At 36.4% G+C, this 72089-nt stretch overlaps 2 protein-coding genes across 2 annotated transcripts; one reads left to right on the top strand and one right to left on the bottom strand.

Moving 5' to 3' along the window:
• Positions 1-43101: 43101 nt before the first annotated feature.
• LOC111907939 (protein OXIDATIVE STRESS 3) lies at positions 43102-43962 on the top strand. The gene is made up of 2 exons (XM_023903751.3): positions 43102-43519; positions 43617-43962. Exons 1-2 carry the CDS (start codon positions 43236-43238, stop codon positions 43843-43845), a joined length of 513 nt encoding a protein of 170 aa, XP_023759519.2. The 5' UTR covers positions 43102-43235; the 3' UTR covers positions 43846-43962.
• LOC111907938 (uncharacterized) lies at positions 43942-45936 on the bottom strand. Its single transcript, XM_023903749.3, has 2 exons — positions 45778-45936; positions 43942-45657 (listed from the first exon to the last, which is right to left on the bottom strand). Exons 1-2 carry the CDS (start codon positions 45839-45841, stop codon positions 44060-44062), a joined length of 1662 nt encoding a protein of 553 aa, XP_023759517.1. The 5' UTR covers positions 45842-45936; the 3' UTR covers positions 43942-44059.
• Positions 45937-72089: the final 26153 nt, after the last annotated feature.

Genomic DNA, 72089 nt, shown 5'->3' with positions numbered 1-72089 from the left:
CACAAAGAAGAAAGAGAGGATGAAAGCCAGTGTAAGAGAATGGGTGTACAGTGGTGGGTGTTTAAAGGACGAAATATAAAGTTTTGGTAGGGATGACGTGAAATATCTTTCTCTCCAAAAGTAGATATTAAATGACACGTACTCAAAGCAATCAATAAACATTTTAAAATCGGGAAAAATGGTTTAATTGATAGGTAAAATATGAGTTTAATGGTCTACTATCCAAAAAATAAATAAATAAAATTTTAGTGACCAAATGGAGAAAATACATTAACTTTAATGTGCTACAATGATATTTTCTCTTTGTATAATATGGTGTTTGGCATTTTATATCGCCCTCAAACACTACTCCCTTTTCTTTAATTTCTAAAATTTCGTTGATGGACCTCCGCTCTTTTATCAAAGCAGAAACGCTCGAAAAAAATTGGATAGGGAGAAGTTTCCTGATAGGTTGACATGCCTAAAAGGCTAAAACCCAACTGCATTCATCAGCTTTCACATAATTTATCTTTCTCTTACGTCGCTTCGAGTTCCAACCCTGGTAAAGAAGCTTAAGTAATTCGAACTCCCATTTTTTTATTTTATATTTCCCAGTCATTTGCAATAGTTTTTCCAGCTATATGTTTTGTATGAACTTTTGCTAACAAAATTGAATCCATAAACAATTATGTGATAGTTGTTCTTATTTTGAAAGAAAAACCCTAATCATACTCATTGTCTTTGCTAGATCTTTCAATTAGATTGTTTTTTTTTTTAAATATATGTGAAACCCAAGATTGTCTCTCCAAAAGAGCCATTATGAAGAAAATGGAGACTCTAACATATATAGTTACTTATAAGACCGTGTCGCACTGCTGTGAGATACACTAACAGTTTAATCAGTTTCTTGTTTTTGGTCTCCAAAACATTTTTATTTTGTACTTATATTTCATTTCGGAAGAAGATTTGATTTCACTATAAGTTTCTGATTATAAACTTTAAAGTTGAAGATTTGTTTAATGTTATGTTTTTCTACCAAAAACTTAGGTTTGTATTCGTTTGGCTTTATATCAAGCTTTGACTTTTTAGTTAAATATATTAGTGTCGCCTATTTTAAACAAATATTTTTGTTGGTTTAAGAATTAATATATAAGATTATAATTTTCTCCCAAAAACTTGGTTTACATTCTATCGCTTTCGTCCTGCTTCAAATATTTCTAGATTTATACTATATTAGAACTTTCTTCTATTTTAATTTAAAAATAACACAATTTAAGAGTGGATGGACAATATTGCCCCTGAAAACTATGCATTGTACAGTGTATGTATTTCACTATTTCTTGTTATCGTGTCTTTTTCGGTTTTGAAAATTTAGGAAGGCTGCAATGCATCATGGACCCTGGTATTTTCAATTATTGACGGCCCACTGCTTTTAGATAATTGATTACTTGGATAATAATATTTTATATTTATGATGACATTGTCAAATAGTAAATGTTGAAAAAAACAATAGCCGATATATAATGACATGTTATTTTATGATTTACAATTTTCTTTATCTTTTAATAGGTTAATTAGCTAAAAAAATATTAGAAAATATATGTTAAACTTCTTAAAATTTGGATGTACTAAGCATTCACAAGTTTTAGAATATTTTTGTTCACCTGATATATTTTTCCAACAGATTTTATATGCATATAAAATAGAAAAACTAAATATCCTCTTATCCATATGAAATAATAAGAAAAATGTCTTAAATTGTTATTAATTTTTTCAAAATGTAAGGTATGTCATCATTTCATATAGATAGAAACAAAATATAAAAAGATATTTAATTTTTCCATTTTATATATATATATATATATATATATATATATATATATATATATATATATATATATATATATATATATATATATATATATATATATATATATATATATATATATTCTCTAAGTAATTTTAAATGACCAGACAAGATAAATATTGACCGAAAGAACAAAAACCAATATATTATTAGTGTTGACTAATTTCAAAAGTTCACTCCTATTGATTTAAATTGATTTAAGTGTTTTAATTTGGTAACTAACTAGTTCAACCACCTCATTTGCCGTCTTTTGTAATCTTAAAAAATTCATTGTAATAAACTTCTTTAATATCCAAATCTATCTGAAACTATGGTCAATGTCAACCTTAGAAATAAAATCATGAGTTTTATAACGGAGCTCAATTCATGTATCACTAATAGAGATCCCTAGATTATATAAAACTAATTTTCGCTTTAAGCTACTTTCATCTATATTTATTTATTTGGAATGGAAGAAGATTATATAACCTTTTTAGCAATTAAAATGTTAAATTAAACATTACAAAGAAAAGAAATGTTAAACTACACCATTTGAACAGTCCATGCCAAACCCATTTTCAGCATATCATCTGGATTTAATCGTAAATCGCGGATCACTAACAATATTTCAGAAAAGTGAAGATCCTACCATGAAACAACTTTGTTTCTACATCACAAAAGCGATATGTTAATGAAGAAAAAATATGCTCCAAATTTTCAGGAACAATATCACAAAAGGAACAAAGAAGGGAATCAACATCCATACCTCTTGTGAAGATTATAGTAGGAACTTAAGGATTCTAGTTCGTAAGCTCATCCGCAACCACCACTAAGTCACTATCAATGTATCGTCTAATTAGAGAAACAAAATAATTACATACTGATTCTAAAATCTAGATTCATCTATCTTTTCTATCAGATAATAAAGTAGAGTCAAGAATCATCTAACTCCTCCAATTGTTTTTTAGCCCCACTTTAGGGTCTTTATGCGAATGAAATATCCATTATCTATATTGATCTTTAACGGTAGAGAATCTTTTTATTTTTTAAAACATAAAAACATTAGGAAACCAATCTTTAAAAGTCATCACCATGTCACACATCTTCGTAGAAACAAGTATAAATAAACGTCATCCCCACCTTCATTTTACAAAAATCGTCAAGTGACACTTTATAAGAAATTGATTAAAAGAATGGATAAAGTTATCCCAAATACTTTTTAGCTGCAACTGTATAAAATTATTTATCCAAATCCACCATCAAACAACGGCATAATAACATGTTCCCAGGGAATATTATTAGTTCACATTAAAAATTAAAGACACCGTTTAGACTACTTTCACTAATGATGAAACCTTATTTGATCACCATTTTGACAAAAATGGGCAAAAAAAAGTAGAGATAAAATGTATATCTGGTTGCAACCAAATGGCTAGAACCATCAAAGATAAAGCATTGATCATTCTATGTTTCATGATATTATTAGTTCTTCTTTTTATTGTATAACTAAACACGATAAATTAATAATTTTATTTGTTAAACTTTTGAGAAAGAAAAGGATGAAATATACTAAAATTCATGATTTTTTCCTTTAATTTTATTAAAATATCTTTTACTAAAGGATTATTTTAGATTTAGTCTCCTAATAAACCAACAAAAATTGAAATGGTTAGGTTGTATATATAGACGAAAATGATATTATTTTTTAATATAAAATTGGGTTGGTTAAGGTAACAAATGAAGATAGTCTTATGAAGTAAGGCATTATTAAAACGAGATATGGTAAACATGTCGTGTCGTATCGAGTTAAAAGAGCTTGATCATAACCTTATCCGATTATTTTTCGTGTCGTGATCAACCCATATAATTTGTGTGGAGTTCGTTTTGGGAACATGTAGATAGAGTAGGAAATGAGAAGACATAAGAAAAAGTGGAAAACTAGAAGAGATTAGAGTTGGGGTGACAAAAAAAAAGGCAAAGTTTGACAGTAAATTTAATTGAAATGAGTACGATTTAGGGACATAAAGCGTTGAAGTTGCGATAATAAGGAAGCAACGTAACGGAGTGTGGAGTGTGGGAGTGGAAAGGAGAAACAAAAACACTGAAAATAAAGACTTGGCTTATATGGGTAAGCAATTTTAACATTATAAAATGGTTTAACTCAAAGTTTTTCTTATTTCTTTTATGTGTGGTTTCATTTTGGGATTGCCCAATTACATAGTGAATTAAAAAAAAAGTTTCATATAAATAAACGAATTAGTTTTTAGCTAGAAATTTTGACCCTAATTAAACACCACCTCTTTTGGTTTGATATTTAAAACACTTTTAGAAGTAAATAAACATTATTTGTAGAAAACGGTCTCAAAAGTCTTTAAAGTCTTAACAAATAGTTTTAGTTTTTCAAGAGGTTTAAGAGGAGGGTTAACAATTCAAATGTCATTACATAAGTAAGCTACCACTACATCACAATAGCCTTCAAAACATCATGAACCATCTATGCCTCGATCATACATGCACCTGAATGCATGTTAAAAGTAGTAGGTTAAGCATTAGGAATTCCTAGTGAATTATATCAGGACTTCATCACATATATAGTCAATGATTAACTCAATTATTGACCTATGATAAATTACCTAAAATCTTTTTTGAAAACCATTAAATCATCTTTCATTCTTTTAATAAAATCTTTTACTCTTTACTTTAAAACACTTTGAAATCTTTAACCACTACTACAAAAATACCCTTTAATGATACGCATCGTGTCATGAGACACACACATGACACGTAAATGTGTGTCAAGGAAGGTCCTGTCATAAAGGAAGATGACACACATTTGCGTGTCGTAAACTTACGACGTGCATTCACAACACACATTTACGACACACATTGTGTGTCAAGGAAGACCCTATCATAAAGGAAGGTGACACGCATATACGACTCGCATTATGTATCATTGAAGCCCTTGTCATAACGGAAGACGACACACATGTTTGCATGTCATAATTTTAAATGTTTAAAAAATATATAGTTTTATAGATTTACTATTATCTCAAATTAAATAACAGTTAATATTCCATCATACAAAATAACATATCATACATAAGAAAAGACAATTCATTTCATATTATATAAGTATTTCAAATACACATAATCTCTCAAATGCTAAATAAAGGTAATACATTGCATGTTTTACATACCATGTCAAAAAAAATCCTTAGCGTCATTGGTTTGCCACCAGGTGTACCAGGTAAAAATGTTGAACTTGGTGTTATGGGCGGATGTCCACCAAGTGGTATGTGTGGCAAGTAAGTGCTTAGAGCATTAGCTAGCCTTGTAAATAACTCCTTAATAAAAGTGGAAAAGTGACACATGGATAGACGCAAATAGCATGTTAGATGATATTAAAAAAAAAATGAGAAGGTGACGGAGAGGTAACAAAAACAAAAAGAAAAATCAACTTAAATTTTGATAAAGACAAGAATTTATATCAAGTTTAACATTTTTTTTGTAATTATTAAAACTATAAAACCCATGATAGTTACTAAGTATACATACCTTGTTGTCATTAACGGAGCTTCTTTGGGGCTAGGGGCTATACCCCCCCCCCCTGTTTTTTTTAAGAATTAGTCCTTTACTATTAAAAAATGTATATATTATGCCTAAAACTATAACATGACTTTGACCCCCCCTGTTTTCCAGTTTTTATACATATTATACTTTCGCCCCCCCCCCCCCCCCCCCCCCCCCCCCCCGAAATTAACATTCAAACTACATAGCTAACTGTTGTTAGAGTAACTATGTCATCACATCTTGAAAATCTTCATATGGTAGTACATGTGTCTGCATATGTAAAGAATCATATAAACATATAGGATGTACTCATTAAAAAAATGTTTTCTTATAATTCTTGAATATAAAGAGAGGAAACATGAATACGTAAAAAAAGATGATAATAAAAAATTAAGTGATCATACCAATTCCACCACCTTGGCTGCTGAACCCATTTTACCATCCTCATTAATCATGAAAAAAAGGAAAATCGATTTCAATCTTTAAGCCCAATTAACTCTCTTCTTGCTGTTGAAAAAAATTCAATTTGGTAAGCTTGTTTATACTAGCATTTTAAGAATTATATTTTATTTCAAGTTAATAAAAATAACCTATAATTAACATGGGTAGTTATCTCACCAACCATACTCCCTCCTAATAGTTGTGTTGTATCACATGTCACACCCCCGAACCAGGACAGCAGAAACGTCCGGGGCGGATGACGTCATTGTATAGTATCACAACCATTGAATATGAATGAAACATAGCAACCAAACAACATACATTGAGATAACACACTTACATTGTTTACATATTGTATTTGTTCATGAAATTACACAAAAGTGACATAAAGTATGAAATTCCAAAATACAGCGAATCTGGTTCTTAGGTACCTACTTACTGGTTCCATGAGAATACAAGTCATTTTAAAAATCGTCAACATTGAATGTTGTTGAGTTCATAAGCATATTTGTATGAAAAGATTTGTAACATCCTTGTTTGTAATACTTTGAATGACTCCAGAAAATCCGATATTTTCTATGAAAATGGTTTGTAAGTCTTGTTCCAAAGTTGTGAATATATGCATGCATGTCCTTTGTTTTCTTTTGTTTGTAAATGTAAAGCGTATGTTCCCAGAAAATCCAATATTTTCTTATAAGTAAATTGTAGTCTTAACCGTAATACCAGAAGTGTAAGTGACTATATACTGAAAAATGATATGCAGTTTTATATTTTGATAAAACCGGTGAGGTGTAGGCTTCTCGTAAACCAAGATAGTATTGTTAATTCTCTAAGTGAGTTCTTATAACAATGCTTGATATGATTGATATGCCTGAACGACGTTCTTTAGGTGTCAGAATTGGTATAATTTTGTCACCCTAGACTTGCCGGTCTAAATATAGTGAATAGTTGAGGTGTGGGGTTGTCAATCTCGTATAGATCTATACACAACAGTCTCGCTCTCCCTCCAGGAGACTTTGGTTATAAAGCAAGACTTAAGGTGTACACTAGGTAAGTACAGTGAAGATAGTGTCTCACTAGAGCCTTAACGAATTTACGCGAACTTTGACTCCCATTATTGAATCCTGAAAATAACAATACTAGTGTGAATTTATGACTGAAGTTTTATGACACGCATTTTACAGCTTTTATGACATACAGCTTATTATTCATGCTTTAAAAGCTTTATGATAGGAAGATTATGACACGCAAATTTGTCTGTTATAAATTTTGTTTTGTATACCATTTTGATTAAATTATTTATAGCACTTTTATAAATAATCGTTAATGGTTATGTCTATTTGTAATATATGTTGTGAAAATAGCATAATACCTTAGGTTTTAAGCCATCAAAATAGTGACAACATAGTTACGACTATTTTACTAATAATTTTTTTTAGCAAAATAATCAAGTTTTGTAATTTGTTTAACACACCATATCTAGTTTGAAAGTTTTGTAACACAAACTATATTATTTTGTTTTGACTCAAATAAATCACGAATTTTTCAAAACACATATAATAACCTTGAGATCTATTATATCCAAATATTTGCGTAAATTATAAGAGTTAAAAATGCTTATGTCCAAGGGTTAAACATGTTTGGGCACAAACCCATATTTTCGCCATTTTGAGTGTACAAACATGACCACAAAAACTTTTATAACACAAAGATGTCATCAACATTTACTTTATGTTTTTAACACATGTTAAGAACCTTTTTATTCAAGTACTTGTTCCATTTTTAACCCATAACCATGATGCATGCAAATAACCAAAGGGTAAACGAGACTTGACTTCTATTCTACCCCCGAAAAGTATGAGAAACGCGAAAAGATGGGGGATATGAAGCTCACCTTGATTTCTTGTGGTAGGAAGAAGAAGAAAGAAGTTGTTGTGCCTAGCTTTGTGTAGCTTGAAGACAACTCGAAAATGGATGATGTTCTAAGAATCATACGCACGAAAATGGTGTGTGACCATGAGTTTTAGCTTGAAGAGATGTAAGAATACTTGAGGTTTACAAGAACACTTACCAAGTTTATGAGTTTTTGAAGAAGATCCCTTGAAGATGGCACACCCACATGAATTTTTGAGAGAGGAATAGGAGGAAGTTCTTGAGAATGAAGTGAAAGATTTTTGTGGTGTGTGTTTGTGTGTGTGGGAAGGGTTGGCTGAACGTAATAAGGGGGAAAAAGGATGGGTTGACTTTGTTAATGTTTGATGTGAAGCTTGCTTGGAAGTATGATGGTCCATAGCTTAGTTATTTGTGGGATAAAATGAGGTGGCAAGTCATTTTTGGGTTTTCTTTTTCCTTTTTTTTTTGTTTTACACATGCCGTAGCCAAAAACCTATAGGGTTTTCGGCCTTCATGGCTTCTTAAATGGGTTTTCGGTTTTGGCTTGGCCCATTAAGGGGTTTTCGGTCCATTAAAGCCCAAAAGTAGAAGAGTGTTCATTTTGGGGGTATGCATGGGCTTTTTGGGTTTAATTTGGCCCAATAAGAAGGTTTTCGGCCCAATAAGGCCCACAGAAGAGTTCTTGGCCCAATAGGGTGTTGGGCCGAGAATTCTTGGACCAAGGCCCAAAATTAATTGGGCTTAGCTATTGGATCAAGTTTTGGGGCTTGCAAGAGGCTATTTCAACTTGGTTCACAATGTATGCTCGTATGTATTCCAATAACATTGTAGTTTGAATTTCACTAATTTGATGTTATAAAGTTACATAGAGGAAATTTTTGTACATGAAACACCATCTCAACCCTAAATTTGGTAGTTGTGACATCACATGTGATCGGGGCTCCAATATATTTCGCCCTTACATGGTGTAAAGAGATTACATAAATCTATATAATAATAATAAAATGTATTATTGTTAAATGGGTTTAAATAAAAGGGATACAAACTTACACTAGAATGACACTATTATAATTTTTACTAGTGACATGAAACCAAGTGCAAGGGTTTACAAGGGTCGTATCCCAACTTTGGAGTACATTATTCAGACCATCCAAATTAGTCCTCAAGCTATGTAAAGCATCACCTATAAACAAGATGGTATAATGGAAAATCAAACAGTAAGATGCCTAAATCTACCATGTTCAAAATGGGTCCAAGTGTTATAGATACAACACCTCGCATCAAACACGCCCACCAAACTATAACTTTTTGCTTAATATTGATCTTTTTGTTCATATTTTTTTGAATAAAATTGGACAACAATAAATTTACACACTTACTTTATGGTCACTTGTGATTTCAAAGTGACTTTATGCCATACATAGTGTGGCATTACAACCCCACAAAAGAATATTGTAACGATTCCACTTAATTTAAACACATGCAGAGATTTATATAATAAGTTAGTCTTGTGACCTGCCCATTTGAGATTTAACCAGTCAACACGATGGTGAAAATGTAAATATAGAATGCTTACTTCAGTTATATTGTATGATAGGTGTTATAAATTTGGGGTATAATGGCACTTGGAAATCTGAGAACCGTGAATATCACTTTCACGATCAGTTGAATGCCCTGAAATTTGAGACAACATTCATCAAAACTAGCATTCATATATAGGATTTTGAAATGTGTCAAAGATTAATCAATGAAAGCTTAAAACAAAAAATATAGATTTTTCATAAACTCCAAAGTAAGAATTTCAGCAAGGTAGCACGAAGCTTTATGCAAAGATATAATTTTTGGATTTGACTCCAGTTTAGGCGTACTCTTCCTTTCAGAAAGATTCCCTTCTATGAAAATCATGCAATGAAGATCATCAAGGGCAATTTAAGTATACGTGATAAATACATCTATAAACATTTACCAAAAGAAAGAATCAAGGACAATTTAAGTATATGTCGTGAATACATCTACAAACATTTACCAAAAGAAAGAATCAACCTGCACTAAGTAGTAAACTGATAAGTGACACAATTTTGAAAATTCTATCTTGTAAGAAAGGGAGAAATTACAAGGAAAAATCAAGCTTTATACAAACATATTCTGTTTTCTTATTTTCTTGAAATTACAAGGAAAAATCAAGAAAGTGATTTGACTCACCAGCGCATTTTCTACATCTCCAACTGCTAGATATATAGGTTGAGCTACATGGCAATAACTCATCAAACGAGAAACAAAAGGAATAATATCTCTGTGATTCACAACTCTCGAGTTGTCTTAACTTTCTACAATGCAAGAACAAAAGGGTAAAAATGATCAAAAACTTAACAACAAACATCTATTAATCACTAAAATGTAAAGGTGTAAATTATAGAACTGGTCCCTATACTTTTAGAAATTTACCTTGTTAAGCTCAAAATTGAATTTTTTTTTTAAACTTAGTGCCTATTTCAAGGTTTCCTATCGATTTTGGTCCCATATGAATTTCTGTTTTTGGTTCTTAATTGAAAATATCATCGATTCTAGTTCTAGGGACTAAAATCAATATCAAACCTTGAAATAAGGATAAAAAGTGTGGAAAAAATATTCATTTTTGGACTATAAGCAGTTACAGTTGGAAAGCACAAAGATTATTTTTTAATTTACTCAAAAAAGTAAACTTTTTCAGTTTTAGTAGTTATTTCAAAGTTCTGTTTGATTTTGGTCCTTAATTTAAGATTTCATATCGATTTTGGTCCTTAATTCAAGCTTCTAAGGACCAAAATCAATATAAAACCTTGATATAAGGATGAACACTATAAAAAGATTCAATTTGGAATATATATATATATATATATATATATATATATATATATATATATATATATATATATATATATACAGTAAGATTCAGAAAGCACATAGACCATTTTTCTACTTTACTCCAAAAAAATTTAAACTTTTTCAGTTCTGGTACTTATTTCAAATTTCCATATTGATTTTGGTCTTTATTTCAACGGTCCATGGACCAAAATCAATATAAAACCTTAAAAAAGGATGAAAATTGTAAAAAGATTCAATTTTGGACTAGATACAACAAGATTCAAGTTCTGTTTTGATTTTGGTCCTTAATTTTAGGTGTAATATCAATTTTGTTCCTTATTTAAAGATTCCAGAGACCAAAATTAATATGAAACCTCGAAAAGATGAATTAAACCAAAAAAAGTTTCAAATTTCGACTAAACACAGTAAAATAAGAAAGCACAGGGACCATTGTTGTAATTTACTCAAAAAATAAATAAGGAATTAAGGTGATAGTACTTACGAGCATGTTAACAGGCTTGATATTAGTATGAAGGACACCATAACTTCTAAGGTGTTTTAGAGCAATGAAGAGTTGTTTTACATATGCCCTTACACCGATTAGTTTAAGACCAATATTACGACCATCACTTCTTTAATACTTTGAACATTCATATGAAGAGACTCAAAAACTAAACAAAGATGATTCTGGTACTTGAAACTAGAAATAAACCAGACACATTAGTGCATGTCCTCCATGTCAGCACCTACTAACTTCTTCAGTGTCACCAGTTCTTCCAATCCAACTTTATACCTTAGTTCATAAAACCATAATGTCAACATACTCATTGATTGGTTAACCAAAGTCAAATTGCTTACATTTTATCATTATTGTGTATGATTTTTATTGCCACTTCTTATGGATCAATGGATCCAACTTTCAGATCTTTTTCACGAACAACTATTAAAAATATACCTTTACCATGTGCTACAAGAAATTCATGTCGGTTATCAAGTACTTCTCCAAAGCGATAACCTATATATGAAAGGGGTAAATGAGGAAATCAAATTACCTGGTAATCTTTCCAAGTGAAATAAGTAGCTACGGATCCCTTTCTCTCGCTCCTATTCGAAAGAATCCATCTTTGCACCAATGTCATCATTCTCTCTAACTTCAATTCTTCATGTGCAAATGGACCTATCAAGCAACCATTTCTCTCTCAAGCATTTCACTGAACACATGTAGTGAACTTCTCAAATCCCTCTTTTTCTAGAAGACTTATCAAATAACCATAACAAAACACATCCAAACCTATAGTTTTTTTTAACATCCTATTCAAAAAGTAAAGAAGAAATGTATAGAAACATGAAATCGGAGAGGTGGGAACAGATAAAAGAGTTGTATAGAGATATGGTTGGTATGTTTTAAAAAATGAGATATAGACCTACCCTGTCGCTTAATTGGTCATGATGTACTCAATTGCTTTATATTCTAGTTGATATTGTCGTGAAAACACATGAGCCTTCAATAATGGTAGAAATCTTTAGATTTTCCTGTTGTCGAGTCTAGCCCATGTACAAAATCAATCTGAGGTACAAAAGTTTCTCCAAAAAAAGAGTAATTGTAAGTTTGTAACTGCAATGAAGGGCATTCTTGAGGCTTTTCCCCAATGGGTGATTAAAAAAAAGAAACCAAGATCGATCACCAAGAGGTGGATGGAGAGGCTCCTCGATCTATTGTGGAGTTCTTGACTTGGATAAATATTTTCGGGGAAAGAGAGAGTCCACGGAAGGATTTGGGATTGATCCATCATGAGTGTCTTCAAAGACGGAGCTGAAGGAGAAGCAAATGTGCAAAAAAAAGCCTTAAACCTTCGCTTGCAACTTTTGGTGGTTTGGTGGTGTTTGTGAGGTTGTATGAGGTTTGATGTTGTCTATAGCTACCACCTACTTTGCCAGATGTTGCAAAGGGCACTCGTATAGTAATACCCTAAATTGCCAACTCTCTAAGAGTAAGAAAATGAGTGTGATTCTAATGGAACCCTAGCTTTCCATCAATTATTTCAAGGTTGAAGCAGAAAATAAGAAAGAGTTAGGCAAACAAGAGTAAAATGCTCTTCATTCTCTTCAGTGGACATGTTTGTAATTTTGTGTGGAATGAATTGTAAAAAAAATCCCTAGTTGCTTATCAAGAGGAATGGACGCGCATTAAAAAAATAAAATTATAGAATGGCATCCTTATACGACACATATTTTATGAAAAGCACCTTACGTGTTTTTTTCCTTCTGTGACATTAATTTTAGGGCATGCAAAAATGTGTGTCCTAATCCTTAATTTTTGGGAGAGCTGACATTATTTTTAGGGCACGTACTTTTGTGTATCATAAACTCGTGCGTGTCATGGTTCGCGTATCATTAAAGGGATATTTTCTAGTGGTGAACTTCCTTGTTGATTTCATTTCTCTTTTCTTTTAAATACATGTAAAATATTTAAAAAACTAAATGCAATCATAAATGAAAAGTATGCACTACAATATGCAACTACATCCAATTTTGTTCCATTCTTTTTCCAACTCACATGTTCTCTTTTCTCGATAGCAATGGAAACTATGAAGTAGCTAGTAAAAACCCCACTTCAACATGACTCCTATAATTTATATTTGGTCTCCTTATGGGTATGGTGTACTCATATACTTGAGTCATCTATTCTCACGTACACGTGAGGTATGTCTATAATACCACACATTATTTGTTCTCTTTATTTCTCATTTGTAGTGGACTTTGGAGGGACACATAAGTCTTTTTCCACTCTTAAATTAGTGCATATATATTCATGCTCAAACTCATTTTAAATCATAATAGCTCTTTACTCTTTATCAAACTCTTTTAAAACATTTTCATTAATTCACACATAGGTAAGCACATGTTGAAAGAAATAGCAAGTAGTTGAAACAATCATAAATAATTTCACATTATAAAAACTTCTTAATCTTGTTTTTATGGAACATGTATTTCGTAGTACTCACCTTAATAGATTCCAAGTTATTCTTCCTTTATAAGAGCTTCTATATCTCTTAAACGCCACATATTGTCATTACCAAAAAAAATTCATAAAATGAATTTGACTCCATATGTAAGTTCATTATCCCTTCTAGTTGCTTATATAAAATTTGGGAGTAATCGGATGTTAAATACAAGCTTAAAAGGACTTTTAATTCCTATAAAAGAAGACTCGAAATGACCCATGTCCGGTTTCACTATAGTGACACGATCCGTATCCATGATGCATGTCATCCATTTTGTGAAAATCTTCTCATTTAAGTTATATACATTGCACCCTTGACCTCCAATGACTACCAAACTTCACCAAAAAAAATTAGTCAAAATAAGGGTTATTAACTTTATATAAATTGAATTAAGTCTTATCCTCTTTATGATCATTAAGACATTTAGAGATCACATTAGCTTTAGCAATGATTATATGAACATCACAACACCAATAAAAGTCTGAATGGCTCCTAATGACCAATTCATCAACAATGATTCATCTAAGATTTTATTCCATCCATAATTCCCACATCAATTGTAACGCTCGGATCTTGAGGTACTTTATTCGTAATTAAATTATCATTTTGAAGATTCCCACGACGTGGTGGAGACACCACCACGACGTGGCGAGGCGAGAATGGTTCACGTGTTTTATTTAAGCCACCACGGTGTGGCAATATTGGCCACGATGTGGAGGACGGTTGACGTGAAAACCTTATTTTTCCGGGCTTGCTCCTTATTTAAAAAAATGAGGAGGATAGGGTTTGCTCATCCTCAGCCTCCATCAACCCCCTCAAGCCCTAAAGAAAACCCTAATCACTTTCCTCCATTATTGAGCTAGCTTTGGTGTTCCTTGAAGCTAAAGAAGGAAGAAGGAGGAAGAAATAAGCAAATATCAAGCAAAAAAGTCTTCATTCTTCACCTTAGCACTCTTCTGGACCTTTGTAAGTGTCCAATACTTGATTTTTATCATGCTAGGTTACTAGATCTTGAGTTTTGTCCCATAAAATTATTATTCTTGTTGGTTGGGATGGTGAGATCTCTTAAAGTTTGCAACTTTATGAATCTCTGGGGCATTTGGTGTAGTTTGTGCATTGGATCTGAATTTTGGTTGGGTTTTCAATCCATGCATGAGATTTAGGTCATAAACCCTCATTTGACCTAATATGGGTTTCAATACATGCATTGGACATGCATGTCTATAAAGCACCAACTTTTAGGTTAGTCTTGGTGCTAAAATCACTTTTGGAATGGATAGACTTTGGACTATATGGAATAAGTGCTTGTTGGTTAAGTTCTTACTTTGTTAGGCCTTTTTAGGACTTAGGGATTCAGGTTGGAGATTTTGGGTGGTCCTTATTGATAAAGTTAGAAACTTTATCCTTCTAGATCACATTTTGGACCAAATCTGATCTTTGGAGCTCTTGGAATAAAAGAAAACAGCTTAATGCATTAAGTTGTTAGAACCTTGGCCACTACACTATGGTCATAGGTCACAAAGGTGTGGCAGCTAGGAATTGCCCGACTGTTTTGTCATATATGGGTCATGACGTAGCCAAGGAAAACCACATCGTGGCAGTTGGCTAGAGTCAACATTGATTGTTGACTTTGATAGTTAACCTTGATGGTTGAATTTTGACTTGTGTATTTTTTTCAATTGTTAATGTCCTAATAGGTAGATTAAGGTCTTGCCTTGTGTGTTTATCTACGTGGCGTTTGGCACCTATTATGGGATTTTGAGGGTGTGTTGACTTTTAGCTGCTTTACGAGGTGAGTATTCTCACTGTACTGTAAGACACTAGGTGTCGTGTATGATTATTGTCTATGTGACTCTTGCTTGTATGCATGCATGGTATGAAAACCGAGCGGAGCCTGATGGATGTTGGGCAGGGCCTGAAGGATATAGGGTAGGGCTATTTGTATGCATGGTATGTGGTATTTTGGAGAAGTTGCTAAGCTTTGTGCTTACAATTTCCAGTTTATGTTGTAGGTACTTCCGGTTCGATGGGAAAGAGCTCGGGATGATCACATCACACACACCATGATTTTTCCGCCTTATTTGACTCCGATTTGTTTTTGGATGATGGATAATATACTCTGATTTCCTTTATGATTTTATAAACACGTTTGGTTGATGTTTTATTATATATAAAAACAAAAATTTTGGGTTTTAGGTTTTGGGGCGTTACAAGTTGGTAACAGAGCATTAGTTTGAAGGATTCAGGCATACTCTCGAGTATGTCTGAACTCAAACTGAGGGTTTGGTGGTTTTTTCCTAATAAAAAATGTTTTACTAAATGATTTTCTACTAAAAGAAAGGTGATTGGTGCATGCAATCGACCGAACTCAAGTAAGTTTTCCCAAAATACCCACACATGTGTTATATGATATACATTGATTTGTGTATTTGAGAATGGCATGCTAGATTAGGCTAAGAATCTGTTCAATTGCATGATAGAATGTTAGGAGAGATGCCTTTTTATGCATGTTGTACGAGCTTGTAGACCTGCATGCTAGTATTGGATCATGCAGTGATAGGATGACATGTTTAAGTGATGCTTGATTCAGATTACTTGATGCTTGAATGTTGTTTCTTTATGCTTTTATGAATTTTCATTGATATCATCTAACTATTAAGAGAATGTGCTAAGTTGCGTATTACAGAGGTTTGATAATTTTAGAGGGTTAGGTGTTACTCTATTGCGTAGCTCTTGTCTAAATCCAACCGTTGTAGTGTGACACCTCTCAGTCGAAGAATTATCTTGTGTCGGTGGTATGTACTTGCATTTGTGAGGTAGTTAAATGGTATTAGATGGAGTTCCTTCTGCAACTGATAGAGGAGAGTGGTGTGATGGTGGCCTAGGAGAGCCTGGGAGATGCTTTAGAGCGATGAACATGTAGTTATGCAAGTGGATACTTTGAGTGTTAGAGAAGTAACATGGAGGATTTGGAGAGATTCTTGAGGAAAGTATGGATAGATGTGGAAGGTAGTATGGGCCCCTACTACTGGAAGCAGAGGATACGTACTCGAGTCAAGGAAGGTCATGATGATTCTAGGAAGCTTGTAGTAAGTGGGATTTCTTTTCGAGTATGTTCTGATGGTTTCAATGGTTTATTTTTAGCATGGTGGCCACACGAGGAGGTTCTGGAAATGGTTCAGGTTCTGGATCTAGGGATGGAAATATGGATGATCAGATGCGGGAGTTCATTTCATCAAATATTACCCGCAATATTCTAGAGCAGACTCTTATGATCTTCGGAACAATTAAGGAGGGTATCATGGAGATTCTGGATGAGCACTTGGGCGCTTTTTGTTCTGATATGGTGGCGATGGTGGGAGCATGAACTTTGACTTTCTGAGAGTTTCGGACATGTAGAGTCCCAGAGTTCTTTGGGAAGAAGGATCCGATTGCGAGCAGGTGTTGGTGAGCTGATGTCACAAACGCTTTCTGCACTAGTTGTTGTCCCGAAGGGACAAAGGTCAGACTTGCATCTTGTCTTTTAAAATACAGAGCTCGAGGCTGGTGGGAGGAGGTTGGTCATGCCTTAAGAGACGATGCGGTTGAGTCAACGACTTGGGAGGATTTCGTGATGAGGTTTCGGGCTAAGTTTGCACCTCAGAATTAGGTCCATGAGTTGGCGAGGGAGGTTCAGGACCAACGCCAGACTACTGAAACGATGGAGGAGATCACCTCTATGTTTTGTGAGATGGCTTTACTAGTTCTGCAATATGTGACCGACGAGGAGATGAAGAAGGCGAGATATCACGATATGTTGAGGAGCGATATCAGAGAGTTTGTGAGCATATCTAGTTGCAGGACACTGGAAGATATGGTGGCAAGAGCTAGGGAGAGGGAGCTTGATCTGGAGATGGAGAATAAGAGGAATTCAGACCAGGTTAAGAGTTTAGAGGACTTAGGCAAGAGGCCCAAGGTGTTTTATTCGAGATCAAGGGGCAACAGGGTCGGGGTGCTGCGGCAAGTGTGGTAGGACGCACGATGGAGCTTACAAGGTGGGTGGTTATGGCTGCTTAAAGTGCGGTAGGATGGGACATATCAACAGGGATTGAACTGCCGCCACCACCACCCATGTATCTGATTTTTTTTATTTCATTGTAGTTAGAAGGGTCATAACAAGGCCAACTACCCGAGTCTAGCGGTAGCACGACCAGTTGCAGCACCTGCTCCGGCTACCCTGAGGATTATAGATGGTCTTTCAGGGTAAGGTGGAGGTGCATGCTGTGAGGAGCAGAGCATTTCAACTGACAGCCGAGCAGGCTCGTGCAGCACCAGATGTGGTGACGGGTATGTATCTTCTCCTTATCTTTTTATTTATTTTGATTTTTCCTGCTTATATCTGTGTTTTTCTTTAGGTTCATTCCTTGTGAATGGTATCTCTTCTCTGGTTTTATTTGATTAAGAGGCTACCCGATCCTTTGTGTCTCTTGTGCTCAACAAGAGGTTTGTTGATGCTCCGGGGGAGCTGGATTATCCATTGGAGGTTGAGATTGCTGACGATCATCATGTACGAGTATCGAGGGTTTCTCGGGCATGCATATTGGAGTTGTTTAGTGAGTAGTATCCAATCGATTTGGTTTCCATTCCCCTGTACGAGATCAAGGTTATTGCGGGGACGGAATTGTTGAGTCTAATGGGGCAATGATCGATTACGAGCATCAGTTGGTACATATTCAGACCCCAAGTGGGAGAGAGGTGGTGATCCAAGGAGATGGTGCACAACTTGAACCAGCCCTCTATTCAGCAGCAAGGGCCAGGTGTTATCTTCAACAGGGTTGTTCTGGGTTTTTGGCTTATGTGATGGATACTCGAGAGAAGGGTAAGGCTTCTGTGTGAGATGTACCGATTGTTCGAGAATACCTGGACGTTTTTCTAGATTATTTTCCTAAAGTGCCTTCGGACAGGTAGGTGGAGTTTTAGATTGATTTGGTTCCAGGTGCAGCTCCGATAGCCAAAGCACCTTATCGGTTAGCACCCCCATAGATGCAGGAGTTGTCTACATAGTTGCAGGAGCTATTAGACAAAGGATTTATTTAGCCAAGTAGTTCCCCATGGGGAGCGCCGATCTTGTTTGTGAAGAAGAAGGATGGGTCACATCGGATGTGTATCGACTACCGGGAGCTGAATAAGCTAATAGTGAAGAACCGTTATCCACTCTCGATGATTGACGATTTATTTGACTAGCTTTAGTGTGCATCTTGGTTTTCCAATATTGATCTGTGTTTAGGTTATCACCAGATGAGGGTCGGAGAGGAGGATATGCATAAGACAACCTTATCGACTCATTATGGTCATTATGAGTTCGTGGTGATTACCTTCGGGCTCACCAATGCTCCAGTCGAATTCATGGATCTCATGAATTGCGTATGTAGGCATGTGCTGGATCGATCGGTGATTGTGTTTATTAATGACATCTTGGTCTATTCCAAGACTTAGGAGCAACACGAGGATCATTTGAGAGAAATATTGGAGGTTCTGAGTTGGGAGGGGTTATATGAGAAGTTCTCTAAGTGTGAGTTTTAGTTGCACGAGGTTCAGTTTCTGGGGCACCTTGTCAACCATAACAGTATACTAGTCGATCTGGCCAAGGTTGAGGCGATGATGAGGTGGGAGGTTTCGAGGTCCCCATCCGAGATTTAGAGTTTCCTGGGATTGGCGAGTTACTATCGGAGATTCATTCAAGATTTCTTCAAGATAGTGGTTCCTTTGACCCGGTTGACAAAGAAGACTGTTACATTTCGTTGGGGGCCTGAGCAGTAGGCGAATTTTAAGACTCTGAGGCTGAGATTGTGTGAGGCATCAATTCTGACCCTACCGGAGGGTGTTGAGGATTTTTTTTGGTATACTGTGATGAATCCATCACGGTTTTGGATGTGGTGCTAATGCAGCGGGGTCATGTGTTCACGTACGCTTCGAGGCAGCTGAAGCCTCATGAGGAAAATTATCCTACATATGATCTGGAGTTGGGGGCTATGGTTTTCACCCTCAATATTTGGTGACATTACCTCTATGGGGTCTGTGGTACTATCTACACGGATCACAAGAGTCTGAGGTATCTGATGGATCAATCGAATTTGAACACGAGGCAACGTAGATGATTAGATATGGTGAAGGATTATTACTGTGAAATCCTTTATCACCCGGGGAAGGCCAACATAGTGGTCGATGCTCTTAGCCACAAGGCAGTTACCACCACAATTAGGGATGTATGTTTGAGGATGACCGTGATCACCCTACTTTTAGAGAAAATTTAAGAGGATTAGGTAGAGGCCATGAAGGAAGAAGACCGAAAGAGTGAGTACATAGTGGGTCAGGTGGCTTCCTTTGATTATGATAATTGGGGATTATTGACCCTACATTGGAGGGTGTGGGTTCCATATTAGGGTGGTGTGCGTCAGGTTTTGATGGAGGATGTGCACAAGTCGAGGTTCTCTTTCCATCCCTGAGCGACAAAAATGCATGGAGATCTTCGGCTTGACTATTGGTAGCCATGAATGAAACGAGACATGGCATGGGATGTGGAGAGGTGCTTGACTTGTAGGAGAGTAAAGGTAGAGCATCAACGACCTCATGGAAAAATGGAGTCGTTGAGTATTCTCATTTGGAAATGGGAAGAGATTGCGATGGATTTCATCACGAAGTTTGTAAGGTCACACCTTATGATATGGGAGTCAAACACTCTAGCTATTATATTTCCGCACCAATGTCTACATCACTGCTAGCGACAGCGTATCAAGTCCATCAGTGTTAGCGCTTAGTATATTTATTCTATGTAATCTTTTGTATATTAGGTACTGATATAGATAAGTATAGAATAGATAGTAGATCTCATATCCTTGTGATGAGGATCGGTTATTAGTATAGATTAGATACAATCCCTTTAACCAAGGGATATACTTGTATAGATTAGTATATAATCAACATTAGGGTAAACCCTAAAGTTGAGTTCATCTTGGTGACCGTCTTTGTGACAAACTGTGTTCTTGGTGAAGACAAACCCTTTCTTGGTGAAAGAACAATTTGGAGAACTCCTTGTGTTATTCACTTTCTGTTATTTGTTTTCTTAGATTAGTTTACTTTTGTTCTTTATACTTGAAGTGTATCCAATCAAAACAAACTTTCAATTGGCATCAGAGCGGGTTTTTGATACACTCAATTAGTCATGTCGACTTCCAACAATCTTAAATCCTTTGTTCTCAACAAGATTCCACCATTTGATGAGCATAACTTTGCCATGTGGAAAACTAAGGCCATCGTTGTTCTTGAAACAATGGACTATGAGATGCACAATATTGTTGGAAAAGGCACTCACGTTCCAATGTATCAAACAATGATCAATAATGCTCCTGTTGGTCCCTTGAAGCAAAATCCAAAGACGAGTTATGACGACAATGACAAGAAGCTGGTTAGTCTTAATGTAAAAGCCAAAGTTGTGATAGGAAACTCTCTTCCCTATCATATATATCATATTGAACAAAATTATGAATCAGCTCAAGAGATGATGGATACATTGACAGTGGCTTATGAAGGCAGCATGGAAGTCTAGGTCACAACCATTAACAACCTTAATCGAAGATATGGCCATTTCTTTGCTCAACAAGGTGAGTCACTTACCCAAACCTTCAATAGTTTTAATTCATTGGTTAATGATATGTGCAGGCTGGGAACTATCAAGCATTCATTGATGGGTTTTAGCCATATGAACATTCCTATGTGCACATGCAAACCCTAATGCTTGGATCTAGGTTTCTCTAATGAAACATGCTTTGAATCCAAGACTTCTAATGACTAATTTGGTATAAGAACAATACAAAATCAGATCTAGAAGTTTACCTTTGAATCTCTTGTTTGATCTTGTTGTCTTGGAGCTCTAGAGTCACAATTGTCACTCCTCTAATGGCTTATAAACACCAACTAGCAAGGAGGATGATTTGAGAGAGAGAGGAGAGGGAAGATTCGGCCAGGGTTTCTTTTCTTTAGAAGAGATGCCGATTTCACATGCCCTAAGGGTCTATTTATACTTGTAGGCTCCTAGTGTTTCACCCTTAAACCCTAGTTGGATAATCTTTCCTTAAATCAATCCAAATCCTTTCCAAGATAATGCCTTGGACGAATTTGAGGCTATCCAAAGCCCTAGAATTCGTCCAACCTCTATCCATGGAGGATTTACAGCCCAAAGTGTAACTATCAAACAATTGACAGTTATACCCTCTTATTTAATTAATCTCTTTAAGTCACCAAAAGGACCATGCACAATCGGGTCAAATACTTGCCTAATATAGTTGCAGCCTTAGACACTATTCCAACAGTCTCCCACTTGGATAAGTCTAGTAATTATATGCACAAGTACAATTCGATTTGCAATCGTAGCTCTCAAAGACGCTGTCAAACTCTGATCTAATCAATCTTGTCCTTTAGATAAGGGATCGTACAGTCCTCTGTTAGATATCATGCTGACAATTCTATGGAATGATTAGTCAAGCATTTAGGTTTCTCGATCTCTGATTTATTCGACATAGAACTCAATCGAACACATCAATTCAGTTCTGACCGGGCCTGGCACATAAGTCAAATCAAATCATCGAGCGGCCGAGATATCGCTTTTACCTTCTTAGGATAAAAGTTACAGATAAACTTCGACTTATATGCATTTACTTATTCATTAATCAACTATACACAACAATGCGTTTTATAACACCGAGTTACTGATGCGTTTTCGCATTATCAATGTACAATCAATTAACAAATAACAAACCATATATCTAGGTTTTAAGACTATATGATATTATCGTCTTGCGATCACCCTTTTATATCATATTCCATAAGGTGATTCCAGCAAGCGCGGGTTTGTTCCAATGCTCAAAACTAGTTCATAAGCACTCATGAATGTTGCAGCAATCCTTTGCTATGTCTAAAACCATTTAGACAATCTACACACCAATTCATGACAATCTTCATTCATATCTACTTCCAACATATGAACGATTGTGGACAATTTGAATAATTCGATTATTCTTAATAAACTCAATTATTCTGGAAGTCAAAACATGCAAAATGAAACAATAGTTAAACAATTAACATAAGACAGTAACATTACTCATAAGTAATACTCCTTTTATTTAATCATCAAATGTTAATTACATTTATCTTTTACACGTTTCTACTACTATCTAATCTATGCTAATATCATCCTTCAGCCCAATACTCCTAGCATGCCGCAAGTGCTTAACCCTACTCAGTCCCTTCGTAAGCGGATCTGCTGGGTTATCTTCTGATGATATCCTCTTCACTATGAGTTGTCCTTCTTCTACACGATGTCTAATAAAGTGATATTTTATGTCGATATGTCGAGATCTACCATGATCCCTTGGTTCCTTGGTCAAGGCAACCGCTCCTTCATTATCACAGAAAATCTCCATGGGCTCCTTTATGGCAGGTACAACTCCAAGATCACCGATGAAGTTCTTCAACCATATTGCCTCCTTCGACGCTTCGCTCGCTGCAATGTACTATGATTCGCACGTTGAAACAGCTACAGTTTCCTGCTTGGAACTTTTCCAAGTCACTGCTCCTCCATTCAGGGTAAAGACCCAGCTCGACTGCGAACGGTAGTTGTCCCTGTCGGTTTGAAAGCTGGCGTCACTATACCCTCGCACCTTCAATTCATCACTCCCTCCGAGGACTAAGAACCATTCCTTCGTCCTCCGAAGGTACTTAAGGATATTCTTAACCGCAATCCAATGAGCTCTGCCAGGGTTCCCTTGATATCTGCTAACCATGCTCAAAGCAAAGGCTACATCAGGGCGAGTACAAGTCATAGCGTACATGATTAAGCCAACTGCGGAAGCGTATGGTACTCGGCTCATTTATGCTATTTCAGCTTCGGTACTCGGACTTTGAGTCTTACTCAACTTGGCATTACTTTGTATCGGTAATTCTCCCTTCTTCGAATTTTCCATACTAAAACGTTTTAGTACCTTCTCTAAGTAAGTGTTCTAACTAAGTCCTATTAGTCTCTTACTTCTTTCTCTTACTATCCTTATTCCCAAAATATAGGAAGCCTCTCCGAGGTCCTTCATAGCGAAGCACTTCCTGAGCCAGGACTTAACTTCCTGCAGAGTCGGGATGTCGTTTCCTATGAGTAATATGTCATCGACATATAGAACGAGGAAGCTTACTATACTCCCACTGGCTTTGACATATACACAAGATTCGTCTTCGCTTCGTACAAATCCAAACTCTTTGACTTTCTCATCGAAGCAAAGATTCCATCTGCGAGACGCTTGCTTAAGTCCATAAATGGACTTCTCAAGCTTACACACTCTATTCGGATGCTTCGGATCCACAAACCCCTCTGGCTGAGCCATGTAGACATCCTCAGCCAACTTTCCGTTAAGAAAAGCGGTCTTGACATCCATTTTCCAAATCTCATAATCATGAAATGCGGCAATCGCTAGCATCACTCTAATAGATTTTATCTTCGCAACTGGTGAGAAGGTCTCGTCATAGTCAACTCCGGGAGTTTGAGTAAAGCCCTTCGCGACCAATCGCGCTTTATATGTGTGTACGTTTCCATCCACGTCGGTCTTCTTCTTGAAGATCCATTTGCACCCAACGGTCTTACGTCCGGGCACATTATCAACCAAATTCCAAACTTGGTTATCATACATGGATTGGATCTCGCTATCCATTGCCTCTTTCCATTTTGCAGACTCCGGGCCTGTCATGGCTTCCTTATAGCTATTAGGTTCATCAAGGTTTATTAGTGTACCATCACTAATATACGTGTCCCCTTCGGTAGAAATATGAAAACCGTAAAACTGGGGTTGAACTCTAACTCTTTTGGAACGTCTAAGAGGTAAGGACTCGTCAATTGGTTCAACCGGAGTTTCCTCCTCGGGTTGAGTGCCAGTGGTAGAGGTTCCTTCATCTATCGACTCTTGAATCTCTTCAAGCTCGATTTTCCTCCCACTGTCTCCTTGGCCTATGAGTTCTCGCTCTCGGAAAACTCCTCTCCTCGCAACAAATACAACATTGTCCTTCGGTCTATAGAAGAGATATCCAAAGGATTTCTGCGGGTAGCCGATGAAAATACATCTCACACTACGAGGTTCGAGCTTGTCGTGAGTATCTCGTCTTACGAAAGCCTCGCAACCCCAAACCTTGATATGTGCTAACGAGGGAGATTTCCCTGTCCACATCTCGTGAGGTGTTTTGGCAACCTTTTTAGTAGGGACTCGGTTAAGGATATGGGCGGCAGTCTCTAAGGCATACCCCTAAAAAGAGATTGATAGTGAAGCACGACTCATCATAGAGCGAACCATATCCAATAAGGTCCAATTACGCCTTTCTGCCACACCATTCAACTGTGGTGTCCTAGGAGGCGTCAATTATGAAACTATTCCACACTCCTTGAGATAATCGTGGAATTCAAGACTCAGGTACTCTCCTCCTCGATCGGATCGAAGCTTCTTGATTTTCCTGGCCAATTGATTTTCCACTTCATTCTTGAACTCTTTGAACTTTTCAAAAGTTTCTGACTTTTGCTTGATTAAATAGATATAGTCATCGGTAAAAGTCACGTAGAAGCGGTTCCCATCCTTCGTGGTTGATCTAAACGGTCCACATACATCGGTATGTATTAGGTCCAATAGATCCTCACCCCTTTCACACGTACTTGTGAAGGGTGACTTAGTCATCTTTCCAAGTAAACAAGATTCGCATGTGTCATCTTCCCTAAGGTCGAATGACTCCAACACTCCATCCTTTTGGAGTTGGGCTATGCGCTTCTTGTTGACATGTCCAAGACGACAATGCCACAAGGATGCTCTATCCATACTATTGGAAGAATCTATGTTCAAAACATCATTTCCTAAGTTATCAACAATCATAACAGTTTCATAAATTACATTACATGGTATAGCTTCAAAATAAAAGACACCATTTAGATAAGACAAAATAGAACCATTCTCATTATTAAAAGAAAATCTAAAACCTTGTCTAAACAAACCATGAAATGAAATGATGTTTCTGGCCATTTCTGACGAATAGCAACAATTGTTCAAATCTAAACTTAAACCATTCCTAAGCACTAAAGAATACACTCCAATCTTGGTCACAGGCGACGATCTTCTGTTCCCCATGATTAGATTAATCCTTCCATGCTCCACATCCCTATTTCTTCTTAGTCCCTGCACATTAGAACAAATGTGGTAACCACAACCGGTATCAAGAACCCAAGAAATAGCATGAGATGAATCGTTAGATTTAATGTGTATATACCTGCGAAAGACGGCTTGATCTTTCCTTCCTTGATGGCTTGCAGGTACTCTGGGCAGCTTCTCTTCCAATGTCCTATCTTGTGGCAGTGGTGGCACTCTGCCTCCTTTGGGTTAGGGCAGGGCTTAGCAGGATCAACTTTGGTCCCACTAGAAGAGGCACCATCTTGGGCTTTAACCTTGCGATAGTTCTTAGACGAAGCCTTCCTCTTCTTTCCCTTTCCTTGTCCAATAGCCAAGACAGGAGCAGCAGGTGGATTGGGAGTTGGTGCAACAAACTTGTCCTTGAAGTTGCTCTCAGCGACCCTCAAGAGACCTTGGAGTTTGCTTAGGGTGACCTCCTCTTTGTTCATGTCGTAGGTCATCCTAAATTGATTGTAGCTTGAAGGCAAAGAGTGAAGCACCATGTCGATCGCCAAATCTTCCCCAAAGTCAACATTCAACTTGCGAAGACGGTCGACATACCTTTGCATCTTTTGCCGGTGCACGGTAAGAGACTCTCCATGACCCATCTTAGCGGAAATCATGTTAGTGAAAATCTCATAACGCTCTTGTCTCGCGTTTTGGTGGTATCTCTCCAATAAGTCTTGATGCATCTCGTACGGGTACATGTCCTCATAGGACTTTTGGAATTCGGAGTTCATGGTGGCTGCAACGTACCTTCGTTGCATCGCGCTCATGAGTTTCAAAAGCGGTCATTTCAGTCGGAGTAGCGATTTCAGGGTTGATTTTCTCGAGCTTCTCATCGAGGACATACTCCTTATCCTCATAGCGAGCAATAGTGCGAATGTATCTTATCCATTCGCTAAAGTTCGTCCCATCGAAAGTGACCTTTTGACAAAGGCTCATCAATGTGAAAGAACTAGCAGCAGCGTTGTTCGCGTTCGACATCTACAAATAGAAAGGACAAAGATAGATTAGAATATGAATCCCTAATTATCACCCAATAAGAAAAATTAGGGCTAGGATCCAACAACAATATTTACATATTAGAAAAAGGATGTCGTAATCTAACATGCAAACAATTTGAAGGTAAGTGAATGACGATTCACTAATTCTCCACCATGAAAACCTAACTATAAGTTCTAAATGAATTTGAGAATTCCTAGGTTTAGATGAGATTCATTGAAACATTTCAATGACATGTTTAAATCTCGATATGCCCCTCTTGTTTGTGACTGGGATACCGAGGATCACAAAGCGGGTGTGAATTACCATGAAAATTCACATGGTGCCTTCATTATAACGATCACCTATTCGATGTGCCGGTAAACCACACACGCTCCATCGAACTATGATAAACAATGAATCACCCTTTGCCACCTTTTCTTAGAACTAATTAGTGTGCCGGTAAACCACACACGCTCCACTAACTTCTTAGCAAGGGTGCAAAGTGTAATTTCATGGGATTGCATCAATTCACTTTTCCTAAAGTAACTAAGATTGGGAAATTTAAAAAAAAAAAAAACATGTAGTTACTTTGTATTTCATATTATACTTTTAATGAGAGGATGAGGTTGCCCTATCCTACCCGTTCGGCTAAAGACCCTCCACCGATCAAGCAAGCGGTGGGTGTGAGTGTACACCCATTAAGCGCCATTTTATAGGCCGCAACCTTATACCCACCTTATAGATCGGCTTCGTGAATGAGGCCTACTAACGGTAAGACTAGCATTTTAGTTATATATATATATATATATATATATATATATATATATATATATATATATATATTAGTCTTGTAATATTATATTAGTATAGGGTTGTATTTTAAACTTGTAAAATTCTAGGGTTTGAAATTTAAATTTTCTAAATTAAAACTTTTAATCATAAAACATAAATTTCAAAACTTGAGGACAAGTTTTAAACATTTAAAACATGGAGGATTAAATAACAAATAATCTTAATTAACAATTAATTCCATAATTATCCATATTTGATTTATTTAAGATTTCTTGCATAATAATTTACCAATTTAATCAAAATAATTAATTAATTATCACATAAGGAAATTAAATATTTTATTAATTGATAAATATCTTTAATTAGATCAAGATTATAGTCATATATATCAAAAAATCGGATTAGGGTTGATCTAATATGATAAAGGCAAGTTTCCATAAGATAAATATCAAAAAATCCCAAATTTGGCCCTTCCTGACGCTCGGACTCGCCGAGTCACTATGGGACTCGCCGAGTCCATGACTCAGAAACATAAAATTCAAATTTTTGCAAGCAAGATTCAAACAAACAAGCAACAATTTAATAGAAACCAATCTAGGCTCTGATACCACTGATGGGTTTTAGCCATATGAACATTCCTATGTGCACATGCAAACCCTAATGCTTGGATCTAGGTTTCTCTAATTAAACATGCTTTGAATCCAAGACTTCTAATGACTAATTAGGTATAAGAACAATACAAAATCAGATCTAGAAGTTTACCTTTGAATCTCTTGTTTGATCTTGTTGTCTTGGAGCTCTAGAGTCACAATTGTCACTCCTCTAATGGCTTACAAAAACCAACTAGCAAGGAAGATGATTTGAGAGAGAGAGAGAGAGGAGAGGGAAGATTCGGCGATGGTTTCTTTTCTTTAGAAGAGATGCCGATTTCACATGCCCTAAGGGTCTATTTATACTTGTAGGCTCCTAGGGTTTCACCCTTAAACCCTAGTTGGATAATCTTTCCTTAAATCAATCCAAATCCTTTCCAAGATAATGCCTTAGACGAATTTGAGGCTATCCCAAGCCCTAGAATTCGTCCAACCTCTATCCATGGAGGATTTACAGCCCAAAGTGTAACTATCAAACAATTGACAGTTTATACCCTCTTATTTAATTAATCTCTTTAAGTCACCACATTAATACTAATTAATCTATGACTTATATTAATCAAATAACAATATTATTATTCCTTATATCATTCTCATAATATATTAATAATATCTATTCTCTCATAATAAATCATCCTATCAAGTTGCTATGGTGAAGGCAACCCAAAAGGACCATGCACAATCGGGTCAAATACTTGCCTAATATAGTTGCAGCCTTAGACACTATTCCAACATTCATCTCAGTTGGTTCTGAAGTTTCTTGACTCTCTTGAGAAAAACTGGGAATACGACGTTGATGTACTTAAGAATAGTGAAAAGATCAACCCTATGGATCTAAACGCCTTGTTTGGAAATTTACGGAATTACGAAATGATCAAAGCTCTCCATAAAGACATCATGAAGGAATCAAGCAAGGAGAAATCTATAACCATGGTCTCTAGAAAGGAATAAATGAAGCATATCAACGACTTAGATATCTCAGTTTAGGGTGAGGAGAGTGATGAAGTGCTTACTGATGAATTTATTGCTAGCACTGCACTTATTGTCAAGCATTATGAAGAAAGCAGGTCAAATGGAGTTGAAGAGCTCGTTTTAAGGGAGGCAATTCAATGAGAAGGTCCACTTTAGAAAAGAAAATTTCATGTAACTGTTTTAATTGTGGAATCCCTAACCATTTTGCCAGGGATTTCACATAGAAGAAATAATCTCAAAGTCTTGAAAATTTTGAAGTGGTGTACAAGGAGTTGTTGGCTCATATGAAGAAATAAAGCATCTCTCTACCAAAAGCCTTCCTTGCAAAACAAGAGGACCATAAAGAATGGATGGAAGAAAAGGAGACGTATGATGATGAGGGGTTGAATATTAAGGGTCTAATGGCTCTTATCAATGATTCCCCTTGTGGTAATCTTAACATGTGTGATGCTGATGATTCTCACGTTATCCAAGGATCATGTCTAAATCTATGAAAACTATGGTACCTAGACAGTGAAACCTCTAGACACATGACTGGTTTCAAGTCCCTCTTAACAGAATTTGCAGAGAAGGATGGTCCAATGGTGATCTTCGGTGACAATAGTGGAAGAGTTGTTATGAGTGTTGGAACTTTTGAATGCAGGATGATCAAGCTGAAGGATGTGTTTTATGTCGAGGATCTAAAAGATAATTTCATCTCCATCAGTCAACTTTGTGACGCTGGTTATAAAGTTCTTTTCCATTGACATAAGGTAAAAATGTTTGATTCTGAGAACAAAATTGTGCTTACTGCACTCAGGGAAAACGAAGTTTATATGGTTTGATTTTGTGTGTTTAAACATTAAAACTTTATTTGTTGCTTCGCTAATTTTAAATTTCTGAACATAAGTTGCTACAGTTTTAGTTTATTTTTGATTTTGTGCGCTAAAATATTTCATTTAACTTTGATTTTACCAAAGAAGTATACGTTGTACATCTTTCTACTAACATTGCCTACATGTTCTTCTCTATTGATAGTGACCTTATCTGACTAATCTACTTTTAAGGGATCGGTGTATCATTCCTTGAATGCATCACCCTCCTTGTAGAGCTAATTGACGCTGACTCTTCATCTTTTCTTTAGCGCCAACCACTCTCTCCCTGATGCTGATGCTCACGCTGATTAATTAGTTGTATCATGTTGATGAGACCAAATAGGGGATAACTGTGCCACTAAGTGTTCTTCTAGGCACATATCTCCTCCACCTTGAATAGCCTATCTTTTTTGGAATGGGATGAGGTGAAGTTTGGTAACTTATCACATCTATTTTCATAGATTCTCTTACAGCAACACCAACTCCCCTATGAAATCCAGAGGCATCTTCAATAAGACAATGGTCCCATGTACTCTTCCTTCAAGGATCACAATAAGTGGAACCTTCGAGTATTGTCTTGGTGACTCTCATAAATTGAAGTTTACAAAGATTAGATCTGCTTAGCTCGTTGGTTACAAATACTGGTTCATAGTCCTCTCTTGTTCTTGGTGGACATGAAGCTTGAAATCAATCTGCAAAATCTCAACGATGAAATTCATTCTCTCTCTTGTTCACTATGAATTGTGTTTCTTGTTTGAAGTAATTTATCTTTGCTTGCCTTCTTTTATAGCCAGACTTAAAGGACATATATCTTAGAAAATGGAAGTGCATTTATGGCCATTCAATTCAAAAGATTTGATGAATCAAGTCTTTATCATGCTTCTGAAAAAGCTGCAAAAATATTGCTTTTTTAATATTTACTTGTTTGACTAACTCTCTTATTTGTGTTATTATTTTGTACATTTTTTAAAGGGATCCGACGGTGGCAATTCTAAGCCAGTTATGAATATTTTGACAAATCATCGTCCCTAGAAGCATGTTGTTGTATGTGACTAAATCTCTCTAAGTCTCTCATCAACGAGACCATCTGCTGAGAACATTGAGTCACCCCCTCACGCTTATTGCTTAGCACTTTCTAAACTTTATAAGTGAGATTGCCTGTAGCCCTGTCAAAAATACCCGTTACCCGAATTACCCGCCCGATTTTTTCGGGTATCGGGTAACCTTTTTCGGGTATTTGGGTAACCTGGTTTTTTTTTTGGGGTCGGGTAAAGAGTAAATATTTTTGGTTTTGGGTATACCCGATTACCCGAAAATTTATTGAACAAATAATGGCCCAATATCTTTTATTATTATCAGTGATTCATTATTTCATTCTATGCTCATCCAAAGTCCAAATCCCATTCGGCCATTCCCAGCTCCCTACCTCCGTCGTTTTATTTTCTCCTAAAAAACCCTCGGTCGATTTCATTCTGTGTTCACCGATCGAGTCTCGTCGTCGGTCATCGAGATCAACTCCACTACTCCAGCCGGTCGTCCCCGTCGCCGCCTCACCGGTCACAGCCTCGCAGCTCGCGGTATCCTCGTCAGTATGGATTCGGAGTAGCATAAGTGACACAATTGATTATGAAAAAGATTGGGAAGAAAATCAACAAATTGACAAAGGTAATTGTTTATCGTTCATTATTTTAGTTATTGTAAATTTAATATCTTTTGCTTTTAATACTAACATTATTTGACTTTTTTATATAGAATTGGGCAAGGTGAAGTAGTGAATGAGCAAGAAGAACGAGTAGGTGCAAGAAGATGAGTATATTTATGAATGTCTTTTGGAACTTGACATGTTATTATTTTCATACTATGTAATGGTTTTCTATGTTTTCTAGATTTAAGACGTGAGTTTTTTGGTAATGCAAAATAGATGCATATACATTGATATCAAATAATTTAAATGGTAGACTTTGGTTGTTATTATTACTTTAAGTATTTGTTTTTTTAACATCTTATTTGATTTGATTAAATTGTTAAACGAATACCTGATATCTCAAATATTATTGAGTAAAAAATCTCAATGTTCAAAGTTTAGCACGACATATTTATTTCATTACATTTATTTTTAGGTGCAATTAAAAAAAATTAAAAAAAATCGGGTAATACCCGAATTACCCTTACCCGACCCATTACCCGAATTACCCAAACTTGAATTACCCGAATTTAATTTGGGTAGGGTAACGAGTAATTTTTTTTATATGAAAAACCCGAATTACCCGACCCGAATTACCCGATACCCGAAAATTTACCCGATCAACACCCTAATTGCCTGGTCCAAATCTAAAAAATTGATAGAATGGCTTGGGTGTTTTGTCTATTAGTTAGCAATTCCACCTGACTGTGTCCTTGGAAGCATGCTTGTCATATGCATCAATTCTCATGTTCTACTGAAACATTGAGCATAACTCAATGGCTTACCCTGACTGCACAGTCATCAGGGTAAGAAATACTTTTCTGGTCCTTATATGACAAAGGTTTGTTCATGTCCCTGACCTCCTAGACTGAGGTATGACAAGGTGCGATTATGAATTGATGGTGAATTTTTGATCCTAGACTGCAACTAAAATTTGTGATGCAAGAATCAAAAACATTTCTTGCTAATGAATTATACTTGTTAATGATTCACATTGATTCCACCTCAACGTGACTGAAACAATCCATTCTTGCCCTTATATTCTTCTTTAAAGCTTTATGATTCAAGGTAATATACCATATGCCGATGAGACCTTGAAAAATCTATACCGATGGTCAAACTAAAACACCATAGCTTATCACACGCATCAATCCATTCTCTCCATATATTCTTCTTTAAAATTTCATGATTCATCATATAATACCATATGTTGATGAGAATTCGAAAAATATGTGTCGATGGGTATATCATTTTCCATGATATATTATGCATACCTACCCAATCTTCCCCTTTTCTTCTAATAAAAGTGATTAATGAGTCAACATATGAAACCACATGCTAATGAAATATCGCAATACTATGTCAGTGAATGATAGTTTAAGCTGACATTATTAGGAGACATCACAAACTTACTAAATTACAAGATGCAATTCATTTACACTGACTGCTTTTGCTGATGACCATTTTCGTTGATGCTATCTCTCATTGGTGTATCATTCTTATCTCAACGGTAAATTTTTGGATGATGATTAAAAGATCTATCAATATCTTGGGATACGAGATTTTTATGGAGGCTATCTCTTCAATCATGATTACGTAAAAGGAAAGAAAATTTTTGGTATAAATTGGGAATACTCATTCCTAGGTCAGCTTTACAAGCTATTCAAGTAAATGGGTATCTCCTCTCTCTTTCGAAAAAGGCTCATTCAACAATCATCTTCCTCAAGCTTTCACCATGTCAAAGCCTTTGTACGAGTTTTCCCTCAATGCTAATGTCGTCAAAGGTCCTCATGCCCCTGACTCTCCCATCATCATTCAAGCAACCAATGTGGCGTTCTCTGATGACATCCCAAAGCATTTCACCAACTCAGGAATCAAATATTTTGTCGACTATGTCAAGATTTATCCTCTTAGATATGCGTTCTGCGACTTCCCATACCCATTCTACCCTAAAAACGTATGTCATTTCTACTATTCATGCTCTGTTGATTTTGATGCTCAAACCATTACTGAAACCACTAGACATGGCCAATATATGGTTACTATGGATGTGGAAGCTTTTCGAACTGCTCTTCGTCTTCCTCGATTTAAAAATTACTCTGAAACTCCATCGGAAGAAAGTTTCAAGTCCGTTCGTGAAAAATTAGGGTATAATTTCAAACTTCAGGGCATCACTCGTGATCCATACGAAAACTATCTTTGTCATTGTTTTAATGTAGGAAGGAAGTATTTAACAGGTGTTATTCGCAAATGTCTTGCACACAAGATTGGGAGTTTTGATCAAGTGAATATCTTTAAGCAAAGGATTTTGTTTTCTATTGTGTACAACAAAATACTAGATTTTGCTCAAATTTTTCTTGATCAGATGATTGATTGCATCACTGGGAACAAAAAGCTTGTATATGTTCCCTATCCCCGTTGGTTTCTTATCACGTGAGAAAGGCTATGTCGAAAGTCAGGGGATTATTATTCCAATTCATGCCCTCTTCTCAAATATTATTAATGCCGCTCCACCTGAAGGTGACATGCTTATTACTGAGAAGATGCAAAAATGTATTGAAAAACCCTATGTGGTTGAATCCTCTGACTCTAAAGAAGAGAATGATGAGGATGATCATGATGATGATGAAAACGTTGGTAATAAAGAAGGGGATGATGAAGAAGAAGACACTAATAATGATGAAGAAGACTTTGATGATGAAGAGGCCTATGAAGAGGAAGACGTTGAGATTGAAGTAGATAAACCTGTCACCAATGTAGAAGACTTTGTTCAGGTAATGGACTCTCCTCCAAGGATGAACAAGCACATTTGATTCTCATCCACTCCATCTACAGGTGATGTTGCACAACATGGATCAACCCCACCTTTAGTGGTTACTATTGAGCTACTAATCCAAGATGAGGTCTCTCCAAGACCAGCGTCACCCCCTCCTCAAGTTGAGACTATTTTGCCTATGCCAACTCCTATCAAGACTGCTGCTTTTCATCAGGATGATCAGGAAGAATCCAACTCTAAATTTTAAATTGTTGTGCTTTCCCAACTCTCTCTAATAGTGTAGATAACTCAATCACTGGGAAAGAGGTTGACTAAATTAAAAAGGGATGTGGCTAATATAAAGTGATTTATGGCCCTGGTTGATGATGATGCTGATGATATGGTTGTTGATGACACCCCACCAAACTCTTCGGGTGATAATCCTCCTCCACCTCCACCTTCATCATCACCTCCTCCACCATCTCATCCTCCTCCTCGCACTCTTTCACCACCTCTTGGCTATCCTTCCAAATATGATGTTGCCAAAAAAGGGGAAAATAATAAAGGGAGTCCTAATCAACAAATGCAAAATGGTGGTGATTACGCCAACTCCATCTTATCCCAAAATGCTTGAAACTGAAAGAGTTCAAGTTGTTCAAAATGAAGTTGTTGTTACTGACATTCCAGACACTGATGCAACAACTCATGATCAGCCCATTCCAAACACTGGTGATCAATCAAAGACTGGTGACTATGAAGGGTTTCTTGATCTAGGTTTCATTCCACAAGTTGTTATTCCTGCTACTCCTTTAAATGTTATTTACCTTGATTTATACTTTGAGGGGGATATTCCTCAAAAAATTAATAGTGACATTGACTCTGATCATCTCAATCCTCAAGAGGAGCTCAATCCTCGAAAAAAGGAAAGTTTCATCCTTAGAGGGAGTCTATGACGTTGAAGTTGGAAGTTCTATTGTTGGTGATCCTTCAGTACCTCCCCTTTCCACGAAAAGCAAGCTCATTTTTTGTTTATCTAAATGAGTTGGCTAAAATATGGAGTTTAATTGTTGATGAAGTAAGAGAGATCATGATAGAGAATAATGTTGCTATTAAAAAAGAAAGAAGCCAAAAAAGGTGAATGTCTGTCTGCCAAACTTGCTCAAGATCTTTCTTCCGCTGATGAAAGTGCTGATGTTCAAATCACGAATGATCAAGCCAAGAAAATTCAGCTTTTCAATAACTGTGTGGATAAACAACACAGGATTTTAGAGCTGAATGATCAGATTAACAAAAAGAAGTTTGGAGATGTTCTGACTCATAAAGCAAATCCGTATCTCATTATCAAAGTGAGATGCACCAAACCAAGGAACGAGTCATTAAAGCTTCACTTGGTCAAGAAGAAGACTAGATTTGAGTACACTGAGGCTGTATTGGCTCATAAGCTAGTCAAATTTGGATATAGCGAGTGGATGCAAATTCATTAAATTATTAACTAACACAAGGGTATTCATGAATAGGAAGTGAAGTTGGAAATTCAGCAACTTCTCAACAAAGTCAAGAGGTTGAACCTTGTGTCATCAACTGGTCTATCTAGACCATCCTCCTCCAAAAGAACAGGTGCTCCCAGACAGTCCAAGAATACCAAGTTTCTTCTTCCTTATGGCACTTAGTACATCAACAATGAAATACCAATGGGTGTTGAACTAGTTCAGCACATAATTCATAAGGTTCAACAAGCAATCGATATTTCACGATCAAGGGTGTACATGTTTATTCGAGAACCAAAGCATGGCATTTTCTATCTTGACAGTCAAAATCACAAGTGCTTTCCACGCACTGATGATCTTCCTTCTGCTCCCACTAATTTTTTTTCATATTTGCTTGGAAGGACTTAGTCACTTTGAACAGGAAAGAGGATATCATGTACTGATATCTCTGGAGTTTAGTAGAAGACTGGATGAACTTTAAATCGATGAATTCAGATGGTTTAAGCCTAAGATCTTGAAATAAGCTGATAGTTCTACAATGGTTCTTCTGATGAATTTGAAGAAGAAGATTAGTTTTGACATCATCATATAGGGAAGATTGTAAGGTTACACCTTATGATCTAATGAGTCAAGCACTCTACATACTATTTATCAGCATCAGCATCTACATCACCCCCAACGCCAACGTATCAAGTCCATAAGTGTCAACACTTAGTATAGTAATTCTATGTATTCTCTTGTATATTAGCTAATGATATAGATAACTGTAGAATAGATAGCATAAACGATATCCTTGTGATGAGGATCAGTTATTAGTAAAGATTAGATGCAGTCCCTTCAATCAAGGGATATATTTGTATAGATTAGTATATAATCAACATTAGGGTAAACCCTAAAGTTGAATTCGTCTTAGTGACTATCTTTGTGATAAACCGTATTCTTGGTGCAAACAAACCCTTTCTTGGTGAAAGAACAATTTTGAGAACTCCTTGTGTTATTTAATTTTTGTTCTTTGTTTGCTTAGATTAGTTTAGTTTTGTTCTTTATACATGAAGTGTATCTGATCGATAAAAACCTTCAAATTTTCCTCGGACGGCGTGTGGAATGGATTCGATATGGGTCATCGTGGATCGCTTGACCAAGAGCACACATTTTATTCCAATCCAAGAGAGTATTATGGCTGAGAAATTGGTTGACATATACATTTGAGGAGGTCATGGCACGACATTGGGTGCCAGTTTTTGTGGTTTCTGAAAGGGATGTTCGGTTTACTTCAAGATTTTGGAGGAGATTTCATGAGGATTTGCATACTTTTCTGCATTTCAGCACGACTTTCCACCTATAGACGAATGGTCAGAGTAAGCGGAGTATCCAGACATTGGAAGATATGCTGCGGGCTTGTGTGCTGGATTTGGTAGGTGTTGGGGTACGTAACTTCCTTTGGCGGAATTTTCATGGAACAACATTTATCATGCTAGTATTGATTGACCTCATTTTGAAATGATCTACGGGAGGAACTGCAGGACCCTGGTATGTTGGGGCGAAGTCGGTCAGCGGGTTTTAGGGAGTACGGAGGTGGTACTCAAGATGACAGGATTGATCCAGCGGGTCCGCAGTAGACTTTAGACAACACATAACTGATAGAAGAGTTATGTAGATAGACACCGGTTAGACTTAGAGTTCCAAGTTGGGGACATGGTACTCCTCAAGGTGTCTCCTTGGAAAGGTGTCATCCCATTCAGGAAGCGGGGCAAGCTGGTCCCTATGTATATTGGTCCTTTCATGGTTTTAGCCAGGTTAGGAAGGTTTACGTATCGTTAGGATCTACCTGAGGAGTTCATTCAGATTCATAGTACTTTTCATGTCTCTCAGATACGAAATTGTTTGGTTGATGATTCCGCAGTGGTTCCATTGGAGGACATTCAGGTGGATGAACACCTGAATTATATAAAGACACCAGTGACGATCCTTAATATGAGGACGAAGACTCAGTGAAACAAGGTTGTAGATCTCATGAAGGTGCAGTTGCAGCACCGTAAGGGTTTAGAATGGATGTGGGAGTCAGAGGAAGAGATGAGAGAGCATTACCTCGAGTTGTTTAAGGTGGCGGACTTCGAGGACGAAGTCTAATTCAAGTGGGGGAGAGTTGTAATGCCCGGATCTTGAGGTAATTTATTCGTAATTACATTATCATTTTGAGGATTCCTACGACTTGGTGGAGACACCACCACGACGTAGCGAGGTGAGAAGGGTCCGCATGTTTTATTTAAGCCACCACAGCATGGCAGTATTGGCCATGGCGTGGTGGACGGCTAACGTGAAAACCCTATTTTTCCAGGTTTGCTCCATATTTAAAGGAATGAGGAAGCTAGCGTTTGCTCCTCCTAAGCCTCCATCAACCCCCTTAATCCCTAAAGAAAACCCTAATCATTTTCCTCCATTACTGAGCTAGTTTTGGTGTTCCTTGAAGCTAAATGTAACACCGTAAATTTCAAAACAATTTTTCGCATTTTATACAAAACACAATTCATTCAATATTCATAAAAACATCATTGTTTGAAACTCAAATTAGTAGCATATAAAAATCCCAAGATCTCATAACATAAAAATCCTGTGTGTGTACTGATCAGGCCGGCGCCTTCCCGCGATCCTCACTAGTACCTGAAACAAATAACACCAAACACTGTAAGCACAAAGCTTAGTGAGTTCCCCAAAATACCACACATAGCACATATTAGCCACTCGAGTCTATAACTCTGTGGGTCCGTGGACCCTACTCTGTGAACCCTCTGGTTCTAACTCTGTGAACCTCCCGGTTCCAACTCTATAGACATGCACAGCATAAATCACATAGAAATAATGCAGTACAACACATAACATACATATAGCATACAAATACTCTATCACATAACTCTGATTACCTACTCAAGGTAAAGTATAGTGAGAAGACTCACCTCGCGTATCTCGGTAACTCGTAAATCCCTAAAATCACTAGTGCTCGATCTCCCGAGCTATAGTCCTCCTATAACACAAATACATCTCTAATTAACACTTTCCCAACTAAGGTTGACTAACCCTATCAAGTCAACATCGGTCAACTTTGGTCAATGGTCAACGGTCAACTCAACTCGCCGATTCTGGCGTGGACTCGCCGAGTCTCTACGGGGACCCGATTCCTCTGAGTCCCTTCCGACTCACCCGACTCGGTTACTCAACCCCTAGTTCGAAATCACTGAACAACCCGCACCAACTCGTCGAGTCTGGCAATGGACTCGGCGAGTGCATTCCATGCACAACCCCAAACGACCTTCTGAGGTCAGATCTGTTCCACTAACTCATAGATCCAGTCCTTCCAAGCTTATTTATCACGTAAAGTTCATGTCTTGGCGCTCATAACACACCTAATGACTCATAAATGGTGTTTTGACCTCAAGCACAAAGATCCCAAACCAAAACCTCCATGGATTCATAAAAAGTTTGGACAAAGGGACACTCTGGACCTCCAAGGGTCCAGATCCAGAACCTAACTCGCTTAAGGGACCAAGGGAGCACTAGATCTAGCCACAAAAGGGCTCAATAAGCCCTAAATCAACATGAACATCCCCTTAACAGAAGATGGTTTGAAAATAGTACCTCAAACGTGATGTTCTGGACCTCAGATCTTCAGGAAGTTGATCCTCTTGCTTCCCCTTGGCTATAGATTCCTTTCCCTTGCTAGACAACACCTCCAAGGTCAACAATGGCTCCTTCTCTCACTCCAAACGCTCAAGCTCACTAGGGTTTCGCTCTGGGGACTGGTGAGCACAAATGACGGCCATAAGGCCCCTTAAATAGGCCCCAAACCCGAGAAATTAGGGTTTCATTAAATAGCGCAAACTCGCCGAGTCCATCAATGCAACTCGTCGAGTCCGGTCATTAATCCGGGTGAGAAATCGCGTCTCTACTCGGTGAGTCTACGCACCAACTCGCCGAGTTCTTCCACAAAACTCAAAATAAAAAGAATAAATATAATACCTGAAATTCCGGATGTTACACTAAAGAAGGAAGAACGAGGAAAAAGGAAACAAAGATCAAGGAAGCAAGTCTCCATTCTCACCTTAACACTCTTTTGGACATTTATAAGTGTCCAAGACTTGATTTTTATCATGGTAGGTTGCTAGATCTTGAGTTTTGTCCCATAAACTTCTTGTTCTTGTAGGTTGGGATGGTGAGATCTCTTAAAGTTTGCAACTTTATGAATCTCTGGGGCATTTGGTGAAGTATGTGCCTTAGATCTGGAGTTTGGTTGGGTTTTCAATCCATACATGAGATTTAGGTCATAAACCCTCATTTTGACCTAATATGGGTTAGTCTTGCTTTGTGTGTTTATCTAGGTGGCGTTTAGCACCTGTTATGGGATTTTGAGGACGTTTTGACTTTTGAGCTGCTTTGCAAGGTGAATTCTCTCACTGTACTGTAGGACAGTAGGTGTCATTATATGCTTGTTGTCTGTGTGACTCTTGCTTATATGCTTGCATCTTATGAATACTGGGCGGGGTCCGAAGCATACCGGGTTGGGCCGGTTGTATCCACCAAAGATTATCAATTCACACCAAAAACCACTTATTATGTGATATATCATCTAAACATCATTTATTGCAAGACAATATACATTAAAGCTACTTTATTTTGATTTTTTTTTGTAGTTTAACAACTTTGAATCAAAATGTTCCACAAAAGCACTCAAATTTCATAACTTTTTCTATGTCGACCAATATGATCTGTTATAATAATTTTTTTTTTTTTAAATCTAACATCTATAATGAAATAGTAAACTTTGTCATCATGAATCAAAATATTTTACTAAAATCATTTAACTTTGACAAGTATATGTATTGTTACCTCATGACGTTAACCTCTTGTAAAATGTCATAGTGATTGACGTTAAGAAATTCTTAAACATGGATGATTTTAATAAAAAGATATTTTATAGTAATTATACTTCAATATTTATTTAAATATATCGATATTTCTATTATAAGAATTTAGTATTAGCATTTTAAAAAAATTACATAAATGTTCTTGTTGTTTTTTAGATTTACAAGTTGCATCCGTAACTTTTTTTGGTTACATAGATGGTCTATATGGTTTCAATTTCTTGTGTGGTTGGTCCTTTTGGTTTTTCGGCTTACAAGGTGCATCCCTAATCAATTTACCCTAACCTAGTTTACTTATGTTCATCTTCATCACCCTACCAATTGGAAAATTATCAAAATTCTCCATCTTTGACGACACCCTTCTCCATCTCCCTCCCATTCCTTTCATACCCGCCATATATCGTCGTCAACAGATAGAGTTAAGCAAGCCTTCCCTCTAAATCTCACCATATTAAGTATAAGAAACCCTATTAAGACATTCTATCGACTCTAAAAGCTCTCTTACTTTTCTCACAAGAAACATTATTAAAAAACGCAAAAGAAACCAAATGTTGCCAATCACCACCAGTTTGACTTGATGATGTTATCCTATTTCACTTTATCCAATGATGATTCCTCCGTTAAGGAGTTTCAACAACCATAACTACCAAACGAGATGTCTCTCCCCATGCCCGGTCTTCCTTTTATGGTTCCTTCTTGTGATAATTTGGTTTAGCATCTCCAACTTCTCTCTCTCTCTCTCTCTCTCTCTCTCTCTCTCTCTCTCTCTCTCTCTCCGACACTGTTTCTTCACAACAAAATTCATGGTTTATGAGTTCCTCGTCCATATCATCTCATTTCATCGGAGTCAATAAGGCAAGGTTGAAATGGTCTTGGGAAAGAGGGTATGAGTACAATAGGTTAAGGTTACCGGTGGTGGTCGGTTAGGTTTTTAAGGGTTTATAATTTAATGTTTATAAATCTTAATATTATATAAAAAAGATAAAATAAAAATGATAGAAAAGTTTTTTATATGAATCAAATCAACCATATAAAAAATTAAAACCACATGAATTGTGAATATAATATAAAAATTATATGGACAAAAATGGCAAATCTAAAAAGTCATATGGACCATTTAAGTAATTTTGTCTATTATATTTTACAAATTTTAATTAAAAAAGAAAAGTACTAAATTGGGACCATACGAAGAAAAACATAGAGTAGGGACGTGGATGATAGTTATCATCCCTATCCAATATCCGTCAGAGCTTATCCGCTTTACGAACGTGGATCTGTGTGTTTGGTCAAACCATCAAACAACCCAAATAAATATATTCAACAATTCTCAAACTATTTCGTACATTTATTTATTTCCTTCTTTAATATTTTTGGTAATGTATCACACATCTAAAACTTCAAACTGAACATACAAAAACTAAAACTTAATTACCCTCTAGCTCTAAAAAAAGCCATTACGAATGCAATATCTCCAAAAAATTGTAATAATTCTCAATTCTAAGGAATAATAAAAATGAGAATATACATTCAGGATTAAGGAGACTAATAAATGTATCTGTCTTTTAAAAAATATTTCAAAATTTATCAATAATTTTAAAAAATTCTTCCAATAACCATCTATTCACAAGGACATTGCAAAGGGCTTTAGCAATGTGAAAAGGGTTTAATACATCTTTTTTTCTATCTTTATCCAAAATTTTGTTCTAACAATATAAAGTTTCATTTTCTAAAAAAGTAATTTTTTAAAATCTTTACCATTTAAAAAACCTTCAAAAAAAACTGTTTTATTAATAAAAAATTATGATTTTCACCAAAATAAAATTGGTTACATTATTAGTTTTAAATTTCGTACTATTAAACTTTTTTTTTTTTGAAACAATATCATTTTAAAACTTAGATATTAATAATTGACATTGCAAAATTGATGGTTATATAGAGAGTTTTTTAAATTTTAGATTAACATTTTTAAAAAATACTGATTAATTTTAGCTATTTTTGTTTTCTAAATTAAAATAAAAAGCGGATAAAGATAAAAGATAATAATTTGGCTAAATTAGATTCATCCATATCTTAATGATAAGCTCAGGCAAGTATAGCTAGACTTGGTAAGACACTAATGCTGTTCCCATGTGCCAACGATTGCTTGCCACGTGTCCACGCTTTTTTTGCTCTTTATCAAATCCATATTTATATGCTCCCCAAGAATGGTTCCAACCCTATCTTTGATCTGTGTTTCACAAACACTCAATTTCTCTGTTTCTTTGTTTTTCATACCCCATAATTCCATAAACAAAAACCAACTTCCATTTTCATTCCTTCATCATCAAAATCTAATCGAAATGGGTGAAGGAAAAAATCAAAACTATAACAAAGATCATCATCTGAAACAAAAATGGGATGTAATGGAAGAAGAAGCAGACAAGTATAAACATGAACATAAACATCCATGTTCTTCAAATGAAGAAGCTTGTTCAACAATCTCAGATGGATCATCGTCGTCCATAACGTGTTGTTCTTCATCTTCTTCATCTGATACAACAGATGATGCGTCTTCTTCTTCCGCGAATTCCAGTAGATCTTCCTTGTATGATCTATCAGACCTAATGTCTCAGTTACCTATCAAGTAAGTTCCGTTAATTTGCGTAATTTTCCCCCTAAATTTGATTGAATTTAGGTTACGATCTGTCATCTGTATACTGAAATGGTTGAATTTGCTGCAGACGAGGTCTATCGAAGTTTTATCATGGAAAATCAGACTCATTTTCATCTCTAGCGAGGGTAACGAGCGTTGAAGATCTTCCTAAGAAAGAACACAAAATGAAGAAGAAGATGAAGAAGAGCTACAGATCTCACACACTTCCTAAACCGATCATCTCAAAGAGAAAATCGAGAGGTTATTTGAAGAAAAAGTTTGGAAGTAGCAGCATGAAGAAGAAAATCGATGAGTGATTGTGGCTTTTCCATGTCTGTTTTAGGCTAATCGATGTTTTTTTCTGTAAATATAAGGCTTTTTGCTTCTTAATTACTTCAATTAAAAAGAGCAAATTAAAAAAGTTAAATTCATTAGATTCAGAGAAAAAAAAAAAGTTATTACACAAATCTAAGAGATAATGATGAATTGATCATCGAAGTTATTACACAAAAACAGCAGAGATTGATGTTTTCATGGAGATTTGATGGACCGATTTTGTAATCTGCTTGATCTTCTCATCGGAGATGGTGTAACCACGGTGGTCGGTTCTATTTTGCGCCTCTGTTTCTTGATGGTTTTCTCGTTGTAAACAACAGAATCTCCGGTTGAGTTCTCGATGTGAGAGGCTTTTGTTTCGCCGGAAAAAATGGTGGATTGGATCAAAGAATTGCTTTCTCCGAACACAAACTCGCCGAGCAACTCGACAGATGGTGGATGAATGTGACTATGTTCTTCAGAAACATCTTTCTGTAAAGGTGTAGATTTCATCAATGGTGATTCTTCTTCTTCGTGGTCTTCTTGTTCAAGAACCCTAATTTCTTCCTTTTCAGCTTCGTGATTTGCTCCGGCGACAGTTGGTGTTACCGGAGGTGAGGATTTCATCCGTCTTGAATACATGACACCGAAAGATGATGTAAGAATTAACATAAAAAACCCGATTACACCTACAAGATTTAGATCAAAACTTTCCGATTGGATAGTTTCAGTTTCTATTTCTGAATCATTAATCTCCTCCATTTCTTGTTCTGCAATTTCTTCGTTTTCATCGGAATCTGTTGCTACCAACGTCTGATCATCATCATCAACTTCTCTTTCACCCTCTACATCATAAATCGCCACCATTTCTTCTGCAATTTCGTCGTTTTCATCAAGATCTTCATCTTCTTTCCACATTTCACCATGAATGACATCTGCTTCATCATTTTCTAGATCAATATCAGCTCCTAATTCTTGCAACGAATCAGAGGTTTCCTCTTCATCGTCATGAACGCCAACAATATCTACTTCCTTCAATCTTCCTACCACTAATTCCGTTTCCATTAATGAACAACTTCCAACTTGAGAAAAGTTTAAACCTGAAACTCCATAAACATTACTCCAAGTTTCTACTGTATGAAAAGGGGTTGGAGAATCCATTGAACATATAGCTTGAGTAGTATAGATTACAGCAATCACAACAGCGATAAACTTCAAAAAGCCTTTCAAATTCCAGAATCTCTCATCGTCCCCAAACTCAATCTCTTCTTCTTCTTCTTCTTCTTCATCTTCTTCTTCTTCTTCTTGGCTTTCACCTTCTTCATCTTCTTCTTCACATTCACCTTCGTTGTTTATCAAATCCAGGGTTTGTTCTTCTTTTTGAGAACAAGAATCAACAAACCCATACGAATCTGCCCCTAATTCCATTCCAGGAGCTTCAAAAGAATTACTACTTCTGACACTTTCTTCGTTTCCATGAAGAACAGATATCATCCTACGTCGATTAGGGTTATAACGTAAGAACTTAGGCCTCGGTGAAAGGTAATTGTTAACAGGGTCATAAGGCTTCTGGACATGATCAACAACAACAGGGGATTTCACAGATTTTGACTCGAAACTAGAGGATCTTTGGAGACTTGGTTGTTCATTAACATCTAGGGTTTCGTTCCTTTCACCCAAGATTTTCTTTTTAAGAACAGTAGCTTTGTTAGTTGTGCAAATGGTGTGACTCATGAAATTCTTGGTAGGCGATTGTTTCTTTAACCTTGAAGCCATTTCTGGGTTCAATTCATTCTCGTTGTTTCCTCCTGCATCTAGATTTCAATTTTCCAGATATCATAAATCAAATTCAAATTAAACTAACAGAATTTAGGTTAAAATCAATACGATTACATTTATACAAATCATAAGGAAGATATAGAAAGAGAACTTACAACTGAATGAAGGATCAGTAACTGAAGAAGGTTTAATGGAGTTTGATGAAGTGAAACTATCCATAATTTTCTAGAACTTTGATTGTTGTCAAGAACCGATCGATCGAATTGAGACAGAGTAAGAAGGGAAGAGGGGGATGAAAATATGACCGTTATTTTTGTTAGGCGATGTTTATAAAGATTATAGATTTTGAAATAAGATTCTTTTTTGACCGTTGGAGGGGTGTAAATGAAAAAACTAGAAAGTAGCCTATTCTTGACCACAATCTCGAATCAGTGGAGCCTCTGTAACATAATGGATAATCTATATTTTAATACTAATTTAAATGAACCCAAACCCAACAACCCAAGGCCCAATAATTATTTTGATAGAATTAATGGGCTCAATAATGTTACTACAATATCATATTTTACTGTTTTGAAGTTTATCTATTTTTTCTTTTATAAAAAGTAGTATCAAATCAATTCACACAACACCCACTGATTGAAAGGAAACAAAGATTACGATCATATTGTAGATGAATCATTGATAACTAATAGTAAAATTTTCCAACAAGACGATTATAAGTATCCAACACCAAACCAATTGACTTCCGTTGACGAAGACGATATCAAACAAAGACGATCGCCGCTTTAATTTTTAAGTTAAACCGAACTTCTTAACTTTTTTATTTTGATATTTTTAAGTTGATAAAATCATTGTATATACGATTGGTACCAACAAAATGTTAAAAATAATTTTTATTTTTTTATCAAAAAATAATGAAATCCAATTTTAGGGTCCTGTTAGTTGGACTATGAAACACTCATCATCTATGCTAGTTGAATTTGTCATTGATATAATAAACGTTTAATTTATTTTAGGAAAAAGAACATTATATACGGAAAAATAAATTACCATATATTTAGATCCCAAAGCGTCAGATTCGTTATCTTAATGTTGAACAAGTCATATGATCGTGTAACTAACAATAGTTTGAGTAAACAAATCCAAGATTAGAATAATTATAACAGTTAAGACTACAATGTCTTCTAAAAGTCCAAAAACTAATCCGTTAATGATATTCCAAAGACCTTCAACCTGAATACATGATAAAAAAATAAGTGTTATGTCAGATCTCCGGCTAGCGACAAAAACGTCAGGTTGTGCGACATAGCGTTGGATCATAGTTACATCATACAATGAGCAATACAAAAATCATAAAGTTAAGTATATAATTATTACTTAAAGTAGTGTTTACATAATTCGTGCTTGAGGAGTACAAAACAATACAAGTTTAGCAAAACGTAATTTTAAAACATAATCTTTGCCTAAACAGTAAGGCCAGAACAAAATAGAAACAATGATTGATCCCATAATTAATCGGTGAGTGCATATCCATCTCTTAAGTTCTTGAGAATATATGAGTTTTAAAATATGTCAACAATAATGTTAGTGAGTTTTACAGGTTTTGACTTTTCGTATTTTAAAACCAAAAAGTTATTTAAAAGTGCGAGTTCGTGAAGTATAAGTACTTACCTTACTTATATAATCGTGCTTGTGACTCGGTGCAAGTGTACTTGTTAATATTTGTTTACTTATAAAAAGATAAGTTTTATAACAACAGTTTGTGTGTTTCGTATATTTACAAGTATTTGTTTTACTTATAAATATACATAGAAACATAATCTATCTTTCTACATGTGTATTTTGGTTACACATAAATACTATTTCAATTCTGTATGAGTGTTTTGACATATATAAATACTATTTCAATTCTATATGAGTGTTTGGCTACGTATAAATATTATTTTATTGTATACAAGTGCTTTTAGAGTGTACTTTGGGGATATCATGAGCCTATAACCGAGCTAAATGATGAGATCGAGCCTGCTTGTGGCACTACAAAGTGGCGTGCCGAGAACATCACCAACGTTTCATCGACGTTGTGAAAGAAAATAGGAGAATGAACATTATCGTCTGTTTCGACTCGCCAGACGAAGGTTGTAGCTAGCAACCAGAGGCAGGAGTGTCAACCCGTATAGATCTATACAATACGTTCTCGCACGTTTAAGATTTAACGGTTATAGTACAGAGGATTTCACTAAGTTTTTATTCTTAGTTGATGAAGAGTAACAACTCATAAAAATCCCAAGTTTAACAGATCTAAAAGTGTGTGCATTTATGTCATAAACTTTAGTTAAAAAGCTTATTAGACTATTGTTCGTTCGTTAAGTTCAAATCGTTTAAAAAAAATACGATTTTTTGTCTTTAAACTTTAAGTTATAAAGTTCATGAGATTTAATGTTCGTTTGTTGTATAACACTATAATAAAAGTTTTCTAACAAAAATTAGACAGCATAACGACTGTATTTTGATCAAAACCAAGTTTTGCCCATTGTAAAACTAACAAAAACACACTAATGTACAAGTCTATAAAACACTAAATATATCATTTATATATATAATAATTCTAAACTACATGATGAACAGTTCTGGCTTTTGATTGGCTTTTGGATTTTTTTTTTTGCTACGTTTGTTTTGTTATATATATTTGATACGTGTTGTTCCTGCTCCCACTTCCGGTTGCTGCCAATTAGATACGCACAAAAAAAGCTCCACCGTCTAAACTCACCGCCTCATGTTTTATTTCTTTGACTGCTTATCTTCTCAAACAACCCATTCTCTCTGAACAATGTAAACTGGAATTCAAGTGTAAAAATTACTATTAGTTTGCATTGTTTAATCACATTTACGTTATTGCTTGGTCGATTTTCCCCAATTGGTTATGACTCGAATAGTCGAATCATGTAGTTACCGAAATGTTTTTCTTTAGGACCTCTCCAGTTTAACAAAGTTTTTGGAAATCAAATATGAATCAAGTTCCATACTTTATAAAAATGTTTGTGTTCTTGAAGACATTCTACTCATTCTAATAATGCATAGTTTTTGAATGTATATTTGCATAGATGGAAATCAAAAGAACCATTCCCATAGGCTCTGGTGATTCTAGGGATTATAAAACAAAAAGATATTTGTTGGTGGGAACCGAAGGTTAGCATATGAAAATCTTGAATATATAAAAGCTCCATTTATCTGATTCTTTCCATACCTTTGTTTCCAAAATTTTATAACTATTTAACAAAAACTAGGAGGTGTTCCCTCGCTCCGCGAGGGACAGAGTTTGCTGACGGGTCCTTTTTATCGGATATTTCTTGGCTGCCTGCAAAGAGGACAAATTGCCCATAATGACAAAATAGTTTTGTTTTTATCATTAATATAGGCAATGAACTTTTTTTACCTTACCGTAAATTATGTACTACTCAATGAAGAGTTTGATATGATTATTAGTTTAAACAATACGTATAAATAAAAGTCAGGTGACAAACCATAACAACTTAACATGCAAACACAACCACATCAAGGCTAATTAAAGACAAATCGTTATAAGTGCTCAAGAAGGTGACAAATGTATGATTTGTAAGTTTCTAATTTGATAACTCTTCTCAAATGTTAATAGATGTTTGATTGTTATTCTGATATGCGAATGACATAAATGATCCAAAAAGTTGTATGAGTTCTACATAATACGCCTACATTTCCCTAATATCAAATAATGGGACAAAACCAAGTGCAAAGGGTAAATCTTTCCAAATCCTAGAAAAAGTGAAAAAATATCTAATTTTCCAGAAGAAACACATATCTCATAATACATACCCTTGTATCCAACTGTCACCAATAAACCAATATCAACGTTACCTACAATTAAAAAAACTAAAAAATAACAGCAAAGTCCAAGGAAAAACCCAAAATGAAATTTTTTAACCTGAGTTCATCCTTCCAGCTTTCTGGTGAGAATATAAAATTCAAAGTACATTGCTAGTTAGTGTTTCTTTTTTGAAAAAAAATTAAATATAAAAAAACGGAAAAAGCTGTTAATTGAAAATACAGTGCTATTTACTGAACTTATAATCAAGAGATGGAAAATGAACCAAATGGCAATGTATTGTGGGTTTTTGGTAAGCAAATTAAAAGAAATTGAAAAAAACAGAAAAAATAGGTATAAATGTAAAGCAAGTCGAAAAAAAAAAACAATAAATTACCATGTTTGTTCTTTCTTTCAATCCAAATAAGAGAACAAATAAACCACTCAAAAACCATATCATTTGAAACAAAAAAAAAAGTTGCATGATCAAATACCTTTAGAAAAATGGGTGAGAAGAATTGAGTCAATAATGGTCTCTTTTTTTTTTCCTTTAAATCATCATCAACCTAAAAGATCATAAGATACTATTTTCTACCTTAGAATTGAAAATATGTTTTCCACATGCATACCCTTTCTCCCGTTTTCTCTCATGACTTAACAAATGATGACTCAACATTTATTAATTATTAGGCTCTCAATATAATAAAAGTAATAACAATAATAAGACTTACCGAATAGCTGTGTATTTTCTATAACTGTATTTCACATAAGGTAGACAATTCTCAATTAGATTCTCCAGCACGTAGAGAACATTTTTGGATCCAACACTTTAAAAATTAAAAAATTTATACATTTAATAAAATGTAACCATAATTTTACTACCTCTGATATGATTAAACGTTGAGTTATAACTTGCTGAAGTGTCATGAAGTTTCGATATTCCAATGTATGATTCCATAAAGTAGAGACCAAAAACCTGCATTATCAAAGATTAAAAAATTAAATTTATATATAAAAATGTTAAATTTACAAATAATAAGTTTGCTAATGACCTTATAAACCAAACTATTAGCTCTATATTCAGAACACATGTGCTTTTCATCTTTAATTAACTTCACAGGCACTTTCCCTCCCATTAGTGTAAAATATTGGATAGCAAACAAGTACCATGCAGTCGACCCAAACCTTGGTTACCCGGTTCCCCAGTTACATCCGGGGCCAGCTGCATGGACCTAGTTACCATGATAGTTGACCAGTGGCAGCGCTTTCCCTTTTATTGATACTACACATTCATGATGACATTGATCATAAGGAACATTTCAAATTAATAATATTTCTTTTAAACCATTAATCCCATGAAAAAATGACTATTTTGCCCTTACGTTTACATTTATAATTGAGCCCATTTTACATGGGGTCAATATATGAGGAGAGGTATACCTTGTTCAAGTTTGAAAAGTACATTACCAAAGAGAAGTGGTTTCTTCCCTTGTCTCGTTTTAACAATATCACCATTAAACTCATCAATTGTCCGATTTTCCACATCTTCAGGTAAATTTTATCAACACGGGGTAGACACCATACATAACACATGATTGAGCTCTAACGGATGTTTACCTCTTGTAAACATATTCTATTATAATCAAAATATGGAATATACATATGAGTCATTTCAAATTTTCAATTAACCAAGAAAAGCGACCAAAAAGTTAACGGTTGAATGTTATATTCATGGAATGGTAATCAAGTCTTATTTCATAAGTTATTGAATAAACATCGATAAATGTTAGAAAAAAAATCCATTTAGAAAAAAAAAATCCATTTAATATTTAAGGTTCTACTATTGGGTGAATTCAATTGACCCGGGGAGCCTACAGATCTATCATTTCTTATGGGTTGACCGTCTTTCATACTTTGAATGTCTCAAGGTAATCCAACAACACCACAATTTGGTGAAGCTCCAATGTAACCTTGCCCATGGGTATGTCCTAAGACATGTTGTTACGATACTAAATAAAACCAATGTTGATTTTGCATATTAGGTTTTTGTCGTTGTAAACCCATATTAGGGCGAAAACTATCAATTTCCTGAAAACCATGTTGATACCAGTTGTCAGTTTTACCCTTAAAAGTTCAAACTAAACAATAACATCATAAGATGCAAGAAAGAAGAAAACATAAATGCCAATATGTGTTAAGTCTATATAATACCAGATGTTGCCACGACATCCACAAATGCCAATTTGTTCCCCATCTCCCTCGAACTCCTTTCTGTTGGATTAATGTCTAAGTCCATAACTATAATTGGTAAGACTTGACCCGACCCGGCATGGTCCATTTGGGTTGCATGGCATCATGCATTTGGATAGACTATAATGAGAGAAATAACACTTAAGGATTATTAATATATTATAAGTTCTACTATATTAATAGGATTATTTAATTAGTATTGATCAAAAATTAATTTAGAATTAATTAAGTGATCAAAAGAAGACTAATTAAATATATGGGTTGATTGTGTAAATCATCCATACTTGTATAGTGGGCTAAGACTCCATGGATTATCAAGTTGGGCTAAAACCCATAGGATGATCCATGGTGTATTTGAACCCATGGATCCAAGGAAATGGAAAGCCATGACAATTAGGGTTTACCCTAATTATGACACTATATAAAGATCATATTGTTGGGAAAAATCGGCCACTATGTGTGAGAAAGAAAGGGCTAGCCGATTTTCATGAAGTGTGGAATTCTCTCAAGTCTTTCCAAGTGCATATGATGTTGTGTGAACCATTTGAGGTGTCACACTTGGGGCACTAAGCACTCAAGCTTCATGAAGACAAGCTACATCAAACAAAGGTATGTATTTTATCCATTTGATTACCCAAGTATCAATGATTGTATGCTAGATAGGGTAATACCTTGGATATTCATATTTGTATGTATAATAGAGAAAACATAGATCCAAGGTATTTAGGGTTGCATGTACACTTAGGAGTGTTAGAATACTCAAAACCCAATAGTGGTATCAGAGCCTAGGCTTGTTTTCTTGTTATACCTGCAAAAACTACTTAAAAATCGAATTTTTGTGCTGTCTGGACAACGGACTCGGCGAGTCCATCAGGAGACTCGACGAGTCCATGCCTTAAAAGTGTTCAAAATGATCCAACTCGCCGAGTTGGTTCATGCACTCGACGAGTTGGACCCCCAGACAACATATATTCGACTTTTTTGGCTGAAATTGGACTAGGAACATTACCCTAAGATGTTTTTGGACTTATAAACTTGTTTTTGATGTGGTAATGTTCATGCTAATCCAATTTCAAAGATAATTGTCAATAGATTCATGTTTTGTATTAGTTTAAGGTTTAGACTAATTACATGAAAAAGATTGATTTGAATTATCTTGTTCTTATGAGTTGCTTAGATTAATAAAAAGGTTGATTGATTATGTGTCTTTGATCCATTTTAATCTAAGAGATGATTCTAAAATGTGTTTGTGTAACTTGTCCTCAAGTTATATGAAAAGTCACATTTAAGTCTCATAAAACTCATAAAAGTTGGCAATGGTTACAAAAAATGAAGAGTCTTGTCCTCAAGTTATGGAGGTTCAAGAGTCACTTCATTAAGTAATAAAAAATGTAACCTTAATTAATTCCATAAGTTACAAAAATAAAGAAAAGTTACATTCTTTTATTAGTTTAAAGTCTTCCATAACTTGTCCTCAAGTTATGGAACTTGAAGAGTCTTTTATTTAAAACTACTTTAAACACATAAGTTATGAAATTAATTAGTTTTGAATAGTTTCAAAACTTGCCCTCAAGTTTTGGAATTTGAAAAGTTTTCACTTATGAATACTTTAATTCCAAGTTAGCCCTTAGAATTTTAAAAGTTAAAATTCAACCCTTATACTTTATAATATTATAAGTTAATATATATATATATATATATATATATATATATATATATATATATATATATATATATATATGTATGTATAAGAGTAAAGTCAGTCTTACCGTTAGTAGGCCTCATTCACGAAGCCGGTCAATAAGGGGGGGGGGGGTATAAGGTTACTGCCTATAAAATGACAGTTTAATGGGTGTCCACTCTCACCCACCACTTCCTTGACTGGTGGAGGGTCGTTAGCCGAACGGGTAGGACAAGGACTATAATTCTCCCTTCATTAAAAGTATTAATGATAAATACTAAGTAACTAAACCTTTTATAAATACCCAATCTTAGTTACATAGGAAAAAGTGAATAAGGTGTTAATCCATGAAATTACACTTTGCACTTTGTTTAAGTCGGTTAGTGGAGCGTGTGAGGTTAACCGGCACACTAACCTGGACTTAACAAGGCAGGCAAAGGGTAACTTAATATTTATCATAGTATCGGTGGAGCGTGTGTGGTTAACTGGTACATCGATTAAGGGGTAAATATTAAGGGTACCTAGTATATTTGCATGGTTACTTCACACCTTGTTTTGTGATCCCCGGCATCCCAGTCACAAAACCTGAAGGGCACACTCGAGATTGAAACATGCCATTGAACAGTTCAATGAATATCAAAAGATCTAGGAGTTTCAAATCCAATTAAAACCTAATAATACATTTTGTTTATCTTGGTGGAAATTGGTGAATCGTCATTCACCTACCTTCAAATATTTTATAGCTTGGATTACGGCATCCATCTTCTAAGTTATAAAATAGTTTGTTGGGTCCTACCTTAATATTTCATATTGGGTGTCATATTAAGGACTTTAAATTAACTATCTTGAATATCTCCCAAAAAGATGTCTGGTTTAGGCATTTATGATCTTCCCAAATCTGTTGAAACAAGCTTTCCTAAATGAAGATGATGTCCCATGGAAATCATACTTCTTTCTCCTCCTCCAATAATTCTCCCTAACCCACAAGTTCTTGAAAAGTTTAAGGTCACTCAAGCCCTATTGGCAAGCAAAGGTCTACGTGTGGTCACATCTTGGAGATGTAGTCACATATTGACAAGCCGGGAGAGTTGGGTGTCAAAGTCTTGAGAAAGTTGGTGGCTCAACTACTTTCTAAGTCACATAGTGAGTTCCTTTGGGACTCCTATGAAACAGACTAAGACAAGACCTTTAATGATCTTATCTATTTGCTAAAATCAACTTCCTAAAACTTTATGGACATTGAAAATGATGACAATGGATATCCAGTAAAGCTCTCTCTTCCCAATGGAAAGGGATCGGCCATAGTCAGCTCAGTTGACCAAATGGTAAAGAGAGAGGCTAAGTCTGAGATAGTCCCATTATCAAGGGTCCATTGCCAAAGGAAGGGGAATTAGTTACGAAGCTGCCGAATTTACCTAAGGATGTTAAAGTCAATAAGTTTGACTCTACTTCAGGTAAAGTCCACTATCTAACTCTGCTAAGTTTCTATTTTGAGATTCTTGATATATGATGTGACTGGGTCACATGGTGACGTTTTAAGAATCAAAGAAAGTGAAGAAACTTAAAGAAAGAATATGCTGAATCTGATCGCGTAGATGGATTTCTATCCCATAGTTTAAAGATCGGATTCTTGAGCTACTTCTTAGGAGTTATGGGATATTGCTTAGGAATAGATAACAACAAGTTTTCATATGGATTGTAAGGATAAGTTTTTCCGCAAAGTTTTTAAAATAAAAAGAATTTTTTTATTATTTATTTTAAGATATCCTTACAATGGCATCTGAGGAAAAAATTGTTGCTTATATGATTCCATTAATAGCAAGAGTGGGAATATGAAATTGATTCTTTCATTTGTGCTAATGTCTAAATTTACCAAATAAGGAAAGATCCTCATCACCCAAGTTTCAATTGGACCGGAACTTGGAATCATGCAAGTTGTATAGCATGATGAATGAGAACTTTCAAGCATTGGAAAAATTAAGACTAACTACTTGTTCACATGGATGTGAGAGTCAAGTAACGGACTAAGGGATCGAGTACACATTCTTGTGCACTAGTCAAGTCCACCACAAAAGATCGATAAGATTATTCGTCATAATTTACTAAAGCTCAGCAAATATGGTTATACTTACAAGCTTAAGTGTAATTCTGAGACATTGGAAACAGGTTCCAATGTATGACAGAGCGAATAAGAAGAATCAACTTAGGCAGAAAGATAAAAGTTTCTCAAATATGAAAAAATGGGAGAGTACTTTAGTATCAGTTTTTGTGATCATCTTAATGATCAAGAAACCATATCACAATTAGTTCTCTAAGGAAGAGGAATCTTGAATTGTTGAAATGGTTAAATCAAGAAGATGAGTCATACTTCGTTCCAATACAAGTCTTAGAGTCATACTCCAAGATTGTAACTTGAGTGATATGCCTTAAAGAAGGTTTAAAACACTTGTCAAATGTAAGAGTAAAAGTTTTCTACTCTTGTACATTTGAAATTGGTAAGTTGTGATGTTTTAGATAAAACAAAGACCAACTAAGGCCAATTGTGTGAAGTGTTTGTCTTGATTAGAATCCACACTATCTCTTGAATATCTGACAAGAAAGTCTTATATGTCAAGAGGACAGTGGGAGTCTTAAAGGTCTTGAAAGTCTCAAGAACTAATCAAGAATGAAACCTGAAGTTCCTCACTAACACACGACTTGAGGTTCATAACCTATCGTGTTGACATATTCTGTGCCCATTCCAATTAAAGTTGGCTTTGCATATGAACTCTTAGAGTTCTCAATTGGTTGCACAACAGCTTGGAAGCAATGGCAGGCCCGTGAGCTGCCACATGGCAAGAAATTAAGATTGAATTCAGTCCATAATAGCTTGATTTTGTCATTATCCTGTCTTGTGACTATGGTTTTGACAATTCACATGGATAAGAACACATACACCATTAAATCTAAGTGTCATAAGGTTTCTCTCCGATTCATGAAAATGGTGGTGAGGAAACACTTTCACTAAGTAGATTTTAGCTAGATAGCAATTGTGATATTTTCATTCTCAAAGTCGTTAGTGGAGCATGTGTGGTTTACCGACACACTAACATGGACTTGTGAGAAGTGGCAAAGGTCTAAACAATCAAGACTATGATTACGACATCCCTTTTCATAGTTCTTAAAATTGTTTAGACACACATGTTAGCTATCTAAGATAAGGTGTATGATTATGATAAAGTTTTATCAAAGCAATCTAGTATCAGAAATTTGAACTTTGGTAAGAAAGTCAATAAAGTATTGATTTCTAGAAGTCCAGCTGATTTCTAAGTACATGTCAAAGCTAATGGGAGCATAAGTTTTATGCTAATAATCATCATGTTAGTGGGAGCATGATAATTATGATAAGTATTTCAAGTTAGCAATGTTAATTATAGAAAATTAAAGTTTCAATTTGGAAAGAGTTGTTTTGCTATAATTAAGGGAGAGGAAATTATACTTCATCTCAAATCTAAAAGCTTAGATTGAGGTTTTAATCGTATTTAGTCAAGGATATATATATATATATATATATATATATATATATATATATATATATATATATATATATATGAATTTCATGTTGGAATGGCTCAACATAAGAAAATTTTGTATATGGGTCCATTATTTGCGTTCTAAAATTCGATTATGATTACGACATCCCTTTTCATAATCTAAATTTTGAGAACTTGGCAAATAGAAATGGAAATGTTATAGCAAAAAATTGGTTTAGTCTTTAAGTGAGACATCATGAATCGTGTCCCATATGCTTCAGATATAGGATTGATTACATGTGCTATATTCATCCTTTCTAAAATTTCCAAATGCCTAAGCATTAAGAAGGGAAAAGGTCTAGAATTGGATATGACTAAAAGGATTAAACAATTGTCGAAGACAATCTAAGGCTTACCAAAGATTGGCTACTCAAGGATAGTTGGAAGTATAGTGATAATTCTGGAAGGACCATATTGACATAATCTGTAAGGAGGCAATTCTTGTTCAGAAGTGATAGTCAAAATGGAATATGGAAATGTTTCAAAGTTAGAAATTATTCAATCTGTGTGAGATTAGGAAACTTAATGCAAGAAGGATGTTTCCAAGGAGCTGATCTCCTTTGGAATGCTTTGTAATGGTTCTTGTCAAGTCTTTCTGACTTTGTGCATAATCATTACAAGAGGATCAATGCATATAAGTTTAGAATCTAATAGATTTCAGTAAATGGCATGAATTTGGAATTCTTGCATTTGCAGTAAGGATTTGGGACTGTGAAAAGAGGATCATTGGAGTTATGTTCAATTGATCTATTTCACAAAGTAAAGATCATAGACAAACATAGTATGCATACTTGGTGTATGGCATGACTAGTGTTTAGAAAACATAGTGTATATCCTTGGAGCATGGGACAACTATTGTTTTAAATTCAAGAATAACGTTGATAGCTGAAACAGTATATAATGAATAATGTGTAATCATATGGTGATAAATAAAAGGTGTTTTATTTATGTTCATAGGTTTTGATACCATATTGGATTCAATTATTTTTGTGTTTCACTTTGCATGTTTTAACTTCTTGAATAACTAGGTCATTGTTCTGGATGACTAAGTTATTCAAACCATCCACATTCGGTCATATGTTGGAAGTAGATATGAATTAAGACTGTCATGGGTTGGCTTGTAGAGGTCTAAGTTGTTGGACAAAGGGCTACAACACTCATGAGTGCTCATAAGTTCTGAGTATTGGATTCAACCCGCGCTCATTGGAATCACTTCATGGATTTTATCACGAGTGATCATGAGACGATAATATATTATATTCTTCAAACCTAGAGATATGAGTTGTTACTATGAGTTGGTTGTACATTGATTGCACGAAAACGCATTCGGTAACTCGGTGTTATAAAACGTTCATTTGTGTATGATTCAACAAGTAGCAGAACAAGCCATATGAGTTGAAGTTTATCCATTCCTTTTACCTCCAGGATAAAAGCGATATCTGTGGGCCCGTCGATGATTTGATGATGACAAATGAAAGTGCTCGGCCAGGCCAAGACTGATTTGATTTGTTCAATTAGTCAGCCGTCATAAATCGGAAATTGGGAAACAACAAATGGACAGAGAGAATGATTATAATCCATGTCTCAGTCCATATGATATCTAGAATGGAGGAATATATGATCCCTTATCTAATGGACAAGTCATTGACAAAGGTCAGAGTTCATCGACAAGGTCAGAGTTCGACAGAAGCTTTTGAGAGCTACGATTGCCAGTCGGTTCTTGAAGTCATACACAATAATAGTTTTAGACTTATCCAAGTGGGAGACTGTTGGATTAATGTCTAAGTACATAACTATAATTTGTAAGACTTGACTCGACCCGGCATGGTCCATTTGGGTTGCATGGCATCATGCATTTGGATAGATTATAATTAGAGAAATAACACTTAAGGATTATTAATATATTATAAGTTCTAATATATTAATAGGATTATTTAATTAGTATTGATCAAGAATTAATTTAGAATTAATTAAGTGATCAAAAGAAGACTAATTAAATATATGGGTTGATTGTGTAAATCATCCATACTTGTATAGTGGGCTAAGACTCCATGGATTATCAAGTTGGGCTACAATCCATAGGATGCTACATGGTGTATTTCAACCCATGGATCCAAGGAAATGGAAAGCCATGACAATTAGGGTTTACCCTAATTGTGACACTATATAAAGATCATATTGTTGGGAAAAATCGGCCACTATGTGTGAGAAAGAAAGGGCTAGCCGATTTTCATGAAGTGTGGAATTCTATCAAGTCTTTCCAAGTGCATATGATGTTGTGTGAACCATTTGAGGTGTCACACTTGGGGCACTAAACAATCAAGCTTCATGAAGACAAGCTACATCAAACAAAGGTATGTATTCTATCCATTTGATTACCCAAGTATCAATAATTGTATGCTAGATAGGGTAATACCTTGGATATTCATATTTGTATATATAATAGAGAAAACATAGATCCAAGGTATTTAGGGTTGCATGTACACTTAGGAGTGTTAGAATGCTCAAATCCCAACACTTTCTGCCTTCAACAACTTCACCTACATCTATAGTCCAGACTTAACATCTTTCATAAGTAAACTGTATACATAGAAAACTAAAACCAAAAAATAAATATGAAAATAGAAAAATCATTTAGGACTGGAAAATGAGAGGTAGAAATAGATTATTATGGAGCATACCATAGTTAATTTTTCCAGGAGATGGCATAAATCTTTCATATCTCCATCATCACCGATCCCAAATCAAAATACAAACTCTTCATCAACATTGACATTTCAACAAACACATACCGTGCAATAGTAGTTCCTATAGAATAACATTCATTTGTTCAGACTTCAGACTTGAATTGGAACTTCAATCAACGACTTTCTCATTCGAATCATGTGAAACTTACCTTCAATTTTAGATGAAACCGATGGAAATGGAGTTCCAAGTTCCTAAAAAAATCTCATATCCCAGGGAAATCGTTCTCCATTACATACCCTCTGATGGCCTACAAAATAAATAAATAAAATCAGCAGATTGTCAGCTCGATGGGTGCAAGGGTTGGTAGCTTTTGTGAAAGAAATCTATTAGAGAATATGGATGTCAACGGAGTAACAACATAAGATAATAACAAATACGTTGAGTGCGATTTGAAGAAAGACGACATGAAAGCGACGAATTTCTGAAAACAACAACGACAACAGGCAAAACAGAACATTGGAAAGCATACAAATACCAAAAAACAAAGGAAAGAAGCAAATCAATTGAAGACAGTTGTTAGCACATAATCAACATTTTTTCAAAAAACAAATTAAGAAACATTGAAAAAGTCAAAGTCTGAAAAAGAAACTCCCCTGCACTTTCGAAGGTTGTCGCAAAAAAAAATAATTCCAAAACAACTCAACAGATCCTCTCCAAATTAGTGTGTATTTTACACTTTAAAAGCAAATCGATGTTGCACCTTGTTCTTCACCAGTTTCATAGAGAATCGCCACCAGCGCCCTGCAATTAGCAAGCAGAAATTCAGTAAGGCCTAATTAAAAGTTGAAATAGAACGAAGTTAAAACAAAGTGAAATACAGAGAAGGAGTAGTATGCGTCGACCTCATCGGTCGATTCTCTCTGCCGCCTTTACTTGTCGTGTCTGCTTTCATCGGCTGAAGAATAGAATCAATACCCCCGAGTCCGAATAGTAATCTGAATTGAAGTGAATATTGGAAACCGATCAATCGTCATGGTGCCGATTTGATTTAAAGCGATGAGCGGTTGAGGAGCAAGAAAGGGGAGTGTCGGAGATCGCAAGATCGTCTGTTTTTTGTGTAGAAGGTAAGCAGTAGGCAGTGATATAGGTTGATGAGAATGAAGCAGTTTTGAGGCGGTGAGCATCTGATTGGAGAATTAAACGGTGGAGAAGAAGAAGCGGACACATATTATTCAGTCGTCGACTCATTTACCGGGATGTATATCTAGGTTTTTTTTAATGGATCAATAGAAAGAGAGTACAAAATTGAACATGCACAAATAAACAAAGGACTAATTTTGCCAATCCCTTAGCCACTTTACTGTAGCTAAGGGTGGAGAACTTTAATATATATATATATATATATATATATATATATATATATATATATAAAATAAGTAACTGAAAGATAGAATCATGAAATTTAATCATTTTTTGATCCCACATAATGTATATAGTTTTATTATTTTTCTTATAGGGTAATATATATGGGATTTTACTCCTAGAATTGGACAAATTACTTAGAACAAGAGGTTATTTTCTGTACTTCTACAAGTATTTATTATGATATTTTTTCTTTGAATACAAGCTCACATATTTTAATACATTTTTTTTAATATAGAGATACGAGCTCACCACCTCCGCTGGATGAAATTGGTGTTAGTGTCAACGAGATACTTTGTGCATAGAGCAACTGGTGCCACATTATGAGGAGAAAATAGTAAAAATATGGAATCGATATGACAGATTTTTTATAGCATTGTACTTTTAGTTTTTATCTTATTAAGACATTATACCTTGAAATTACCACATAAACTTACTTTGTATTGTTATAATATCGTAGATTTCATAAAAGTTGGATATGCCATAAATATAATAAACATATGTATGAAAGTTCATTGCTACTTCTTGCATTTATTTAACCATAAATGCGTATCCAACTCCGCATCGCGGGATTCTTCCCTAGTTTATAACTAAAAGTTGCATCTAACGACTACTATGATTGTTACATTTACAGACCATAAAATAACAAATATTATATATAACAAAGACTATATTTTTAGTTATTTAAAACATAAAAACATGGATCCTTAGGTTTTGTTCGATATGTATGTATATATGAGTTGATCTAATTGTTTTAACAACCATATATATATATATATATATATATATATATATATATATATATATATATATATATATATATATATATATATATATATATATATATATATATATATGACGTAAAACAATAATATAAAGTTTTAACTAATGATATCAAGTTTATATAAACGTAAAGATGAGTTGTACATGTATTCTCTCCCAAAAACATAAAAAGCTTAGAAGGAGTCGTAAAACTCAGCCTTGAAGCGTAAGAAGCGTGCATTGGTGAGATCGGGTCGCGTTTGTGTTTTCTGAACTTTTTAACGACAAACTTTCTGAATGAAGCGACTTCACAGGTTTGTAGATATGCTCATCAGAAATCAGAAAAAGTAACTTTCGAGTCGAATGGAATTCGTCGGTGGTGCCACTCATAGCAACGCGTGAGCAGCCAATTGGTTGTTTTTGCGTCAGATTTTGGCTGTCGTCGGCAACTAGGATCTTCTTCAGAGCAGTGGTCGGGATAACAAGTGTCAGCGATGATGTACGTTGGAGGAATGGAAGCATTGGTGGCCAGTTTTCTCGCTGCTCGCCAGAGATAGCATGGGAGACGGGAGAACACACACACACACACAGAGGAAAAAGAGAATAGGGAGGAAGGTGCATAACTTGAGGGATATTTTGCTCCATATTTATAGATGGAGAGAGGAGGTGAGATCCTCTCTCCATTCGACGACTATCGCCTCGATATGTGTGTCTAAAAATCGATTTCGTCCCAATTTTTTGAATATGCATTTCGATTGTCCTGAACGTGGTGGTTCTGAATATATGATCGAAAATTTCATACGAAACATGATACTATGTTAAAAAGGTGTTCAAATGTAACGCCGCAAAAACCATAAGGTAAAAAGATTTCATTTTTAGTTCAACCAAAAACACCAATTATCCTTTTTCCAATCATTTAAAAAGTATTTCAGAATAAAACATTTATCATAGTATAATCCCAAAATAATATAGTTGCAGATACATGGCTAGATGCGCTTCGATCAAGCTGAACCCTTCCCTATCAATCTGGAAGTACCTGAAACCATAACCATAAAAACCGTAAGCACAACGCTTAGTGAGTTCCCCAAAATACCACATACCATACACACATTCGACTAAACCCATAGTAATAGGACTAGCCCAACATACAATATGAGAGTCATAGAGACAACTAACATCCAACATAACATACATTGGTCCTAGCCCATCATATAGTGGGCCTAGACCATCATACAATGGGCCTAGCCCAACATACCATGCAAGTGTCACAAAGATAACTAGCATAACAGATCCTAGTGGGCTGGCATTGGTGCCTTCGACCCCCGGGTACAGTGAGGAGACCACCTGAATCACAAAACAGAATAACACTCAACTCAAAACCGCATCAACCACAACTAACTGCTTTCCTACCAAAAGATGGGTGCAAAACACCTCCTGCCAATCCACACAAGTCAAACCCTAAATCTTCCAAAAATAGATATTGGCCAAAAAGTCAACCCATACTAAAAGTCAACGGTCAAAGTCAATGGCCAGAGTTGACTTTAGTTAACCGCAACGCCGTGGGCTTCCTTGGCCACGTCGTGGCCTTCGCCGAGCCAACTTACGAGAAATTCCCAATCGCCAGGCCGTGGCTACCTATAGCCACACCATAGGCAATGGGTGTCCAACAACTTAATAGATTAAGCTGCCTTCCTTGACTTCAGGAGCTCCAAAGCTCAGTCTGGTTCAAACTATGGCCTAAATGAATTCCAACTTTATTCATTAAGACACCCAAAGAGATCAAGATCTAAAACCCTAGCTCTAAATAAAGCCAAAATCCATAATGTCTTAATCATTAAGCCCTTAATCCAAAAAAAAGTCCTTATCCCTAACTCTTCTAGAAGTTAAAAGGGGCACCAAAGGTCCATAAAAATGATTACTTGATGAAAATGCATGCCCCATGCATGTCCTTAACTCATCTTAGGTCAAACGGCAATAAAATGACCTAAACTTATGCAAGATTCACTAATAACCATCAAACTTCAGATCCATAAGATATGATGCTCAAGGGAGACTAGAGAGCAATAAAGTTGCCAACTTTATTCCATCCATTCACTCAATCAACTCAAGAACTAAAAGGGATGAAAACAACCTAGATCTAAGAGAATAATCCAAAAGATGGAAAATTGAATCCTTACAAATGGTCCAGAAGGTCATAACCAAGATGATAAAGTGTTGCTTGCTTGATCCTTGCCCCAATGCTTCCTCACTTCCTTCCTATGAGCACCAAAACTACCCAAAATGAGCCAAAACCACCAAGAGGGAAAGGATTAGGGTTTAACTGAGGTTGAGGCGGATAGAGGCTGAGAAATGAACCCAAGAACTGAGATAAAGAGGCTTAAATATGAAGGGAACCCTAAAAGAGTAATGGGCTTGGGCTTGATCAGTTGCCACACCGTGGTGACTCCACCTTCCAAAAAAACACTATCTTTAGGCCTAGAGAATAACAACTAAACCATAATAGAACATGAGTGTTATAAGTCTCCCCCATTTAAATTAGATTTCATCCTCGAAATCACTCCTTACCACCTTCCAGACGCCCGAAAACTTGGACGATACTTCCATAACCCTGATACGGACTAAAATGTTGATCCATACATACATCAACCTTCCAAAACTATAATCGAACCTTGCCTTAGCAGGGCTCTCATACCCAAACGACGAACGGATACTTGCCCCACTAGCGTTAACCATTAAAGAATAACCATCCCTACTCTTCCCGAAACTGAAATCCCAAAACCTTGTCCGACTCTCCAATAGACAGATCATTTTGAATCACTGTTAAATCAACTCCACTTCGCAATCCAATCTCAACGTAAACCCTTCCAACCTGAGACTGTCTTGCTGTTTCCACAGGGAAATAGAATCCCTGATCATTCATTGATGCCGAAAACCTTTCACTTGAAAATAAAGGCGACTCCCAACACAATTCTCAATCATTGGTACCATCTCAAGGTCATCTTGTTGATCCATAATCATATTTTTGATATAATGTAGACCTAAATGGTATCACACTTATCTTCCAATTAACCGAGATATCGGATTTCTAACCGTTTGTTGAGGCTGATAGCCTCACTCACAATCTCACGCCTAAGTGTCAGACCAATCTAAAAGCTCACATCCTGATAACCGCTAAAATTTCTCAAATTTGGTTTATCAAAAACCACCTATAACGACCCGAAAATCAAGGGTAAAAATTTCATTTTTAACATAACCCAAAATAGATATCATTTATTCCAAACATTTCACATCATTATTAAGTAAAACATTTATCAGAGTTCATCCCAAAATCATTCACTGCGGAAATCATAGGTGTGTGCACTGTGATCAATCCGAGCCCTTCCCTTCCAAAACGATGATACTTGAAACAATAAACAAAACCTGTAAGCACGAAGCTTAGTGAGTTTCCCAGAGCATACCATACACACAATCCACATAACACATATCCTGTTAGCTATAAAAGCTACCTGCATCACATAAGCCATGCATACATAAAACCTAGGAAAGCCATGGGCTACCCCACATGGTCTTACTTCCAATGCCATGGGCTACCCTACATGGTCTTACTTCCAATGCCATGGGCTACCCCACATGGTCTTTACCTAGGACTGCCACGGGCTACCCCACATTGTCTTACATCCAATGTCATGGTCTACCCCACATGGTCTTTACCTAGGACTGCCATGGGTTACCCCACATGGTCTTACATCCAATGCCATGGGCTACCCCACATGGTCTTACATCTAATGCCACGGGCTCCCCCGGGGTCTTCCATGCAAGTATCACAAAGACAACTGGAATATCACATATCATATAATCACTAGCATACCACTTAGCATAAAGCTAACTACCATACCACATATCTTTACTACAACTAGTGTACCACATAACATAAAATGGGTCGGCCTTGATGCCTTAGACCCATTGGTATGGTGAGAAGACTCACCTCGAATGCAGAAGCTTCCTGAGGAAATCCTTAGCTACTGCCCCCACCAGTTACCCAAGCTGCCACTACCAGTCAACATACCTAATTAGCAATTGGGTCCCATACCATAATCCTTGGTCCATGCATGGGGTAAAATGACCATTTACCCCTGCCCAATATGATCCAAAACTAAGGGTCCAAACCCAAAACAAAAGCCCAACATAATAATTTCCATAAGACTATCAATGGCCCAACTTTCCAAATTGGGCCCAGACCTTTCCAATAGACTTTATAATAAAGCCCAATACTTTCCTTATTCAATAATCCTGACCCAAATGGCCCACGAAGGCCCACAACAACCTAGTCCAAGAATTTGCCCAAACCCAGGCCCATAATGTGAAGTCCATTTCTATATCGGGCCACAAGGCCCAACAATTCCATTATTGGCCCAAAGATGCATTCAGGCCCAACTATCAACAAATCCAGGCCCAAAACCATTAGGGCCTAAAGGTCCGAAGTCCACAAAGCCCAAGTTCTACTGAGAGCGTACGCCCAGCATATCTCTTCTGTACGCTTAGCGTACAGAGCAAATGGACTATATGCGCAGCGTACTACATAGTACGCCCAACGTACAAGCAGCTCATGCTCAACATCCATTTAGTGCTTAATACTTGATCCAACAAGTCTAAATTACAGATATGAGCTATACTTAACATCTAAACCCATAAAGTCACTGACTTGGTGACTTTGCATGCCCCAAACAATCCCAAATTCCAAAAATGGCATTCTACTTCCATAAAAGTGACCCTAACTCAAGCATGAATCCATTACGACCATAAATATGACAACTTTTTGCCTTAGGGACTCAAATGGTGTCAAGGGTGGCAACCCCACACCTAAAAACGGATTTGGAACCATCAAGCTCCATTCTTGGGACCAAAAGATCCAAAAACTCAACATAGAAGATCTAAGCATTCAATGGTCAAGTTCAGAGCTTTATACCTTCATTAAGCTGAGATTGAGTCCTAAAAGCCAGATCCATAAGCTCCTCCTTGATTCCCATCCTTGCATCAAACTCTAACTTCTTAAAAGTGGGTTAAACACCCCAAAAATGGTCTCCATAAGCTCAAAATGCCACCATGGATGCTATATGACGATTTCTAATGTTTAGAGGGGTGGAGGCTGAAGATGATAAGGTTTGGTTATGAAATAAGGGGTTTAAATAGGGTCCAAGACCCTAAAATAGGGTTCTGATCTGACGGGATTACGCCTGGTGTAATTCTGGTACGCCCAGCGTACTCTAGAGAACCTTCGCGACCACTCCTGGTCATTACGCCCAACGTAACCCAAAATACGCCTAGCGTACTCCCTAAGCCTGAAATTACTAAACTTCCGAAAGCCATAACACTTTCGTTATAAATTCGATTTCAACGATCATTATATCCACGGAAAGGTGACGAGAAGCTCTACACTTCTAACAACTCAAATTTTCCTTAAGACCTTCCGAACAAAAATCCATTATCTATAAAATCCCAAACTAATACTTTACCAAATTAACCCTAGGCTCCAAAACACAACCTGAACACCCGAAACACTTCTAATACATCACTCGCACCCAAATGGGCCTAGATCTTACCTTCTCTAGAGCCATACTCCTTATGATGACCAACCTTCGGCCCACAACCTTAGACTAGAAATCAATTCGAAACAGAGTGTTACAACTCTCCCCCACTTAAATTAGATTTCGTCCTTGAAATCATGCATCACCGACCCCGACACACCTGACAACCTGAACAACACCGCTACAAACCCGTTATTACCACAGCCTACTCAAGGCAATTGAAACCAATCCGCATAAGGTTCTAGAATGCAGAGATGAAAAAAATTCCTTGCAACCCGATCACACCTGCCCCACTTGAAATTTGAAGTCTCGAGATGGTCTGTCTCCCTGACAGACTGCCCACAATGAACCATTATCGAATTGATTTCCCATGAAACCAGTCTAGATAGAATACTTCCCACTCGCAATACCTTGATGCTTCCTAAAGAACAATATCATTGACCAACCACGACTACCGGATAACAAGCAATTCCACATACAGACCCCAAATCACTAAAGTCGCTCCGACTCCCATTGCTGCCACATGGCTGCTTTCCTGGAGAACACTCGGGGACCTCCCTAGTCTCAACCTGTCTTCCAACCGAGCCCAACACAAAAGGTGAATACCACTAGAATAGTTGCAGACTTACATCACACTCGGCCTCCGGCGACACATCGCATCCTGATTCCAACCTGTCGTGGATCTATTACAGATAGGGCCACTCGAGACACATCACAATGGATTAAACTACCATAAAACCAATACGATCACCACCCTAGAATTCTGCCCTCGATGCCCTTGGCATATAGGTTCCCCACATCCTAACTCACTGAAACAAAATCCTGCACGAATTCCGGTTTGGGTTCCTATCCAAATCCAATTGTTACTACGATCCTATCCAAAGATCCTCGAATCGGCATTTGCATATTGTACCATGACTTCCTGTCATCCTTTACTCGACCGATTAATAGATACCCTTAGTTGATTCCTGGAGACTTCCAGTCTCACACCTGGTCCAACTACCAGGTTCTTATGAGATCCAATAATAGGGCTACCCATCCGTAGCCCTACAGAAACATGCATTGCTCGACCACAAGATCCTATATCACAAGGTCTAACCCTTAGCTCATCAGTCTCTACTGGATCCATCCTAAATTCCCATAAACACCCGAGCTTGCCCCCAGATTTCTGATCGGTCAATCACCTCTGGTCCTGATCCTCACCACAACCCTGCGAACTAGCCAGCCCTAGTCCAAATCACTCGTGAGAACCCGTGAACGCTACGACTACCATGCAATCTCACAACACTTCCCACACCATCCGTTCATTATTGAATGCTACGACTCCCTTGTAGTCTTACAACATTTCCACCCTGACTGTCCATACACATATCAATGTTGAGCACTTGCGCAGTCTATCCTCCTAAACTGAACTCAAATACTGACTGGGACAAAACCTGGTTCCCTCTCCTAAAAGCCTGCAATATGACATCAGAAAGACACGTTCCAAATGCTGGGGAGTTTCCCAAACTCCCATCCCACGATATCCGATACTCAGTCGGCCCCTAAGGCCGCCTTTTCTCCCAAAAAGGGGAGTGTGAGATGCATCCTCGTTTCACACTCGCTTTTATCCTAGATATCTGAATGATTCTCCCCTACTTAGGTTCGACTAAATCCGTTTGGCACATGAAAATTGAAGGATTCCTAATCCTCATTACGTTCCAATGTTCACCTTGCTGACGACCAATGCTTGCCAAAGCTAGAACACCATGAATAACCCTGCACAAACAACACACTACCTGAAATCCACCTAACACTTCTTGTATCCCAACTACATCAATAACTTTAAACGCTTAGAAGCGACAACACGTTCAGATCTCGGAGTCCAACGAACGGATACTCTCACCAAAACCTCAGTAACAACTCTCGCTTCCCCCGACAATCCTGATGACTCTTCCAAACGTAAATACCAAGGCTACTGAAAACTAGACATAACTCCCTCGCTCAATCCCTTGGACCAACCCCAAAAATGACTGGAGCAGGTGTACTCACTGCTCCTCCCTGACAGTCAAACAGTCGACCTCATTGTTGTCCACCTGAACACAACGAAAATATAACGGGCTTACTCCTTGTGGGTAATCCCTAAAAACGTGGCCAAACTTGCTACACCTGTGGCAACCCATATCACTGAACAGATTCTAACAACGACTCGAAGCAATCACAATATACGTGGAATCCGCTCCGTGAGGTACATCCGCCCGAGGATCCCTCAAGATTCCTCATCATGTTGAAAGGCATTTGTCACCCTTGCTATCCCAGACAATAGCAAAAATCCGACCCGAGATCCAACTCATCACGATTCCCCAAGCGATACAATTACCCGATACCCACCGGAAATGGCCGAAGATAGCATAACCACAACATCAGAAGGGTTCCTGACCTCCTCCTCCTCCTGTGGTACCCTGACCACCCTGAGAATATAATGTAGCACCTCATTCCGATCCCAATGACAATCCACACCCTTGAAACGAAACTTCATCGCGCAAATCCTGCGAGCGTCGCGCTGGATCCAACCCTGCTGGTCTTTCGAAACCTGATCCAAACTCTTGGGTCTCCGCTCGAGGCCCTCCAATCAATTCTCCTGACCTGAACCTCTCTCATTGAGGTACTCCTAATCGATCTTCCGTCCTCAACTCTGGGATCCATATCATTCAGGGTCTCGCACCCTGATCCCCTTAGTAGCCCAATCATCCCGACTATACTGTAATAGCTTGAGCAATCTCTGCTCTAAACGTGGCTACAAACTATCCTTCAGAATTGGTCTCCAAACCCGAATGTGAAATAGATTGCATAATCAACCCTTGTCGCCTGATACAAGAGATCCAAGGCGAACTCAAAATCCTGGCAGTCCTTCCACTAGCTGGCTCACCACCGGAGCTGGGACCACACCTTGATCCCACTCACGCGTGCTCGTCCTCATTCTGCAAAAGAACTATCCCCAAGATCAAGGCTTAACCAAGAGTTCTCCTTCTCATAAGCTTCTTAGATTCTCCAAGACTCTCACCGATTCGGTATGGATCCTGTGCTTTCAGTAGTATGGGCCCAATACTACCTACCATAGCTATCCATACTTTCCTCAGCAATCCTCTTGAATCCTCTAAGTCACTTACTTCACCGGTACACTAACTGTCTGCTAAACAGCAAGACAATCTCTATCGTAGCACCTCTTAGGCTCCCCCTAGGTTCCCAACTTCACCGAACTATCCCACTAAGCTCACTAGAGAATATCCTAGGTTCCTAACCTCGCCCGACCCTCAGCTGCTGAAAGATTCCCATTAATGTCAACTAGCTACCTCATGAATATAGCCACATGTAGCAGAGATCAGATAATCCTTCAAGTAAAAGACCCATCCCTAGAACGGTTGGACTCATACAAGAGATGCGCAATAGGGTCAATTCCATCACTCTGAGATTATCCATTCTGTGCTACATGTGACTTGGCATATTCAGTTGATAGCTAACTCACATTAATAAGAGTCCCACAAAGCACAAAGCAAGTAGCATTCAGGTAATCGGTAAATCTTGCTAGCATACACTAGACAAGTCAGTCTATCCTCACATCCAGTCTTCAACCAGGTAACACCTGTCACTAATTTCATCCTAGGCTCTCCCTAGGGTGGTCTCCAACTTGCGAAGTTATCATTAGACAATCACTCCACGTACCACGGCCAATGCTGTCCACATCCATCCATCCTCGTTGTTGGCTGCCTTTGTGCGTGCAAATTGTACAAAGAACAGGAAACGAGTCCTAACCGTATACAATTTTTAAAACATACACTTAACAGTTACAAATACCAATTATCATTCTAATTCCAACATGACATCCAATATCCTCATGGCTACAAGTACCACATATCAGGCCAACCTATTGCTGACTACTCAGCACTAGCATGCAAGTCTACCAGCTGATACAACATATAAAGGCATCTCCCCTAGCCCTAACTAGCATGCGATTCACACATTCATAAACCAAATCATAACAGACAACATATGTGGGTATTATGGGGAAACTTACTTGAGCTCGGCCGAATGCATGCGCCACACCCTTTCTTGTCTTAGAAATTCTTTAATCGAAAACCTCTTTCTTTCAAAAACTTTATAGATCCTCAGTTTGAGTCCAGACTCACCCGAAGGTATGTCCGAATCCCTCAAACCAAGGCTCTGATACCAACTTGTAACGACCCGAAAATCAAGGGTAAAAATTTCATTTTTAACATAACCCAAAATAGATATCATTTATTCCAAACATTTCACATCATTATTAAGTAAAACATTTATCATAGTTCATCCCAAAATCATTCATTGCAGAAATCATAGGTGTGTGCACTGTGATCAATCCGAGCCCTTCCCTTCCAAAACGATGATACCTGAAACAATAAACAAAACTTGTAAGCACGAAGCTTAGTGAGTTTCCCATAGCATACCATACACACAATCCACATAACACATATCCTGTTAGCTATAAAAGCTACCTGCATCACATAAGCCATGTATACATAAAACCTAGGAAAGCCATGGGCTACCCCACATAGTCTTACTTCCAATGTCATGGGCTACCCTACATGGTCTTTATCTAGGATTTCCATGGGCTACCCCACATGATCTTTACCTAGGATTGCCATGGGCT

This window comes from Lactuca sativa, chromosome 4, assembly GCF_002870075.4.
Source record: "Lactuca sativa cultivar Salinas chromosome 4, Lsat_Salinas_v11, whole genome shotgun sequence".
Classification (NCBI taxonomy): domain Eukaryota; kingdom Viridiplantae; phylum Streptophyta; class Magnoliopsida; order Asterales; family Asteraceae; genus Lactuca; species Lactuca sativa.
This window is presented reverse-complemented; position numbering and strand designations above follow the sequence as displayed.

Bases quoted from the DNA above. Each gene is read 5' to 3' on its own strand.
- LOC111907939 (XM_023903751.3), top strand. From the start codon at position 43,236: ATGGGTGAAGGAAAAAATCAAAACTATAACAAAGATCATCATCTGAAA. The intron at 43,520-43,616 runs GTAAGTTCCGTT...AATTTGCTGCAG, and splicing joins ATGTCTCAGTTACCTATCAA to ACGAGGTCTATCGAAGTTTT.
- LOC111907938 (XM_023903749.3), bottom strand. From the start codon at position 45,841: ATGGATAGTTTCACTTCATCAAACTCCATTAAACCTTCTTCAGTTACT. The intron at 45,658-45,777 runs GTAAGTTCTCTT...ATTGAAATCTAG, and splicing joins TACTGATCCTTCATTCAGTT to ATGCAGGAGGAAACAACGAG.